This window comes from Adiantum capillus-veneris, chromosome 27 (genome assembly GCF_014529385.1).
Source record: "Adiantum capillus-veneris isolate H3 chromosome 27, ASM1452938v2, whole genome shotgun sequence".
NCBI classification, from domain to species: Eukaryota; Viridiplantae; Streptophyta; class Polypodiopsida; order Polypodiales; family Pteridaceae; genus Adiantum; species Adiantum capillus-veneris.
The window spans coordinates 137,356,305-137,428,393 of NC_140957.1; the positions used below are offsets into that span (position 1 = coordinate 137,356,305).

Sequence of the window (72,089 nt, forward strand, 5' to 3'; positions counted from 1 at the left end):
ACACAGGGTCCGGTGTTTGCTAGTTATTTTGTCATATTCTTTTGATGTTATGGTATACCCAGATTTTGTCATTGCATTAATACATGGTTGCATGTTTCATTTAGATGGGACATTTAAAGATTCTCTGTTGTCATTCTCTCATGTCTTTATGCAGTCTATTTCACCCTCGACTATATTCTCTCTCTCTCTCTTCCCGCAATGTGGTGTACATATATATTTACCCTCCACAATGTTATATTTTCCTTGAGTACGCTTTCATTCATAACACCCATTCAAGGGTAGCACTAATCGTTAGGTGCCTCTGGATGCAGTCCAGCTCATGGCCTAAACTCCATGCTTGGTCGGGCGCGAAGAAGTCCTCCCCTATGCAAATGCTTCCGCAACTCTGATGTATATTGAAAATCATATAAATGTGTAAATTGTATATTTTGTGCATAGACCCCTGGGGAGGGGTATCTCTCAACTGGACACTAGATATTTGACCCCGGGCAAAGGCACATCACCTTTACCCCAACATGATGCTCATATACTTGTGGAATTTTTCAATAGCTCAATAATTAGTTTTAACTCCACATCACAAAAATTTACATTGGAAATAATATTTACACTGAAAAATTTACAAACAATATTTACACTTCTAACTCCAATTTGTCCTTCACTTTAACAGTTGTAGCATCTATGTAGTGTAAAAATCCATTAGGAAGTGTACTCTAGGGAAGAAAATTCTTTGTTGGTGTCCCATTGTGAAGGTAAATGAAGTTCAAGGTATTGATATAGAGTTGCTGCAAATTTTGTGCAAACACAAGTGCAAGTATTGAAGCACAAGTGCAAACACAGGCTATGAACGCACAAAACTAAGCCAAAGATGAGTAGGCATTAGGAATCATAACATTGCACTACATTACAATTATGTACATTTATTGACAATTGTGAAATATTATGAGTCGCATAGGAGGCACTAGAGAAAAAAAATTGAGCTAAAAAAAAGAAAAGTAAGGTGAGCTTAAAGAAAGATCTTCATAATTTAAAAATCAAGCCTAGAAAAGATATTGTAAGCTTAGTCAATTGCCTTAAAAAGCATGACCACACAGCTTGCCTGTGTGAATTGTGTAGTTCTTCTAAGAGCCTTACCATCTAGCTTTGACCGGATAGTGACCATCATCAAAGAGAATGATCCACCACTAGACTTGCAAGATGTGATCCGAGGAGAAGAAGTAGAGGAGAAATTCTACTTCGGGGGGGGGGGGAGAATTTATAGTTAGTTATAAAATTTGTTTCAAATGTGACAAAGAAGGGCACATAGCCAAAGATTTCCTAGCATGGAATACTTACGACATTTGTGGGGAGAAATGTCATCCTCCTTCCAAGTGTTTCAAAAAAGACAAAGGTAGCAATAACAGCAATTCGAGGCCTAAAATCTTAGTCTATGTGGTAGAAGAAGACAAAGATGAAGATGAAGAAGAAGATGGCATTAGCCTTCTAGTCTCTTGTGACTACAACTATGACAACATTCTCTGGCCTTTTTGCCTTTACCTCTCCATGTATTTTGTTTGAAAATAGCTTGGATTATCTTGATTGCAGATTTACACATTTGTTCGACGGGAGACGTGCAATGTCTCTTGGACTAGAGATTCTTTGTCTCTTAGATTGGGGAGAGTCTCCCAGATTGGAGGTGTTCTTTTGCTCCTGGGTTGGATTGTGTTAAGATTTCATAGTGTCAGGACAACGGTCCTGTAACCTAAGGACTAGGATGGTCATGGACTATGGCCAAGGGCCGGGCTAGACAGTGTGGACAGGGGATCCGTGTAGGGCAAGGGGCTAGGAGCCCACCTATATAATGGGAGGTTGGGAGGAGGATCTTCAGTCTAGTTTTCCCTAGTTCTTACACTGGTATCAGAGCTTAGGTGGCCTAGGAGGTCTCTCTTCCACTCTCTCTCTAGGAATTTTCACTTTTGGCTCCTAAAAATAGGGCTTTAAGGTGTGAACCGTGGCTTTTTTAGGAATTTTACCAAAATTAGCAGTTTGGCTTGCCTAAATCGGGTACGTTTCCTTTTTTGGACGGGGGTGTGTGGTGCATAGAATTGCGCGAGCCCTGGCTTGACAAGAGCGCCATGGTGAAGATGGGATGCTTCCAAGAGCTCGTGGCCTAATAGTACCTGAGCAAGCCGCACACAAACTCTTGACTGCTCGCTTTGCCTGCTCACGCTGCCTATGAAGTTTTTCTTCAAAAAAATTACCTTATTTCACATGGCATGGCCAATTACAACAAAGTTTTGAGCCTTGGACCTTCTTGGTGGTCCTTCCCACAAGCAAGGCAAGTCACGAGCTTCAACCTCCATACTCGGTGCAAGAATCAAGACGTGTCGGCTTTCCCTCGAGCCTAACGGCTTACGATTCCGCTCAGTCCTTGCAGAAATTTCCAGATTTTTGCATATTTTTAGTTTCAATTGTTCATGCAACATAATTGCTCGCCGATTACGAAATCTTTCAATAATCAAGCTTCTTGACAACGGTGACGCTTCAACCATCTCCACTACAAGATTTCAGTCGTCTTGTGAGCCACGAGCGATTTTGCGGAGTTTGTTTTCTACGCCGCTTGTGCAAGTTCTTCCTTTTTCGACGGTCAGGTGCTACGACGCACAAGTGGAGTTAGCTATACTTGGCGAGTGCTCTCAACATCAGATATTTTTTTCTAAGTACTTCTTTCACTGCACTGTGTAGCCATGGATTCGGATATCAACATGACATTCAATTTTGAGCAAAGTACTCCTGATCCTACCAATGACGGCTCGCAGTCGGGATCCTCTCAAGGAGAGTACCCGCAATGCTACGGCAAGAGAAGATACTTACGAATTGCTCGATATTCAAGAATTTCGTGCACTTCAGACACGCATGACAATCATGGATGAAAATTTTAAGGCTTTAAATGAAAATATTACTAAACTTTCCACATTAGTCATTCAATTAATGCAACAACAGTCTAAGAGTCCTGCTGACACCCACATGCATGAGCACGTTGGAACACAAGGGCAAGGTCCAATTAATGAAACGTTGCATACTCTCACTGCCAAATAGGTGGATGACTTGTTAAAGAACTTTAAACCACCAGTTTTCAAGGGCGAAGACCGAGACCGCAATAAGGATGCGGCAAGAGAAGATACTTACGAATTGCTCGATATTCAAGAATTTCGTGCACTTCAGACACGCATGACAATCATGCATGAAAATTTTAAGGCTTTAAATGAAAATATTACTAAACTTTCCACATTAGTCATTCAATTAATGCAACAATAGTCTAAGAGTCCTGCTGACACCCACATTCATGAGCACGTTGGAACACAAGGGCAAGGTCCAATTAATGAAACGTTGCATACTCTCACTGCCAAAGAGGTGGATGACTTGTTAAAGAACTTTAAACCACCAGTTTTCAAGGGCGAAGACGGAGACCGCAATAAGGATGTAGTGAACATCTTTCTCAGTACATGGGATGGAATTCATGCCTTACGGCGTACTCCAGATGCAGTAAGAGCTCTGCAAACGAGCTGAACTCTAGAAGGCAAGGCCTACAAATGGTGGATGTCTCTCAAGGAGAATAACATCATACCACAGAGTTGGGCAGCCTTTAAAGCAATGTTTAGCAAGGAATTTTTGCCTACAAACGAGGCCGATCGGAATTGGATGGCTTGGGACACATGTTCCATGCGCCAATACCCATCACTCCTTGAATATATCTCTCACTATCGAGACGTTATCCTCAAGTTGGAAGGCTTGGATACCTTTCAACAAGTACGAGGGTTCATACGAGGTCTGACTCCAGAGCTTAAGAAGTATGTCAAGACCCAAGACCCTAAAACACTTGAGGAAGCCATAGTGAAAGCACATATTCATGATGACCCTGATGATAAGAAAACACATAATAGTAATGTGCCTGCTAGTATACATGGTACACGCACTCAGTACGGGCACAATAAAAGAAAATTTCTAGTTGCTAATTCAGATGCATCTAAAAAACCCAAGGGGTCCAGGGGTCCTCTCTCTCCTGAGGATTTTGATAAAGCCAAGAAAGAGAAGCTATGTTTTCAATGTTTAGGAAGAGGACATGGCAAAAAGGATTGTCCCAAGGCAAAATTTGCTGCTCAGGAGAAGGAGAAAGCAGTGCACATGGTGCAACTACTGCCTCTTGAGTCTTCCTCAAAATTCTCCACAGTGGAAGTAACACACACTGAGCTGGTGCATGAATGCTGTCTCACAGCTTCCATGTGGCAACAAACCTTTGGACCACATGAGTTAGTACGTATGCACGGATATCTGCAAGGGCACAAGGTGCGCATCTTGGTAGATGACGGTGCTACTCACAATTTCATCAATTATGGATTGGTGAAAAAGCTGAAACTGCCTCAAACTCCAAGTACCCACCGCTACAAGGTAGCAATGATGAATGGACATGATACTGAAATATGGGATACTCAATGCCAAGCTGTTCCATTGGAAGTACAAGGGTACTATACTTGTTTGGATTTTCAGGTTATGAACATGGAAAGGGCTGATGTGGTTCTTGGTAGGGAGTGGTTGCATAGCCTAGGACCATCACTGAAGCGTAGCTATGAGCACAACAGCTTGATGTTTGATTCCCATGGCGCACATGTGTTGTTGTTAGGAGAAAAAGATATACCTTCATCACCACTGATTTGTATTGTTGAGCTTATGTAGCTCGTTTCTGATAATGAAATAGAATAGGTTTTCTTGTGTTATTCACTGTCTCATTTTCTTTCTAACATTGAGGTTGTTGAACATTCCTCAACACCGCATGCTTCTCTCTCCTCTATTCCACCAATTGCTAATTTTACACAAGCAAACATTGCTAATCAATTACAAAAATTATTAAAGGAATTTCAAGATGTCTTTCCTAATGATTTTCCATCAGGATTATCGCCGACACGCTCAGTACAACATGGCATTGACGTGACTGCAGGCTGTAAACCTGTTAGTAAACCACCTTACCGTATGAGTTACTCAGAGGCTGCTGAGGTGGAACGTCAGCTTGCTGACTACCTTAGCAGAGGGTTTATACAACCTAGTTTCGCCTATCCTTTTAGTGAAGAAAAAGGGCGACAGTATACGCATGTGCGTAGACTACCGGGGCTTAAATGCGGTTACAATTAAGAACAAATACCCATTTCCAAGAGTAGATGAGTTATTTGATAAGCCAACTCTTGCTCGTATTTTTGCGAAGATCGACTTGCGGTTAGGATATCACCAAGTCCGTATTCAGCTTGCCGATATACCTAAGACTGTATTCCGAACACGGTTTGGACACTACGAGTTTTTGGTGATGCCCTTTGGGTTAACTAATGCGCCCGCAACATTCATGACACTTATGGATAGTGTCTTGAAGCCATATTTGGGCAAATTTGTCATTGTTTTCCTCGATGACATTCTAGTTTATAGTGCTTCTGAAGAAGAACACTTACAACATCTCAGGCAGGTATTTGAGTTGTTACACACAAACAAGTTATATGCCAAGGAATCTAAATGTGATTTTCTCAAGGATGAAATTCATTATTTAGGGCATGTTATTTGAGCTAATGGCCTATACATGGATCAATCCAAAGTGGATACCATCCGGAAATGGCCACCTCCCAAAAATCTGGAAGAATTATAGATCTTTTTAGGCTTTGCAGGTTTTTACCAAAGGTTCGTTAAAAACTATGCTCACATTGTTGTTCCTATGATGGATCAACTAAAAGGCAAAGGTAAAGCTTTTTAGTGGGGATCCGCTCAACAACACAGTTTTGATACGCTCAAAGATGCATTAGCTACAACTCCTATATTGGCTATTGTAGATCCTTTGAAACCATTCGTTTTGGAAACGGATGCCAGTGATCGTGCTATTGGAGCAGTCCTGTTTACAAGATGGATGGCTGATTGCATTTGAAAGTAAGAAGCTTGATGCAGCTCAACAGAACTATTTTGCTTACGAACGCGAACTCTTTGCAATAGTGTTTGCCTTAAAGACATGGCGGCATTATCTGTATGGTGCTCAGTTCGAGATTGTGTTTGACCATGAAAGCATCAAATGGTTTACACAACAAACAGATTTAAAGGGTCGAAAAGCCAGGTGGGCCGAGATCCTTCAGAAATATGACGCCAAATTAAGGTATCGCAAAGGCCGATACAATGTAGTGGCAGACGCTCTAAGTCGAATGCCAGAGATCAATTTGCTCTTGTTTACAGAACTTTGTAGTGACTTTTTAGATTCTCTCAAGGGAAAATATGAGCAAGATGAAACATATTCCAAAGTGTGGAGCCATGTTCAAAAGAGGGATCCTTCTCACTTCAATGCAGGTAGCATACAATTAACCTCCACACCTAGTTCTCCTTTATCAAGTGATGAACTACAGCGATGGAAGCATTTTACCATCGACAATGGGTACCTACTCCACAAGGGGAGAGTTTGTGTACCGACGGACACAGACATTCGACGCCAAATTCTTTATGAATGTCATGATAGTCCAAGTGCAGGGCACCCGGGGATTAGAAAAACTTATCCTCTCGTACGACGATAGTTTTACTGGCCAGGTCTACATGGCTTTGTTCAAGCTTATGTCTTGCATTGCCGAAAATGTCAAGTTAACAAGGCAGAGCGCCTGAAAGCAGGAGGACTCTTACATCCTTTGGAGATTCCCTATGGAAAATGGGAAAGTATCTCTATGGATTTTATAGTAGGTTTACCAACCACTATATGAGGTCATGACTCAATATAGGTGGTCGTAGACATGTTGACTAAACTATGTAAGTTTATTCCAACCAAATCAACGGTTAAGACACCGGAACTAGCCAAGTTATTTGTGGACAATCTATACAAATTGTATGGGTTGTCAAGTAACATTGTTAGTGACCGTGATCCCAAGTTTAACAGCCACTTTTGGAGAGCTATATTTGAACGATTGGGTACACAACTAAACCTCAGTACAACTGATCATCCAGAAACGGATGGTCAAACGGAACGGGTTAACCAGGTGCTAGAGGATATGCTAAGAGCATACCTCAGCAAACAACAGTCAGACTGGGAAGAATACTTACCTATTCACGAGTTTGCCTACAACAGTGCTAAGCATGTCACAATAGGTTTTAGTCCTTTCATGCTCATGTACGAGTTTCAACCTCGGTCACCAGTTACGGTGGGGTTGGCAACCGAAAAACTCCAATAGGTTAAGGATTTTCTCCAAGACCACATGGATATGCTGAAACTTGCTCGTCAAAATGTTCGGCAAGCACAGGATCGATATAAGAAATACGATGACGAGAAACGTCGGCAAGTTACCTTCGAAGAAGGGGAGGAAGTATTTTTACGTGTGCCAAAACATTCAAAAAGTCTAAAAACTGGACCGACACCTAAATTATCTCCCCGATATTGTGGACCTTTCAAAATACTCAAGTGAGTCGGTGATCGTGCCTACAAACTATTACTACCATCACATTCTTGCATTCATCCGGTGTTTCATGTAAGCCGTCTACGAAAGCGGTTACATGGGGATGACAACATCATTGACCAATAGGTTTTGGTTGATTACATTGAACCTCCTACCTTACCGCATGAACTTGAACGTGTTTTGGATTATCATGAGTTGCGTACACGACATCACGTACGACAACAAGCCTTAATCAAGTGGAAAGACCGACCTGAAAAAGGTGCCACTTGGGAAAACATTAGTGTTCTTAAGAAGAAGTTTCCCACTTTTGTTTTCGAGGACGAAAACTCTTCTTAAGGGGGGAGTAATGTCAGGACAAGGGTCCTGTAACCTAAGGACTAGGATGGTCATGGACTACGGCCAAGGGCCGGGCTAGACAGTGTGGACATGGGATCCGTCTAGGGCAAGGGGCTAGGAGCCCGCCTATATAATAGGAGGTTGGGAGGAGGATCTTCAATTTAGTTTTCCCTAGTTCTTACACATAGTCTAAACCCCAAGGGGAGGGTTTTGAGGGTTATGTGCTTTAGCCTATGTTTGTGTGCAACACCTCTTGTCTACTAGGATGCATAAGTGGCATAGAACCATATGGTAGCATGTGGTGAAGGCACCTAAGGGGTGTGCACACCCATGGGGGCCACTACTAGAGGGTGTGGACTCACCTAGAGATAGTTAAGAAGTCCCTAAAGTGGCCTAAAAGGTCAACCATAAGTTCTCAATTGGATTGGTTTGATTTGGAGCTTCCATATGATGTCATATATGATGCCATATGAAATGTCTACACTAGCTCTATATAATGAGCCTCTTTGTACTCACTTTTGTTCAATTTAGTAATCAAGTTTGTGTGTACACTCTATTCCAAGTTTTTTTCTGCAATTAGCATTGTCAATAATATAGATGAATCTCTCTCTTACCCTCAATATCATCAGAATCACTCTACAAAGAAGAAGAGAGAGCCAAACTCCAAAAGGATGGAGCTGAAGATAAAGATGCTTAAGCCAAGACTGAAGAAATAGCTGTACAAAAAGTGAGCAAGAAGTGGCTAAAACACCGATGAATAGTTGCCAAAAGTGGCCACCACCTCTCAACGATTAGCAACACCATTAGGCACTCAACAAGAACATTTAGAGTTTGTCACAGAGCATGACACATTGTTTCCAAGAAAAGAAGAAGATATAGAGAATCAAGAAACAAGCAGAGAGGAAGCACACAACCAAGAAGAAGATGATGATATAGCTAGGCATGAAGAAGCCACACTTCTCAGATGGATCCACTAGAAGATATTGAAGATGATGCTGAGGAGAAGATGAAAGAAGAGGTATATGTCAGGAAGATTTATGAGACATTGAATCAACAAGAAAAGATAGAGAATCAAGAAACAAGCAGAGAGGAAGCACACAACCAAGAAGAAGAAGATGATATAGCTAGGCATGAAGAAGCCACGATTCTCAGATGGATCCACTAGAAGATATTGAAGATGATGCTGAGGAGGAGATGAAAGAAGAGGTATATGTCAGGAAGATTTGAATCAACAAACACTCAGGATTACTACAACAAGTCTTGAAGTAGCTTGTCTACAAAGTCTTCTCTTTTGCTTCTCTTGTTTGTATCTCCCTCATATAGTGTGGTATTTTTTTTCTTACACATGTTCTTAGGTAAAAGCTATTTTGTTTTATGTAAGTTTCTCGCAATAACTATGGTTTTAAATGTGTCTGTTTACGTGCTCTTTAGACTCATATTGCAAAAAAACACATCCAAAATCAGTTTTTAAGTATAGTAGTGGATAGAATATGCTTAGAAGAAGCTATAAAGTGCTTCTGACATCCAAATTGACCTACTCAAGGAGAAGGAAAATGTAAGGTGTTTGTATCTTTAGTTGGAGACAGTTCATAAGAAAATTCTTTTGAACATTGTCAAATTTTGTCCAAAAGAAGACAATAATGCTACCACCCTACAAGGAAGTAGTACATGTTACCAAGGTGTTGAAAAGTTATTTCTTGAGAATCCAACATTTTGATACCCCCTCGGTTGCATATGTTTTCAAATGCATAATAGGCTCTCTTCCTTGCTTTAAGCACATTCATGCCATTTGTGGTTGGCTAGAACATTAGAGCCAATGTAATATACTTGAAACTTTTTACTACTTCAAGTGGCCCTTGATCATATACAATGCATGGTTTTTCTTTGTTGACATTTTCAACAAGCATAACCTTTTTCTTGAGACATTAACCATCAAACCACCGAGCAAGCAAAAGTTTTAAAGGATTGACTTGAGCTTTTGTGCATCTTTTTGAGTATGAGCCAAAAGCATTACATCATTTATATATCAAAATCATGTTCCCAACATTACCAATAAGATGTCCCTCAATTCCTTCTTCATGCATATACTCAAGAACCATGTGCTCTAAATAATTAGTGCTGCATAGCTCAAAGGACTTGATGAAAGTGCCGGTGGTTAAAACCAATATTGCTTGAGACAAATATTGCTCGAGATAATTTCTCAAATTTCCTCTCCCAAGCATATTCACTTGATGAAAGTGCCCTTGGTTAAAACCAATATTGCTCGAGACAAATATTGCTCTAGATAATTTCTCAAATTTCCTTTCCCAGCATAGCACTTTCTCTATATACGTGAAATCCCATGCATGTATTCACTTGGTACTTGGGAGTTCTTCCATGTGTCTCCAAAGATTCTCTTGAGGAACTACATCAAAAGCCTTCTTGAAGTTCACAAAGCAAGCAATACAAGACTTTCCTTTTAATCAACCTTTCTCGTTTAGAACTTAAAGGGTAAGAAAGATGATCAAGTGTGCTATGATTTTGATGGAAGCCTACTTGCTTGAGAGCACTTTGCCATTTTCTTCCGGCCGTGCACTCAACTTTTCTTGCATTCCAATTCCAAATAGATTTTCCATATGAGATCCATCACCATTATAGTCTGATACTTGTTTACATTGTTTACACCTTGTTGCTAAATTGATTAATTTCTTATTTTTGTAACACAATTTCAATTTAATGAAATCAGGACTATTTATGTTTGTGCACATTAGAAATGTTAAGTTAGAAATGTAGATCTACGAGGCTGAATGAGCCACTAGGAACGGACATCTTTGATGTGTCATTTGATGGGTGACATAGAGCATCACTAAGGAGTTGTTATGTAAGTTCGGTCAATGAGAGGCTAAGTAGTGGAAAATCTTGATGCATCACATGATATGTGACGAGAGCATCAATGAGGGAATATTCCATGGTATGAATAGAAAATCCGCACTGAGGATGAGTTATGCATAAGATGCAAGCGCTTGAATGTATAAGTAGCTTTGAAGAAATGCAATTGCTTTCTAAAAAAGCAAGTTGCCTTTCCAGTCTATATTAGCATTGCATCTATGCATGTGAATGCATTCGAAGATCCCTAGATTGTGTGTATGTAAGGGATTTAACTTTAAAATTCAAGTTTTCATGAATTTTGCAAGTTCATACCATTTTTAAAAGTGTTTGGTTGCCCAAATAATAAGCGGGTAGCCATTGTACAAATAACTGGGCACCTCCTTTCTGCTTCTATTCTTGCTGTAAATCGCACCCTCTCTGTTTTTGGTGTGGGTAAAAGACAACGACCCCTCTCTCTCTAGGCTATCTGTTGGAATTAGGGTTGCAGAGAAACACACACAGCTTGGAGAAGACGAAGGAAGCTCAAGGCACACAATAGAGAGTGTATAACTTAGTGTGCAATGGAAAGATAGGTAGCCCTAGAGTGATGGGCGTATATACAATGCACAGGGGAAAAAACCTCCTAAAGAGGGAAAAAATGCCCCGGCAGTCCTAGTGTGTTCACACACATCACTACCACATGTATATGGTAACAAATCCCCCCTGGAGTGATGCGGTGAACGAGAGCTGGCACATGAGTAAAGGGAAGTGCCATGCCTTGAGGACAGGATCAGTCCACAAAGGGGAGTAAGCCCAAAGCTTTGCGGAAAGCTTCAAGCTTCTCACGAGACAATGCCTTTGTGAAAAGATCTACAAGGTTGTCTTGTGTTGGCACATAAGCCAAGCTGATCTCTCCTGCTGAGAGCCTCTCCCTGACATAGTGGTAATGAACCTCAATGTGCTTTGTGCGAGCATGAAAAACTAGGTTCCTCGCAACTGCCAATGCGCTGTGACTGTCAGTGTAGATAGTGTTGGCAGTGTCTTGTCCAACACCCAAATCAGCCATAAGGCGTTTGAGCCATACACACTCAACCGTAGCTGTGAAGACTGCCCTTTACTCAGCCTCACAACTCGAAGTGGCCACAGTAGGTTGCTTCTTGCTCAACCATGATATACATGAACTGCCAAGCATGAAACAAAAACCACTTGTGGACACTCACGTGTCAAAACAACCAGCCCAATCTGAGTCCGAAAAAGCATGTAAGTCTGGCGGCAACGATGCCCCCTTGGGATAAAACATGCCAAGATGTAAAGTGCCACTTAGGTAGCGGAAAATCCTCTTGACAGCCTGCCAATGCTTAGACCCTGGGCTATGCATAAATCTGCTGACCTGTGAGACTAAAAACTGAATATCCAGCCTCGTGTTGCATACATAAATGAGGCAGCCAACAGCAGTTTGATAAAGAGTGACATCAGCAGGATCAACAACATCATGTAGACTCAACTTCAAACCTGTTTCCATGGGAGTGGCAATAGGTTTGCAATCCTCAAGTCCAAACTTACATAGCAATGTCTCTATGTAACTTTTCTGACACAAGGCAATACCACCATCACACTGCTTAAACTGTATACCCAAGTAATGATGCAACAGCCCCAAATCTTTCATCTTGAAAGTAGCATTCAAATCAGCCTTAAATTCAGCAATATGTCTCTCATTTGGTCCAGTGATCAGCAAATCGTCAACATAAAGAACCACAATGAGAAGTACATCACCCTCACGCTTTACATACAATGTGCTTTCTGTTGGACTATTACGAAAGCCTTGTTTGACCAAATGAGTGTCAGCTTTCTCATACCAAGCACGAGGAGATTGCTTCAACCCATACAAAGCCTTGTTACATTTGCACTCTTGTCCTTTTATGACAAAACCGCGAGGCTGCGTTACATAAACTTCCTCAAATATGTCACCATTCAAGAAAGCAGTAACAATGTCTGATTGATGTACATCCCAACCAAAATGAGCTGCCAATGCATATAGAAAACACGCAGTAGTCATACGACAAGTGGGAGCAAAAGTCTCTTCATAATCTATGCATTTTTGCTGTGCATAACCCTTTGCAACAAGTCGAGCCTTATGGCGATCGATCTCACCATCCGGCTTGCGTTTCAACTTGTAAACCCACTTCGTACCAATGGCCTTTTTGCCAGGAGGCAAATCACATAAAGTCCATGTGTCATTTTCTATAAGTGCATCATATTCTAATTGCATGGCAGCCATCCAATTTTCTGAATTCTGTGCTTCATCAAAAGACAGAGGCTCCTCAACATCATGTAAACTAGACACAGCCAAAGCATAACAATCTGATGCATAAGATGCATGGCGAGAGCCCGAACGAGTACGACTAGACAAAGGTGCATCCAATTTACTGTCACGCAAAGTGTGCACCAGCCATTTTGGCATACCTCTAGCCTGCTCATTTTCAGCCCTTTCCTCATCAAGTACATCATTTACATGTGCATCAGTAATAGGCTGATCTAAAACATTTTCAGAAACCCCCATAGGCTGTACATTTGCCTCATTGGAACTTACATTTGTATTTAGACCACTGAAAAGAGGCAACAAAGTGTCATAAATGTCCTGTGAGCTTACATTACTATCTCTAGTACATGACAGCAAGGGCTGAACAGAATCTTCCACAAACACTACATCCCAAGAAACCAGAATACGTTTTGTTTGCGGATGATACAACCTGTAACCTTTGCTTTCAGCAGTATAACCAACAAAAATACATTTGATAGCCTTATCATCCAATTTTTTGCGCTGCACTTGTGGCACCAAAGCATATGCCAAACAGCCAAAAACACGCATGTGCTCAATAGAAGGCTTTCTATCATGCCATGCTTCATATGGAGTAATAGACTGCAAAGCTTTCGTAGGACACCTGTTAAGTACATAAGTGGCACACATGATGGCCTCAAGCCAAAAAGAATGTGGTAAAGCTTGACTTTTGACCATACATCGTGCCGTTTTCGTCAGTGACCTGTTTTTCCTCTCAGCAACACCATTTTGCTGAGGTGTATAAGGCACTGTACATTGGTGTTTTATCCCACGACTATCCAGAAATGCATGAGACATATACTCCCCCCCTCGATCGGAACGGAGGGTGCCCATAATACATTTTGAGACATTTTCAGCCATAGCCAGAAATTGTTTGAAGCACATAAAAACTTCGGACTTCGGTTTAAACTGAAATACCCATGCATGCCTGGAGTAATCATCAATGAAAGTCACGAAGTACAGGTAATTGCCCAAGGACGGAGTTTGCATGGGCCCACAAACATCACTATGCACAAGCTGCAACCTGCATGTGGCCCGAACTGAACCATCCTTTGGAAACTTAGAACGCTGCATCTTACCCAAAATACAGCCTTCACAAACATGTTTGACAGGTGCTTCAAGAGGTGGCAAAGAAGCAACCATATCAGATTTCTGCAAACGCAGCAAACTAGCAAAATTCAGATGACCAAAACGTTCATGCCAAAGTTTTGCATCTGAAATAGCCCTTGAATCTGCAACAGCATTTGTGAAATTTTGTCCACACTTGTCATACAAAGTGAGCTTATACAGCCCACGGAACAAAAGCCCAGATGCAACAATTTCATCACCAAAACTGAGATCATGAACTGTACATCTGTCATCCACAAATTTGACTACAAGTTCAAGTGTAGCAAGTGTGGATACAGACAAGAGATTCTTCTTGATCCCAGGTACATAAAGTGCATCAACAAGTGTGAAGGAACTGCCATTAGCAGCAGTGAGCACAATCTTTCCAACTCCCTGAACTGGATAAGAGGCGTTGTTGGCACAAGTGACTGAATTCCCATGAGGGACAGACTCGAGAGAGGTAAACAATTCACGATGTGAGGTAATGTGCTTTGTAGCACCACTGTCGAAATACCACACATGTGAATTTGCAGCAACTGACAAGCATGCATCATGGACAACAGGATTGTAAGTGCACTCTGCGCTAAAAGACCATTATGTATCAACATCAGCAACACAGTATCCTTTCACAGAAGACTCAACAATGACTGCATTTGTAGTGGAACCAGCATTTGCAGTGGAACCACCCTCTTTCTTCTTAGCCTCTTTGGCCTTCAACTTAGGACACGACTTGATCAAGTGATCATTGGCTTTACAATATGGCAACGCATCTTCTTTTTGCCCTTATCACCAGAATTGCCAGACGAAGTACTGCCAGCAGAAGCATTAGAACATAATTTTTGCCACTTGCAGCAGAACCATAAGAAGTGGCTGCATTACTGTTACCACCCTTTCTTTGAGAAGCAATAAAAGCCTGTTCAATTGCACGCTGCCTAGTCCTGTTTTTTCTAGAAAGTGACTCTTGCAACAGCAATGTGCATAATGCATCAAACTTGACAACTTCAGGATTTCCTTGGATCATCAGTCTCCAAGTACTAGCAAAAGTCTGGTAGGAATCTGGTAAGGCATCAAGAACAGTCTGCACAAGGGAACTGTCTGAAATGACTTCACCTGCAGAAATAAGCTGCTCATTGATATCCTTGACACTAGCAAGGAAAGTGTCCATATCATCTTCCTCATGCATAATCTTCAACTCCAGCTCTTTATGCAGCAAAGCAATTTTAGCCTCACTGCGGCTTGCATAAAGACCTGCTAAAATATCCCAAGCCTGTTTTGCAGATTTTGCTGAACGGATGTGAGGAACAATGGTGCGCTTCACAGACAACGCAATCAATGCATGAGCCTGGGCATCCTTAACATCCCAACGAGCTTGTTCTGCCGTAGGCAAAACAACTCTAACAGCTGCAATCCTTGCAGCAAGACTTGCAACATCCTCAACATCGCCTACATCCTCAGAACCAGGACGTACATCAATGCCCTGCACAATGTTCCAGACACCCTTTGACACAAAAACATGTTGCATCATATAAGCCCACATAGGGTAGTTGTCCCCATCCAACCTGTCCTCAGCAGCAACAAACATCTTGAACACATCTGTGTTGTTGTTGTCAGCCATGGTAAATGCTGCACCTGATGTGAAAACTGCCCGAAAATAGGAGAAATGGAGTGGGAACAACCTGTGCTATATAGCACAAACCGTAGAAGACTGTAAGGCTCCTGTTATGCAGAAAAAGGCACTAACAGAAATTCTGCACAAAATGACGAAATAGCCTGTGCAGTACTGCCTGTAGTGGAAATGGAGGCCGAAATGAGCCCAAATCAAAATTCCGAGCAAACGCTCGCCAAAGCTCACTGAAATCAGAGAAAGTGAGCAGGCGTGTGCTGGAGCAGCTGGCGACTAAGCCCAGGAGGACGTGACCTGCTTTGATACCAATTGTTGGAATTAGGGTTGCAGAGAAACACACAGAGCTTGGAGAAGACGAAGGAAGCTCAAGGCACACAATAGAGAGTGTATAACTTAGTGTGCAATGGAAAGATAGGTAGCCCTAGAGTGATGGACGTATATACAATGCACGGGGGAAAAAACCTCCTAAAGAGGGAAAAAATGCCCCGGCGGTCCTAGTGTGTTCACACACATCACTACCACATGTATATGGTAACACTACCCTGATCCACCCTAGATTTTACATCTCCTCTCACCAGTGCTTATAAAAACAACCATTACTGCTTCAATTTTGAATTAAAATTGCTAGGTTTCCTTGCTGAGCATCTACACGTGGAGATTCTATGAAGATGGTTCGATGAGTTCCCATGGCAAGTTTGCACTCGGAGGTTTCTTTCTGTACCAAAAGAACAAGTGATGATTTCTACATGAGTTTCATAGATTTTGCTAGTGTGTTTGTGTTTTGCGGGTACCCTACCTTTGAGACCTGAGCAAGGAGGATTCACCATGTGCTTGAGGAATTTTGGAGAAGGAACATGAGGCGGGTTGCAGAGCGGCTATGCTATGAGATCAAACCAAAGGATCGCTAAGGAGAGAGATCTGTCTCTTTAGTTCCTGAAAGGGAAGGAAAGTGCCATTGTCTTGTGCTTGTATAAGATTCTCCCCATTAATAAAGATATTCTTTAAGGGGGGAGGACTAGCTCATTTTTTTATCCCAAATACAGTGTCGATCCTTTTATTTACTCTTCCCTATTCTCTCTATCAAATTCTATTTATTTAAGGGAAAATTACACAAAATACCCTTGAAATTTGTGGAAATTCCTAGTTTACCCCTCATATTTGACCAAAAAATTCCCAAAATGCCCCTCATTATCATCACAAGCATCTCTAAGACAATTCTTTTATTGAGACTCTTCATGGGAAGGTTAGTTCTCCCTTGTAGAAGATGATATATAGAGCTAGCTTTTTAGATGGTAGTGTGGTATCAAGATGAAACTGCTAATTAGTTTTACCTCTATTTGTGAGCTTGTTGGTAAATAGTTTTGTCTAAGACACTTAAAGATAGATATCTATTATCAAAATAGATTAAACTCAAAGGAAATTGGGGCAATCCATCCAAAAATGATATGGGTATATTAAGAAATTTTGAAATTTGAGGGGTATTTTGAGAATTTCCTTAATTTTCTGAAGTATTTTGGTAATTTTCCCTATATGTACGTATATTGATTATTCATGTTTGTGACACATCCCCTCCTTATATGTAGGCTTAATCCAATTAGATGTCCAATTATGGGGCATGCCATGCTTAGTGCAAGGTTAAACATGTCACAAATTCAACCATATGTTCTGATGCATTTTACCATTTCTTGCTCATACCTTCCCTATCTTCTTCCTTTCAAGTAGCTGTTTTGTGTGTGTGTGTGTGTGTGTGTGTGTGTGTGTGTGTGTGTGTGTGTGTGTGTGAGAGAGAGAGAGAGAGAGAGAGAGAGAGAGAGAGAGAGAGAGAGAGAGAGGCGGTGTCTTCATCACTAAAAGGGCATACATAGAAATTAGCGGTTGTGCCAATAGTGGTGTTGTCTTGGCATGAAGATTCTACCTATGGCAACAACGGCATGAAAGTAGGACCACACATGTAGTTAATTGGTGGATGGAGAGTTTTCACTACTTTTGATTAAAGCCCAATTGAAAACTTGTTTACACTGTGTGCATAATGCTCCTGGTGTTCAACTCTTATCTTCTTGGTGTTCAACTCTTATCTTGTTGTGGGTGCATTAATAAGTGTTCAAGTGGGGCTTGAAAGTATTGAAAATTAAGCAAAATCATGCTCTTTTTGGGAGGGTGGGATATTGATTTAAAAACTACTTCTCGAGGTTACATTCACTTTTTCAATTTTCTTTTGTTTTGCCTTGGTAAAAAACACACATATAAATAAGTACACTTTAGTTACACTTTTTGAAAATAAGAAATTTATTTTTTAAAGCATGTTCTTTATAAATTTATATTTTTTTCAAGATTTAGAAGGCTTATGTTTTTTTTTCTTTTTTTATTGCTTAGATGTAGACTTCTCAAAATTCTAAATGGAGAACTAAAAGTTAAGAGACATTTTTTTGAGAGGCTAATATGTTTTAACATGCCTATGTGATCTTGAATTTGTTCTCCCAAACGTATTAGGGGAGACGGTGAGAGTTTTCCATTGCTGGCATCTCTGGGTTGGAATCACATTTCCCACAAAACAAATGAAATGGCAAGCTTTGACTATTTGACACGGCCTTCTTCGCAGCATCGTCAGGTACTTGCTACTGCGTTCTTCTAAACGCCGAGCTCTCTCTCTCTCTCTCTCTCTCTCTCTCACACACACACACACACACACACACCCTCTTCCCCCCCCGGCGGCGCCCGGGCGATGGAGCTTCTCATCAACGTTGCAGCAATGGTTGGCGTTGTTTATTGCTGCTTCCTGTTATGGAAGGTGTTGAGGTTGGTGCTGTGGGATCCCTGGACTATCAAGAAGTCTTTTGAGAAGCAGGGAGTAAAGTGCCTTCCCTACACCCCGCTGCTTGGCAACCTGCGTGAAATCTCACGTGTGAGCGAAGAGGCCCGTGGCATCTCTCTCCCACTCCTTCCTCACAAGAGTATTCTTAGAATTGCGCCGCACCTAGAACTTTGGAAGAGAACTTATGGTTACATCTCTCTCTCTCTCTCTCTCTCTCTCTCTCTCTCTCTCTCTGTGGGTGGGTGTGGGTGCGTGCATGGTTTCTGCTCTTACACATATACGTCTGCTTCATCATTAGAAAGGCTCGACACATATACATGTATGTGACAGACATACATGCAAATGACACACTAAGAATCAAGAGCTTTTCTCACAGGGGACGTTTTTGTGTTCTGGCTCGGATTTAAGGCTGTCTTGCCTGTCAGTGATCCAGAACATGTCAAGGAGATTCTGTCGAACAAATTTGGTCACTTCAAAAAGCTTACTTTGAGGCCAGATGCTAAGGATCTGGGAGGGGAAGCAGTTGGAAATTTAGAAGGGGAGAGATGGGCTCAACATCGCCGCATTGTCAGTCCAGCGTTCTTTGTGGAAAAATTGAAGGTCTGATTGTCTGATTGTATTCATGTCAATGCTGGATGCACAGAAAATATGAGTACAAAATAATCATTTTCTTTGCTCCGTTTATCAAAAGGTTGCTCATAGGGTTAGCTCTAATTGCTTCTGTTTTTTACGCCACAGTTGATGACTCCAACAATGATAGCTTGCATTCAAGCAACTTTAGACAAGTGGGAGAGTGAACTTGACGGCCATGCAACAAAGGAAATTGATGTCCATGAAGAATTCAAAGTCCTTACAGCTGACATTATAGCCCATACTGCATTTGGGAGCAGCTATAAAGAAGGGATGCAAGTTTTTAAGCTTCAGCAAAAGCAGCAAGTGATTGTTGCCAAGCGCTTGCGATCCATCTATATTCCTGGATTGAGGTTTGGCAGTTTTTTGACGTGTTCAGGTCCTGATCTATGGTACATTGATTTCAGGAGTTGGCGTTCAATTTAACAGGGACACACACACACACACTCACACACACACACACGCTCATATTTGATCATAGATGGTTTGACTGCTATCTTATTACAAGGCTTTTTGTCTGCATCGGAACTTATCCCATTATTGCCTCTTCCTGCTTGCAGATACTTACCTACACCAAGTAATAGATATGCATGGAGATTGAACAAAGAGATATTGTCAAACCTTGAGCACGTTATAAAAAGTAGAGAGAGCGATCACAGTGCTGATGACTTGCTGGGAATATTGATGGCTGCGAACAGGAAAGAACTTTCAGGCACACAAAAGAAGTTAAGTTTGACCATGAAGGAAATTGTGGATGAGTGCAAGACGTTTTTCTTTGCCGGCCATGAAACGACGGCAAGTTTAATGACCTGGGCAACTATGCTGCTAGCTATCAATCCAGAGTGGCAAGAAAGGGCCAGGGAAGAAGTGCTGTGTGTGCTGAACAAAGAGCCCCTCACTTACAATCTTCTTCACAGCCTTAAGATAGTGAGTGGATCAGTATTTATGATTGTTCGTTCTCACGGATTAAAGTTCCAAGATGCACTGTTATGCACGATGTATGCCTGCCCTAACTATATGTCTCGCTTGTCCTTTGCATGCCTGCACTCTAAATTACATGGAAAAAAAAACATGTTTAGGTTATTGATCCAGATCAAATATGACAAAGTAACCGCAAAGGAAAAAGCCAATCCAAGACCTAACACTTTTTGTTTTTGATCTGCCATATATAAATCTGGTTTGAGATAGGGAGGAGGATAGCTCAGGTCTAGGGCATAGATGAAGGAGTTGCTATATACTAGAGTGGTCACTTTGGCTCTCTATTTGCGTGTTTTGTCTATTGTTTGGGCCTATAATTATTTTTAAGCCACTTAAGCTTAATTTAATGATGATGTGACCTATTTATTAGTTGGAAACCCTTATTGTCGCCAAATTTGCGTCCAATATGGGGCACAACCCTGAGTCTGCCAGTTCTAGGATTCTTGTAACCTTGGGGTATATAAGTAACCCGAGTTACCAATTGCGTTTTTGACCTAGACGCAAAAAGCTTAACACTAAAGCCCACCACATAGTTCGTTCAAAATCAATTGTCCTCAACAAAGCAAAAGAGTAAAGAAAGATTACTTACATTGAAGCATGTACACAATATGCTCACAACAAATAATGCATTCGATTGCCATGGTGGGAGTGTGAATCCATGGAACTAAGCTAGCTACAAGCATCTCACTGTGTTTGAAATCTGTCCTGGCCAAATTATTACCAAGTAAATTGGAACATTGTCAAATCACATGCACATCTCCATCTCCGATGGACTTAGAGCGGCATTGGGTCACATTTGAGTCCATTGTCTTGCTCTACGTCTCTTTGGATGCGGCCATCCATCCAAAGCCATCCGTTTTGAGTCCACTGTCCCACTTTATGTCTCTTTGGATGTGGCCATCCAACAAGCCATCTTATTGAGCATCCACCTCATAGTATGATGGACGCATGCTATCAGCCATACTATGTGAAAATTCATATAGAAAACTTATCCAAGTCCTAAATTATCTTGATTGTAACTCGATAAATCCTCATTATGTTTCAAGTCTCTGGACCTGTCCATTGCACATCTGTAGGAAGAGGGTTCTTAACCTCCATGAGATTTATTCAAAGAGACTCTTTCTTTTAAAGATCCCTTCTAATTTCCTCATGTTTGTTGAATACACGTGTAGCCATTGTCAGTCGTTTGAGTCTTGCCTTTTCCTTTTAGATCAAAACCCAATCACTAATCTTTGACTCGTAAGTCAAGCTTGTCCGCAATTCTTCTTTGCTTCTCTTTTAGACTTGAGCAAAGCCTCCTTAAGTGTGTCTTGACATGAATAATAGTTTTGCAAGTCCTTTCAATAATTTCAAAGGAAGCTAGTTTTCCAAAACAATGTTTTCCAGCATAAGTCTTCAAGAGATGCAAAAGAGACTATACATCTGACTATAGATGTCGAGGTGTTTCTCATGTTATCAAAGAGTGCTTTCAAAAGAGGGGCGTGTAATTAGTGGATCTCTATCATTGCTTCCAAAATTTCAAGGTTGATAGGGAGCTTCCTTTCTGGAATCCAATTTAGCTATGCTCCCTTGTTTGCCAAGCCACAGAACGGAAAAGTAATAGCTTCGAAGAGATCCATAAATCACCAAAAATCTGCACAATGAAAAGTACTATGCTCCATTCCTTGTCAGTTGATAGAATGGATAAGTAGAAGCTTCAATCTATTGGCGACCAGTAGATGCGAGATCTTTGAAGTTTGCTTGTAGATGGGCCCTCCTCTATCGAAGCAATCCCTACAAGTTGCAGTTTTGGCTTCTGCAAAGGTATTCCTACATTTTGCCTACAACATCCACATTTTGGAATTCACCCTCAAACCTGGCCTTCTTGCTGCAAAAGCGACCCCTACAAGCTCTTATCAAAAGTGACCGAGTTAAGTGCACATTGCTGGCTGTTTGGGGCAGATCTTCCTCTTGCTTGCGTTATTGGTTGTGGATGGTGATTTTCAGCCTCAAATCAACAAGGGCGACACCTCCAATGCAGTAGTTTCTATCTATCTAGAGTAGACTTCATTGGTTCTGTCCTCGATAGCTCTCTCATGAGGTATACTCAGATTTCAGACATAAATCTGAGTATAAGGGTGAGTCTGGGCTTATCCCGGATTCATCTAGGTATATAAACACACTAATTTGCTGCTTAGATCTTTATTGCATTTCGTATTTTTTGCTCTTACTTGACAAATGCTAGCCTTTATCTTGTCTGAGTTTTCCGAGCACCTCCGGAGGGTGATAGAAATACAGTTTGTTGTTTTTATAGAGTACGTTCAAGGCATGAATGACCTCTGTACAAACTTGCACCTACTCTTGGGCATTGACAATGTGAGTAGGGATTGTAGAGCTGTTGTCCATGCTATGCATGATAAAGGTGAAAATTTTATCCTTCCTTTTTGGACAAGCAACAAAGCTGAGGTTGCATATTGTCAAGTTTTGAACCTTGTACTACTTTGGTTATATTTAGCCTCTTCTAGGTACGTTTGTTGTAGTATTCATTTCTAGTATTTTTAGAAGTTGTTGTGTGGAGTGTGATTGCTAGGATTAAAGTCTTTGGGATGTCTTATCCTTAGTTTAAAGTTGAGTACTTGTTTCAAGTTTTAGTCAAGTAAGCTGCTTTAACTTATTTTGCTTTATGCCTTTTCTAAATGAATAATGGTTTGTTTTATCTAGTTTTGTTTAGTAGCAAATAAAGTTTTTTTTTTCTTTTTTGGTTTTCTTGTGTACCTTGCTTTTGTATTTTTGTGAGTGTTCTATCCTCTCTAGGGTCTTATAATTCGTAAGTTGAGACTATTCTGACCTTATGAATGTATATTTTTAAGTCATCTAGTGGACATGCAAATCTTTTTTATTTTTGTTCTGGTGGTGACTAACTATTGAGCTTCATGGAGATTTATTGGGAGGGTGTGCATACCCCAAGAACTATTGATAGTATAATCCTATGTCGATGTGATTTTATGTGTGTATATTTGTTTCATTTAGCTTAAATAAAGAATTTTTTTTGAGTCTGTTTTTGGTCCTTCTGCAATAGTGGCTTTATTATGATCGATTGTGTAGAGTTTCTTTTCTCCTTGACTTTGGTTTTGTTTTGTTAAGTGAGTGATTTTGTCTTTTTCTTTTTGATTTGTTTTGATTTTTTTGTTTAAAATTATGAAATATAAATTTGTAGAATGTATGTTTTAAAAATCATAATTGTGTTATTAAAAAATCTTTAAAAATAAAAAATAACATATGAATGTGGGTCCTCAGGGTTTCTTGTGCGATTTCATGAAATATCTCTTATGAGAGGAGAAATTAAGTAGTGATACTAGCAAGGATCATGGACTCGATTGCACGCTATTGTCGATGATCTTTTGAGTGTAGCAAGCAACTTTATTCAAGGACCTCAACAATGCTTGACAATAGCTTTGTTATACAAATGAGGGATGTGGTTAGCACCTATCTAGCCTTAAAATCTTTAACCATGAGGCAAGCGTTGATCTGAAACGTTGACCTTAGTACAAAAATGAAAAACACTTGTACCTCTTCCATAGCTTCAACCAACAATGTTGATGACTCTCAAGTATGTTTGTTGACCCTTCTTTATTTTCAGCAGCTAGAAGTAGTCAATGGTCACACTTTGTATCAAGAATCAAGAAAGATTTAAGTTTTTAGCAAGCCTAATTTGAAGGATTTGCATGATTCTGGTGATGGTCCTATTCGTTGGGGAGCTTTCAAGAATGTCTTAATTAATACTCATTACACAAGTTTTTCCATAAAAGCTCTCAAATGTTTGAGTTGTTGAAGGAAAAAACATCTTATGATAGATTGTCCGTTAAGTCCGGTTCATACCCATGTGATTTATAATATTCATGATAGTACTATGATGTATGTCGGCCAAACCTTTTGAATAGCTTTTGTCCATTTTTGGGAATACATAAGGGAAGTAAGAAAAGTTCGAAGTAAAAGCACCTAACATGAAAGTGTGAAACCCTTGTATGCGGCAATAGCAAAACATGGCTTCGAGTCTTTCCGTTTTCCCTAATGAGCATATATCAGAAACTCTACTGGGTAACTGTAAACTTGTGTTTGTGGGTGTCGACACTGGCTCGCTTATCTTGGAGAGTAACATATCCACTCGGGTATCTCCACGATCCACGCCAAATAAATTGGAGCACACTGCTACTCTCCGCGAGTGTAACCACTCTCATTTGGCACACCATGTAACATCTGGTCCGAAGTAGCCTGCGTGGGAGTAATCTCTCTCTAAGAAGAGAACCAAGTGGGTACAATCCACTCACCAGTGTACCCCCTTTAACTTTTAGTCCAGAGACTTCTTCTTGAATCTTCCTTCTTATGCTTCTGTTAGGGTTTAGGCCTCTCGACCAAGATCTGAGGTTGGCTAGGGTTAGGCTTGAAGAGCCCTAACCTTTTGGGTCTTCAGTGGCTTGACACGTCAGCAGTTGTGATATAAAGTAACATCCCCCTCGTACACCTTAGATATCTAATCTTGAGGAATTTCTATCTATGTAATAAGGGTAGGTGTTGGAGTCACTGCTAAAGACTCGGCTCTTTGTAAAGGACAATTCCTTCAGTAATGACCCTTCTCTCCACAATTGTTGCAATGTCTCTGGGATTTCAAGGCTTGCCGCTATGCTTTGGCCTTCGAAGAACGTGGCTCAGTGTGTCCAACCTTCTGTTTTCCTTTGCAATCTCTAGCCAAAGTGTCACAAGTTTGGTGACATGGCAATGCAGAGGGGGTTAGGGCCACTAAAGGCCCCCAACTTATAGACAATCGACTGAAACTCAGTAAGCCTAAAAACTGTTGACGTGGACAGCCGGTACGGATGCCTGTAAAAGGCAGAGCAGCATGCTGAGGTGGCAAACTGTACAAATCTATTGTAAAGGGTGCAACAGCCTAGAGGGCATTGACTTTTGGACATGAAACTTTTTGGTGTAGTAGCTTTTCATTGTAGAAGCTTTTAGGCCAAGGGTCTCTAAATATCTAACCTTGGGGGCTCACCTTGGCATTCCAAGTTTTGTGGAAGCGGAGCTCGAGCCCTGGCAGTTGTACCCTTGTGAAACAACACGAAATAATTACCGAAAGGGGCGCTAGGGTTATGAGGCCAATGCTCTGGGAGTGGAACTTCTCCACTCCATGTTTATTGTAGGGATTTTCTCACTCTCTTTTTATGTTCAGTTGTTTTGAAGTGCTAAAAGTTTGTTCCAGTTTGTTCTTTTCAGTTGGCACGGAGTGTCCAATAATCACTTCCGGGGAGTGATCGAACGAAAACATAGAGATAACTGCAATCTACACACTTGGCAACACTTTAGCACTTCAAAACACTTTAATAAAAGAGAGAAGACGACACGGCGTGGCAGAGTTCCGTGCCAAGACGCGTTGGCTCCAAAGATTGGCGCCCCTTTCGGTATTTTTTTATTATTGATTTGACAAGGTACAACTCGCAAGGGTTCGACTCTCTTTGAGACTCTACGTCGAGATGCCTCCTGAGAAGTGGCCCTCTAGGCACTTATAAAGACTACAAGGATGCCAAAAACAGAGCCCTAAAAGCATAAGTTCTAAAAGCACTTTAAACTCCAAAGCAACTGCTGTCAAAATCTAGTGCTGAAAATTGTCAAAAGCTGCCAAGGTGAATTTTGGAAATCTGTACAGTGCCTTGTGTCACTCCAACAGTACAAATCGCGGAAATCTGTACTGCTGCTGCCATGTTATCAAGCAGCACAATTTCCAAGTGTCCATATAGTTGCCACGTCACTGACTTGTCACATGCCCTCATGTTACAGTGATATGTTTGACAACAACCTACAAAAAGCTATGCTCCTAGAAGAAGGAACGACAACAGAAAGAGGAGATGAAGAAACGGGAGTTTATTTTGCCTAAAAAGCTGTGGAAAAAATGCTTTATGGCGCTTCTGTGTTGCAGAGGCCTATAAAAATCTCTTCAACAGATGAGAATTGGACATGCCTCGACGAGTCCTATGCATGGACGCGAACGGATTTTTATTTTGACAATTTGAAAAATTAGGGTTTCTGTAGCATGTGTCAAAATGATGTTTTGGGTGCTTTTTGCAGTCAATAGGTAACAACATGAAGAAAGGGTGAGCATGCGAGATGGAGATCCACTCTGATGCAACGAGAAGAATGTGAGATGCTCGTTTCATGATGACGGCAACGAAGTCGCGATCTTCCCTAGCTTGTAGAGAATAATAAGAGAGAATGAAAAAAAGAGCTAAGTGTGTCACCCAACCATAGCTTATATAGGAAGCCTTCGACCTTTCAAAACAATCCATGAGACTTTTCCTTTGAGGTTCCACTGGACTATCTTTCATTACCCTTTGGCATTGTTGTCCCACACAACTGTTCCTTCTTATAAGCACTCCTGAGCGTAGGCCGGATTCCTAGCTACTTGCCGCAATCCATGGCTAATCTTGGTACCTTTGTCCTTATGCTCTGCAACGTACACTTGACATGCCTAGCCATCCAACCTGCTAACACTCTTGCACTTAGTTTATCATTAAGACCTAAGCCTTGTCCAAAGACCCCAGTTATTCCTGGATCTCGTAAATTTAATTACTCTCGTCTTTTTGTACTTATGCTAGGTTTTACTAGATGTCTAACAAAGAACCACTTGCTTGAGATATTGTTTGAGATTTGTATACCGTTTAACAACACTATTTAGGAATTATTTGAACTAGATCAAATCTTGGTTGAACCTATTTGATATTGTCTTGGCGTCGATTGTGTTTGTTTGATTCTGGTTTTAATGTGGAACCTCTGGACGACACAAATTGTGTCTGGGATGGCTATAGTTGTACTTGGTGTCACAAACTGCTGAAGTGTCAAGTCAGTGAAGAATAGAGCAAACCTTCAGATCACGGCCGAGGGGCCTAAACCCTAAGAAGAGCAAGCAACAGTAGAAGAAGAAGAAGTCCTACCAACTTATGGAACCTCGTCCGATGGGGCCCAAGTGACATAAAGGATTAAAATAAAGCAAGACCCACATACACACCGAAAGACTTGCGTAGCAGCTGATGACGTGGTAGCTGTACGGAAAAACCCGAAAATCGTGCTGACATGATGACATGGCAGACTGTACGGATTTCCGCGTTTTGCATTGACTGTTGATGTGGCAATTGTACGGAATTCCGTGATTTACGCTGGCAGCTTTTTGTCATTGCTTTTGGACCTGAAGCTTTTGGGTTTGAAGGCTTTTCATGTAAACTGCTTTTGGGGCCTAGGGCCTTTAAATATGAGGCCATGGGCTCATTCTTTGGCATGCTTTTGGACGAAGGTGCAGAGTCTGGAGTAGTGGCCTGTATTGTGTTGATGCAATATAAAGAAATATTGAAAGGGGCGCCAAGGTTTGGGGCCAATACTCTCTGGGGTGGAATTCCGCCACTTCGTGTCGCGTGTGGTCTCTCTCTCTCTCTCTCTCTCAGTTCAGTTGTTATTGAAGTGCTAAAAGTTTGTTCAGTCTGTTCTTTTCTATTGGCACGTGGTACCCGTCTTGTGACAGTGGCTCATATGAGATTAATGTTGTATGGAAGAACTTGCTAGTTGTGTGCATATAACAGGTGAAAGCGATGATGATGAATGCAATTGGGAGCAATGGCCGCTCCAAAATGAACCTGATAAGTATCATGAATTTTGAATGAAACTAATGTTTATGAAAGAACCTACTACTTGTGAACAGGTAACACGATTAAGAATGAGATGATGATTTTGGATCGATGACAACTCCCGAATGAACCTGACAACTGAATCACAACCGATTCAATGGAATTGTCGTGCGTGCATCAAGAGTTCCTGCGGGATGAGATGGCGACACAACTCGAACTGAATGATTGGACCACTTTGTTCAGTATGAACTTAGTGATGGATTGGGATCCTCAGAAAAGATTTCTCGCACACGACAGTGCTCGATGCGAATGATTTCTCGTACACGATAGTGCTTGAGGCGACAGATTCTCGCACACAACAGTGCTTGAGGCGAATGACTACTTGCACACGACAGTGCTCGAGTCGAAAATCTCTATAGACATGATCGCAATATGGGATTAGTTAATTTGACATCAGTGAGGTCCAGAATGGATCTAGATGTGGTTACTAATTACGTTGCTGATAGTTATAGTCTGAGAGTTGGAATGAATGTTTCTATGATTGATTATCATGTGATGTCTTGTGATGTCATGTGCAGTGATGTGACTGTCGTCTTTGTACATGTGCTAGATGTGTCATGTCTAGTGTGTCGGTACTAATAGTCAGTGTCTACTGACAGAGTTTATGGCCTCTGTCTGTTTTGTAGGCGAATCGAGGGCAGTTACAATTCTTTCAAGAGGGGGGTATGTCACAAATTGATGACGTGGCAGTTTTGCCCGGACACACACGCGTAGCAGCAGTATGGATTTTCGGATTGTGCGCTGACATGTTGACGTGGTAGGCAGTACGGACACTGACATGGCTGCAGTACGGAACACCCGGATTTTTCGCTGACAGGTTGACGTGGCAGGCTGAACGGACATGCCGGCTTTTTGCGCCGACGGCTGTACGGATTTCTCTAATTTGCACTGGCTGCTTTTTGCCAGTTTTTGAGGATCAGTTGCTTTTGGGGCAATTTGCTTTTGAGTTATTGTTTTTGGGGCTCTGCTTTTAGGCATCCCTTGTAAGAATAAAAGAGCCCTAAGGGCCTCACTTCTCAGGGGCATCTGGACGCAGAGTCTGAGAGCAGAGGACCCTGTGGGAGTTGTAACTTTGATCAAGCATCAATAAAAAAGAAATACCGAAAGGGGCGCAAGTCTTTGGGCCAATACCTCTGGGCACGGAACTACGTAGGGCGTGTCGACCAAATTTTACTGTGATTTTAAAGTTGTGAAGTATTTTTAAGTGATTCTCTTGCGACAGATTCTAGACTTGGGGTGTCCAAGCTTGTTACACTTGGGACCTGTAAACGACGTAGGCTGCGGTCTGGGGAGCTTTTAGTTGTAATTGGAAACCTCTGAATAACGCAGGCTGCAGTTTGGGGAGTGTTTGGTTGTTTATAGCCTTTGAATGATGGAGATTGCGGTCCGGGGAGCGTTTGGTTGTATATGGCTTTTGAACGACTTAGACTGCGGTCTAGGGAGCGTTTGGTTGTATATGGCCTTTGAATGACACTTATTGCGGTTGGGGAGCATTTGGTTGTATATGGCCTTTGAACGACGTAGAATGCGGTCTCGAGAGCGTTTGGTTGTACTTGGAAGCCTCTGAACGATGCAGACTTTGGTCTAGGGAGCGTTTCATTGCATCTGGATATGTTTATGTTATGTGTTTGCACGTATGAATTTTGTGTCATCTAGAAAGCATTTTGTGAAGCATATGAATTCGGTGCATCAATAGTTTCAAATTGGATTAGATTGCCGGGGTACGTGATCTTAGTGCATCAAGACATCCCTTGAAAGGACCAGCGCAGCCTTGTTGTGATGGCTAATATTGCTACGCCGTAATATCAAGAGCTCCGATGGGGATGAGATGACTTGATGAAAATCTGATTGTGGAATTGTATGGTGAAAAGGCATGAATATGTTGTCTGGCAATGATGGGCATCGGCATGCATGCATAAAGACAGTGTCTGCTAAAGAATCGGATTGAGTTTTGCAGGTCTAATTGTGGACGATTACTCTTCTTTCAAGAGGGGGTAAGTCACAAGTTTGGTGACGTGGCAACCCCGAGGGGGTTAAGGCCACTAAAGGCCCCCAACTTATGGGCAATTGGCCGAAACTCACTAAACCTAAAACCTTATGATGTGGACAACCAATACGGACGTCCGTAAAAGGTGGAGTAGCATGCTGACTTGGCAAATTGCACGGATCTGTCGGTGTTGGCTTTTGGACAGGGAGCTTTTTGAAGTAGTAGCTTTTCACTGCAAAAGCTTTTAGGCCAAGGGCCTTTAAATATGTAACCTTGGGGCTCACTCTGGCATTCCAGGTTTTGTGGAAGCAGAGCTGGAGTCTTCACAGGTGTACCTTTGTGAAGCAATACAAAAAAAATACCGAAAGGGGCGCCAAGGTTTTGGGCGAGTGCTCTGGTAGTGCAATCCGCCACTCCGTGTCTACCGTTTGGATTTTCTCGCTCTCTCTTTGTGTTTGGTTATTTTGAAAAGTCTGATCCAGTTTGTTCTTTTTAGTTAGCACGGGGTAACCTCCCATTATACAAAGCCTTGGTTGAATTAGAAGAGCTCGATCTAACTTGGGCACTAACTACTCCCACGTAATAGTATTCAGTCGTCCACTTGTAATCAATGAAGAATAGAAAGCTGGGCATGACGGCGGTAACTCGGACATCAAGTCAATGGCATGTCCCTCGAGGCAATGCTCTTCCCCATCCGAAGTATCTCTTGCCGCAATTATTGCATCTTGTTGACGTGAACCCTCGTGGAAGTAGCTCGGGCTGCATCCATGTTGATCAATTGCACTTGCAAAGCAACACGCTTCGTAGGGGTAACATGCTCATGGACAATCTCCAAATGATTCCGACTATGCTTGGTACTTGTCATTGCATTCACATGCTCCAAGCTCCGTGGGTTACAAATTATAATTCAAGGTGCACTCGAGCATTGACCCGCTCCCAAATTGCACCCCCTTTCATTGTAGATGGCTTCTTCACGTTCTTTGTCACAAAGTACCCGAGATCATATGAGTCGAATACCGCCATCATCCTCATCCTCCCAGTACTATAGCTGGTACCATCTAACTGAGGATCAGAGGAAAAAGTCGGAAGGGTAGGTATCTACACTGGCTTGTCACCTGCCTCCTTTTGATACCAATCCCACGTAGCACCTGATGATGATCAAACAACAATAGCATTTGAGTCACCTTTCGACATGTTGACAGGAAGAGTATTGTCGTGTGAAGAGGATATGCTTGGGTACTTAGAAGAAACCGCTCCAAGTCAGTCTGTACTACTCCAAATCAGCACCAAATCAAAGACACAAAAGGACAGTCAGCCAATTGTCTCTCCTCTAGGCTCCTTCTTCACCTCCAAATCTGGGTCTATACTCGATCAAAATGGTCACTCTGAATCTGAAATTTACTGCTGATAGACAGCCTCTCCGTACTTGCAAAACTCGCACAAGATCCTCGAAATCTCACAACGGATGTGATAATTCCAGGTTTGAATCTCAAAAAACAGCAAGCTAACTCCTCTCCAAAAACTCTAGAAAAGCACTGGAACATGCCTCAAAAACGCTCCAAGGTCAGATTTAACACTCGAGCTCTGATACCATGTTAGAAGTGGCAGCGATAGGTATGGCTGAAAAGCACGGAGGACTGTTAGATTTACACCACTCTGCGGACTCCAAGGCAGATTTGCGTTTTGGGGCAGGTAGCAAGGCTGCATCCGCTGCGTTTTCTTTTGGCAAGGAAGAGGGGCACGAGTGTTCTCAAATCAGAGGCACTTGGGGGGCTTAGTTCTTCATGGTCTTGCGACCAAGCGCCTAATCATTCGCATCAAGTACTCCTCCCAAGAAGAATCAGCCAGCGTTTCTGCTGGGGTGCTTGCGTTTTTTGCTTCTGGCTGCCAACGCTACCCTTTTTGGGACTTTTAGTTGCTGGAAAACCCCTCTGCTTCATCTGCGTTTTCAGCCAGATCTGCGGTTTTGGGATCTGCTGCGTTTTTGGACCGCAAGGCAGCGTTTACTGCACAGAGGGGGAGTGCTTGGCTTCCTACCCCTGATCTTGCCTTTCGACACACCGGCTTTGCATCTGGTGCCTTGCTGGCCCGTATTCTCTCCATTTCCGTTGGATTTCAGTTACTAACCCCTGCTGTTTTTTCTCTGTTTTCAGCCCTCTGACGGCTGTGCACACAGAGATAAACCTCCCCACACCCTTTGCACCGCTTCGGACCATGCCGGGTGAAACCGGCCCGTAGGGCGGTAGGCGTTGGCTTTCACCCGAAATTCTTTACTTTAAACACACACACAGAGCACTTTGCAAAGAGAACCTGCGACGGGAGTTAACACTTGAATACACACACGGCTCGGAAGCTAGAATGCTCCGAGCAGACGCCGACAACCTGTAGGCCCCAAAATTGGCGCCCCTTTCGGTATTTCTTTATTCTTTAGGAGGGTAAATTACAAGGTAAGGTCCTGGGAATCCTTCACGTGTATCCACCTAGATACCATTTGATTTGGCCAAATTTCGGCAGCATAACAGCCCCAAAACTTGCGCGAAACCAATTCCCCTGCTGGAACTCGCTTGCACTGTCGTATACCCTCTGATTCCTGTCCAAAAACAGTAAATTCAGCCCGCTGTATTTACTGGTTTTTGCCCTGTTTTCAGCCCCAAACAGTCCCCTAACTGTCCTTTGCCAGTGGGGCACGATTCCCAATGATCTTGGCGTCCGTATGGCTGAAAAACAGTCAAATTACAGCGCATACACAGCGCTGATTTTGCACCTGTACGGTGAGGTTATGACCCTCACCAGTGCCTGCTTTGGAGTAGCAGTTAGCTACCCCTGTTCCTGCTCAAGGAGGCTCTTGCCTCAGCACAAAAGCATGAACCCACACAACTGTACATCAGTCAAATGAGTAGCCCTCTTGTGGGGCATCACATAACTGCACGTAGGGGAGAGAGAGAGCAGTATGTAGCGTGCGGGGCATCACTCCCGTCACCATACTGTACATAGAGGGAAAGGAAGCACTCCATAGCTCTTAACCTGTGACAGGTTCTCAATGAAGCATCCTCCCAGCATAAATCGAGCGCCCTCTCTTCTACCCTTGACCTGTAATGCATCTGTGAACAAATAGATGCAAAAAGGAGAAGATTTCCATGGCTGCCAAAACCTGCGTATCGCTGAAAACGCAGCAAAACAGCCCTGTAAACACGCATCTGATGCCTTCCAATGCTGAAAATGAGCTCCTTGGCCCTAGGCAAAGTCATGGGAAGCTCAAAAATGGAGAGAAATGGCTGAAAATCCAAGTTAACAGCCTCCAAAACTGCTCCAGAAAGTCAGTTACGGGTTCTGTTCTCCCAGACTTGGTAAATTGACCACAAAGTGCCACTTGGCACTCATACATGCAATTTCCCCGCATTGGGCTTCCTGCTTAAAAATCTCTCAACTTGTGCATCAGTTGACTTTGCAGCAGAGTACTAAAATGTTCCCTTGGTCATACCGAAGGTAATGACGCGAACACATTTCACAGCCCAAAATAGCAGTTCCCTAATTTTTAGGAGATGCTTCCGTCGGGCTCTCGCTGGTCTTCTGACCATCTATCCTCATTGGGACCGCATCCAAAAGTGCAATGTGGCCCAACTGTCGGATACTTTCTGTTGGTGATCCCACCTTGACTTTATGCCTTTATTGAGTTCACTTCCTAGTATCCACCAACTTGCTAAGTGCGACGGGGGGGACCTGTATGATCTTGCTCTGAGCCTAGACATCCTCTTACTGTACGAATTCCAGTGCCGACCAACTTCCCGTCTGCGGGTGAAACTATCGTTCACATTGGCCATACAATGTCCGACCATTTGCAACTTCAAAAAGAGGGTCTCAAAAATGAAACAAAAATCATTGGAAAGAAACCAACAACTAAGGTTAGCAGTTGCCACGTCCTCGTGACATACCCCCCTCTTGAAATCGCAAACGTCCTCGATTGCATACCATAAATACATGCCATAGATGATCTTGTGTGGTAAGCACCCTTTTATCATCGCATGTATCCGCAAGAAAGACTGTCAAAACATATGTACAAATGACTTAATGAGACCTTCATACTTTTGTCAAACTGTACACTGCTGTTGCACTGAATCGATGAGTACATTTGATGTGCTAGCTCTATCATTACCCCTCCTTTGCAAACATTGGGTTGGGGCATACGTAGGCTGTAACCCAAAGGCGTCAAGGTAAAGCTGCAATACATTTGGTGACTCTGACAGTTCATGCTCTTCTATCCACTTTGCATCCATAGGTAGATAGTTATTGAACTTCACCATAGCATCTTACAACCTGTCCCTTAACTTTTACGTGTTGCAAAAGGCTCTTGCCTCTGCAAACGAACATAATTCCACAACCTGACGTACCACCCACGACCAAGCAAGCTCAAATTTCAAGATGATTTACCAATGCGTCACAGAATCCAAGCAATCGCCTCAGAGAATCGGCAAGCAGCATGTCACTTGGCAGACCCACGTCACTCCCGTAGAAGATCAAGTGGCCAATCTACCACCGTGAGACCTCTCCCTATCTCATCTTGGTTCATACTTGCAAACCCTAAAAACGCAGCAGAAAATCAGCCCTAATTTGACCACTTTTTAGCAGGGCGTACATGAGGAATTTCTTGTTTGTCCTGTGAAGAGGAACCCTCTTCCATAGTTCCCTTCCCCTTGTCGGCCATAGTGTAATCCGCGTGTTCTTGCACTGTGTGTCTTTACCCTCAACTATCCAGGCTCACTCTTTGAGGAAAAAGTGATTGATGTCCCGGCAACGGAACCATGAAACCGGCCCGTAGGGCGGTAGGCGTTGGCTTTCACCCGAAATTCTTTACTTTAAACACACACACAGAGCACTTTGCAAAGAGAACCTGCGACGGGAGTTAACACTTGAATACACACACGGCTCGGAAGCTAGAATGCTCCGAGCAGACGCCGACAACCTGTAGGCCCCAAAATTGGCGCCCCTTTCGGTATTTCTTTATTCTTTAGGAGGGTAAATTACAAGGTAAGGTCCTGGGAATCCTTCACGTGTATCCACCTAGATACCATTTGATTTGGCCAAATTTCGGCAGCATAACAGCCCCAAAACTTGCGCGAAACCAATTCCCCTGCTGGAACTCGCTTGCACTGTCGTATAATCTCTGATTCCTGTCCAAAAACAGTAAATTCAGCCCGCTGTATTTACTGGTTTTTGCCCTGTTTTCAGCCCCAAACAGTCCCCTAACTGTCCTTTGCCAGTGGGGCACGATTCCCAATGATCCTGGCGTCCGTATGGCTGAAAAACAGTCAAATTACAGCGCATACACAACGCTGATTTTGCACCTGTACGGTGAGGTTATGACCCTCACCAGTGCCTGCTTTGGAGCAGCAGTTAGCTACCCCTGTTCCTGCTCAAGGAGGCTCTTGCCTCAGCACAAAAGCATGAACCCACACAACTGTACATCAGTCAAATGAGTAGCCCTCTTGTGGGGCATCACATAACTGCACGTAGGGGAGAAAGAGAGCAGTATGTAGCGTGCGGGGCATCACTCCCGTCACCATACTGTACATAGAGGGAAAGGAAGCACTCCATAGCTCTTAACCTGTGACAGGTTCTCAATGAAGCATCCTCCCAGCATAAATCGAGCGCCCTCTCTTCTACCCTTGACCTGTAATGCATCTGTGAACAAATAGATGCAAAAAGGAGAAGATTTCCATGGCTGCCAAAACCTGCGTATCGCTGAAAACGCAGCAAAACAGCCCTGTAAACACGCATCTGATGCCTTCCAATGCTGAAAATGAGCTCCTTGGCCCTAGGCAAAGTCATGGGAAGCTAAAAAATGGAGAGAAATGGCTGAAAATCCAAGTTAACAGCCTCCAAAACTGCTCCAGAAAGTCAGTTACGGGTTCTGTTCTCCCAGACTTGGTAAATTGACCACAAAGTGCCACTTGGCACTCATACATGCAATTTCCCCGCATTGGGCTTCCTGCTTAAAAATCTCTCAACTTGTGCATCAGTTGACTTTGCAGCAGAGTACTAAAATGTTCCCTTGGTCATACCGAAGGTAATGACGCGAACACATTTCACAGCCCAAAATAGCAGTTCCCTAATTTTTAGGAGATGCTTCCGTCGGGCCTCGCTGGTCTTCTGACCATCTATCCTCATTGGGACCGCATCCAAAAGTGCAATGTGGCCCAACTGTCGGATACTTTCTGTTGGTGATCCCACCTTGACTTTATGCCTTTATTGAGTTCACTTCCTAGTATCCACCAACTTGCTAAGTGCGACGGGGGGGACCTGTATGATCTTGCTCTGAGCCTAGACATCCTCTTACTGTACGAATTCCAGTGCCGACCAACTTCCCGTCTGCGGGTGAAACTATCGTTCACATTGGCCATACAATGTCCGACCATTTGCAACTTCAAAAAGAGGGTCTCAAAAATGAAACAAAAATCATTGGAAAGAAACCAACAACTAAGGTTAGCAGTTGCCACGTCCTCGTGACACCGGGAGCGTGCGAGCACGCTGAAAATCGCTGGACAGCAGCGTTTTCTTCACCTTGCAATTGCGTTTATGGGTGGACAGCAGCCACATGGCTTCACAAAGGATGAAGTTACCTCCTGCTAGGGCCCAGGACACCATCCGATGTTGGTCCGTGCAGTCTCACAACGACTGCTGTAGTACACAGTATCTTCGACATCGGCTTGATCATCTACGGGCGTACGATCCTTGGGAGATCCATTCATTCCAGCCATCATTCGGCGGTTGCGCACTCTAGAGGGGATGGTGACTTGTGGTTTTGTCACGTGACACATCCAACCCTATGTGTCCATGGACAAGCTACAGCATGACCAGGGTTCAGTTCAATCAAGTCAGTCTAGGATAGAAAGTGATATGGCACTTTTGTGAGTCTGTTCGTAGACCGCGCATGACCAGTCACTTAGATTAGATGCATATCCTACGGTTGTACACAGCATGACCATCAGATTCCAGTCATATCCCATCAATAGCATTTTTACAGTGCATAGACATATTTTTGACATTTTTCACTTATTATTTTCAAGTGACTTTTGTTGGAAAGTAGGTAGGGCAATTTTGCTAAGTTTGTATATAAGCAAACCTAGCGCTAGCACTTTCTGGCAGAAGAGGCAGCAGGAGCACTTGCTCAACAGGCAACTTCTCAGCAGAACCCCTAGATGCCCTAGCGTTTTTACATCCCAGCAGAAGGCTAGCGTTTTGGACCAGATCAACCAGCGTTTTTGCTTTGACAACAGCCTGGCGATAGCAAGAAGCAGTAGACTCCCCAGCGTTAGCAGATTCTCCACCGCAAGACCATTCTCAGCCCTAGCGTTTTTGCATCTGCAAGACACTTTAGCGTTTTTGCAGATCTTCGCGACGGAATCCCCACAAGCATCAGCGTTTTCAGTTTTCAGCATTTAGAACCTGCAGAAGAACCCCCAAACCCTCGCAGATCTCACCTTCCCGCAGCAGTTCCTCGCCACACGGTCAGATCCATCGAAGTTTGCAGATTCAGCTCGGAAACGCAGATTTCAGCATCTGCGTTTCTTTATCTGCTGGAACCTGACTCTATGTCGTTGTATCGTCGTCATCGACATAGAGTCAGTTTCCAGCAGATAAAGATTTGCAGATTTCAGCCCGTCTCGTCGTCATCCTCATCGTCGTCGACATTGTCGGCAAGTCCAAGCATTGTAGAGACTTGTGCAATCATAAGTAGGCCGCTCTCGCCATAGAGAGTGGGGCCTTCGGAGGAGGGTTTGACAACATTCTGGTGTCGTATTCTTCTCTCTCTATCTCTCAGTCTCAGCACCTTCATTCACAGTGTCTTCACTTTGTTTGTGTCCATTGCACTCTCTCACTAAAGGAACGGAAGGCTCTTCCTTCTGTAAGTAAAAGGAACCCTTGAGCACAGTTCGGAGCACTCATCTTGAGCAAAGTTCAACATTCACTTCCGCTCCACCTAACATTGGCATCAGAGCTTTGGCAGTGTTTTGTATCACTAAAGGAAAGAACCACATATTTTTTTTTGCTTGTTGAGGTCACTCGTAACCCAAGACAACTTGGGCGTGTCGATTCCTAATCGTGTTTTTGAAGAGTGACAGGAAACCCAAGAAAGAAGGGCTTGTCCAGCCTCCCCTTGTGCCTCTTTTCACTCATTGAGAGCGGACCGTGCACTTAGCGGCTGGCCAATCGACGTGAGGTGGGAAAAAACAACCTTGGTGTAAGCGCAAGGCCACTAAGGGGTGCGTCCACAGAAAAGAGCAGAACTCGGGTGAAGAGAAGATCCTTCTCTAACACAGATGCAAGTGAAAGAAGAACCTTAAGAACCTCAAGACCCGCAAGAACCTCAAGAACTCAAGACCCCCCAAGAACCCAAGTTCCTTGTGAACTTAAGAACCCAAGACCACAAGAACCCACATGAACCCACGACTTTAGTGGACGGTCATCACTCAAAGCAGAATGGATACTTCGCATGGAAGTGATGAGCATGAGGGTGGTGAAGAAGAATTTTTCCCACCAGGCGGTTTTTCTGACCCTCCCCCTTCCCCATCTACGCCAAGGATTGCACTAACTCCTATGGAGGAGTTGGAGCAGATATTTATGGAAAGAAAGTTAGAACGCGAAGAAAGAAAAGCAGAAAGAGAAGCAGAAAGAAAGGCCTACGAAGAAAGAAGGGCAGCCATAGATTGTGAATACGAAGAACGAATGGCAGCCATAGAGTGTGAGCACGAGCGCGAGAACAAAGAAAGAGAAGCAGAGTTTGATCCGAGAACAAAGAAAGCCAAGCAGCATTTGATAGCGCGAACAAAGCAAGTCAAGCAATGAACGACCGATACATGAAAGAGATGTTGTGACTCTTTTCTCAAATGTAGACACAGATGCAAGAGATTCGGGAAAGAGACTCTCTCAGTCTCTTCTTCTCCAAAGCATGACACATAGGATTTGCATGATGATTTGAATGACAATGATTTGCATGATGATTTGAATGATAATGATAAGCATGATGAGATGGATAACTCTCACAAGCATGATGATTTGCAGGAAGATTATGTGATTTCTCACGAGCATGATGATTTGTATGAACACGATGTGATTGTTTACAAGGAGGATGGTTTAGTTGATGCTTTTTCTAGCGAAGCTAACCTCGTTGCATTCGATTCGAATCGATCCCCCCCCCCCCCCCCCCCCCCCCCCCCAAGGCAGATTCGATCAAACACGAAGAACTGATCTTGGCCTCTCGAGCCTAGGTCCAAAGAACCCTCATAGGAAGTACTATGTGTTCGAATGATTAGTCAGCAGGCATTGTTCGAGTGTTTCATTCGTGATCTTTTCCTGTATTTTAGTCAGCGTCTTTATGTGATCCCTTTCCTAGGCATGACATATTGTACGTTGAGCACGTTTCACTCATGAATGAGCACGGATGTATGCGGATTATTCATGAAAAGCTGAAAAGTATGCATTCAAGGAAGTCACATTCCATGTCTCGTCCTTGGCACGACACAGTTGTAGAAAGAGCACATGAAAGTATGAGCACCAAGCATGGGCATTTCCGTTGTAAATTGCCACAGTTGATTGATTTAGATCAGCAAGACAAGATTCGATCTCATTGTTTGCGTGCGTGTGGTGAACGGTTTGACACTCTGTCTATTTGTTCATCTACATTGCATGCACAGTCTTTTAGGAAGACGAGATTTTCTCCACTCACTTTACATGGAATAGGTATGTTCATGTTTTTGTGTTGGAAGTGGTTTCAGGAATTTTCAGCCTTGGAGATTCTTGAAGAAGCTGGACCTACGTCCATAGACAAAGTTGAAGCATTGAAGGAGCTGCAGATGATTTTGTGTCGCTTTCGGCACGGCCCAAAGAAGCAAGCGTTGAAGACCTTTATGAAGTTCAAGTATCGCACGACCCACACCTCAGAGTGGGCCGGCGAAGAGTCCTTTCGAGGATTCCGGATGTTGTTGGCGATCTCCCGCGACGCCATACAGTTCGGTATCAGTACCTCACTTTGAAAAGGAGGGGATGTCACGTGACACATCCAACCCTATGTGTCCGTGGACAAGCTACATCATGACCAGGGTTTAGTTCAATCAAGTCAGTCTAGGATAGGAAGTGATCTGGCACTTTTGTGAGTCTGTTCCCAAACTGCGCACGACCAGTCACTTAGACTAGATGCAAATCCTCCGGTTGCACACAGCATGGCCATCAGATTCCAGTCATATCCCATCAGTAGCATTTTTACTGTGCTTAGATCTATTTTTGACATTTTTCACTTATTATTTTCAAGTGACTTTTGTTGGAAAGTAGGTAGGGCAATTTTGCTAAGTTTGTATATAAGCAAACCTAGCGCTAGCACTTTCTGGCAGAGGAGGCAGCAGGAGCACTCGCTCAACAGGCAACTTCTCAGCAGAACCCCCAAATGCCCTAGCGGTTTTGCATCCCAGCAGAAGGCTAGCGTTTTTGGACCAGATCAGCCAGCGTTTTTGCTTTGACAACAGCCTGGCGACAACAAGAAGTAGCAGACTCCCCAGCGTTAGCAGATTCTCCACCGCAAGACTGTTTTCAGCCCTAGCGTTTTTGCATCTGCAAGACACTTTAGCGTTTTTGCAGATCTTCGCGATGGAATCTCCACAAGCATCAGCGTTTTCAGTTTTCAGCATTTAAAACCCGCAGAAGAACCGCCAAACCCTCGCAGATCTCACCTTCCTACAGCAATTCCTCGCCGCACGGTTAGATTCATCGAAGTTTGCAGATTCAGCCTGGAAAACGCAGATTTCAGCATCTGCGTTTTCAGCACGTCGTCGTTGCATCGTCGTCATCCCCGTCGTCATCGACATAAAGTCAGTTTTCAGCAGATAAAGATTTGTAGATCTCAGCCCTTAGCATTTTCAGATTTCAGCCCGTCTCGTCGTCGTCCTCATCGTTGTCGACATTGTCGGCAAGTCCAAGCATTGTAGAGATTTGTGCAATCATAAGTAGACCGCTCTCACCATAGAGAGGGGGGCCTTCGGAGGAGGGTTTGACAACATTTTGGTGTCGTATTCTTCTCTCTCTATCTCTCAGTCTTAGCACCTTCATTCACAGTGTCTTCACTTTGTTTGTGTCCTTGCACTCTCTCACTAAAGGAACGGAAGGCTTTTCCTTCCGTAAGTAAAAGGAACCCTTGAGCACAGTTCGGAGCACTCATCTTGATCAAAGTTCAACATTCACTTCCGTTGTCACGAGGACGTGGCAGTTATTAACCATGTCACAAAGAAGTGGCAACTGCTAACCTTGGTTGTTGGTTTCTTTCCAATGGGGTTTATTTTATTTGTTTTGAGACCCTCTTTTTGAAGTAGCAAACGGTCGGACATTGTATGGCCAATGTGAACGGTAGATTCACCCGCAGACGGAAAGTGGTCGGCACTGGAATTCGTATGGTAAGAGGATGTCTAGGCTCAGAGCAAGATCATATAGTTCCCCCCGTCGCACTTAGTAAGTTGGTGGATACTAGGAAGTGAACTCAATTAAGGCGTAAAGTCAAGGTGGGACTACCAACAAAAAGTATCCGACAGTTGGGCCACATTGCACTTTTGGATGCGGTTCCAATGAGGATAGATGGTCAGAAGACCAGTGGGAGCCCAACGGAAGCATCTCCTAAAATTTAGGGAATTGCTATTTTGGGCCGTGAAATGTGTTCGCGTCATTACCTCCGGTATGACTAGGGGAACATTTTACAACTCTGCCGCGAAGTCAACTGACGCGTCGGTTGGGATATTTTTAAGCGGCAAACCCGAAACGGGAAAATGCTTGAAAATGCGCCAAGTGTCAGTTTTTCATGGACTTTCCTCCTATAGAAAAATAGGCGCTGATTTTTAAGTTGGGAGAGGCCTCATTTCAGTTTTTGTCACAGGTTAAGAGCTATGGAGTGCTTCCTTTCCCTCTCATGTACAGTGTGGTGCTAGGAGTGATGCCCTGCACACTACACACTGCTCTCTCTCCCCCCTACGTGCAGTTATGTGATGCCCCACAAGAGGGCTCCTCATTTGATTGATGTACAGTTGTGTGGGTTCATGCTTTTGTGCTGAGGCAAGAGCCTCCTTGAGCAGGAACAGGGGTAGCTAGCTGCTACTCCAAAGCAGGCACTGGTGAGGGTCATAACCTCACCATACAGGTGCAAAATCAGCGCTGTGTATGCGCTGTAATTTGACTGTTTTTCAGCCATACGGACGCCGGGACACTTGGGAATCGTGCCCCACTGGCAGAGGACAGTAGGGGGACTGTTTGGGGCTGAAAACAGGGTAAAAACCAGTAAATACAGCGTGCTGAATTTACTGTTTTTGGACAGGAATCAGAGGGTATATGCCAGTAGAAGCGAGTTCCAGCAGGGGAATTGGTTTCGCGCAAGTTTTGGGGTTGTTATACTGCCGAAATTTGGCCAAAACAGGCGGTATCTAGTGGGATACAGTCAAAGGATTCCTAGGACTCTTCTTTGTACTTTACCCTCCTAAGGAATAAAAAAATACCGAAAGGGGCGCCAATTTTGGGGCCTACAGGTTGTCGGCGTCTGCTCGGAGCATTCTAGCTTCCGAGCCGTGTGTGATTAAGTGTTAATTCCCGTTACAGGTCTCCTTTGCAAAGTGCTCTGTGTGTGTGTTTAAAGTAAAGAATTTTGGGTGAAAGCCAACGCCTACCGCCCTACGGGCCGGTTTCATCCGCTCCACCTAAGAGGTTTGCTATGGACAGTGGACACACCTATGCATTCATCAAAGGAGTTCACGCGAGATATGGCCATGCTCATGGCATATGGGATTCGGACATTCCTAAAGAAGACACCGCCATCTTGGGTGGACACACTTATTACTTGACCTTGATATGTCAGATCACTTGCTTACACAAGAGCATCTACATGGACTTAGGGAGAGGATCTTGGATCTCTTCTTGGACAAGTTCATTGCTTGGATCTACAGACCAGAGTGGGACTTCAGTGCTTTGGACTCTCTTGGAGAGTTTACCCGCAAGATGCGGGAGATCAGGCATCATTATGCGTCTACATCCGGAGTCACCCGGAGCTTGGCTTGGATGGTAGTGTAGTTGCTCTTCTACGCTCCTGATCATTTGGATTGCCACCTTCAGAATTACTTAGACACACCCTTAGTAACCTTACAACAGACTTATTCCTCGACCTGGGCAGTATGCCACTCCCAGCTCATTCACATTGAGAGCCACACCGAGTCGCGGTTTGGTGGCGTTGTTGGCGCGGATTCTGTTTTGGTTGACACCAGAGGAATGGAGGCAGGAGATACAAGCAAGACGACGCAGACAGATTGGTCTGGCCTTTTCCTCTTCTCAGAGGATATTCACAGGGCAGACTGCTCAGTCTGGCTTCCCTTCTTCATACAGGATGATTACGGTGTAGACAACTTGGTCTGATCACACCTCTTCTCAGAGGCCCTTCACAATGCAGACTGTTGAGTCTGCCTTTCCCCTCATCTTGGATTACTCTACCTACTGACAGGACACCATCTGGTGGTGGTCCGTGCGGTCTCTCGGTGACTGTTGCAGCTTACAGTAGCTTCTACAGTGCAGACTATTTAGTCTGGCTTTCCTTGTTTCGGAGGACGTTATGGCACAGATTGCTACATCTGGCCTTCCCGGAGTTTTCTTACACAGCTTAGCCACCTGACCACACTGGGTTACAGGTTCATGCATTGACAGGCTTCCGGTCATTCTCATGACGGTTCTTGGGCTTTCCCATTTTCTCCAGACGGTTTGACTACAGACACCACAGATCCTATTGGGCAGGATACTTGTAGGTCTATTGGCACTTCGTTCACGACAAGGAGTTGTTTTCACACTCAGTTCGAGACCTTCACGCAGTACCTTCACATTGCATTAGCAGAGTACAGCAGCTTGCTACACTGCTCACAACGGCATCTTTCCATGGAGATCTCTGGGAGTTTGGGACACCCAGACTGCTGTAGACATTGCAACAAACATCTTCATCATTTGCCTCACATCTTCGGCTTCATGCGGTTTGTTCAACATTAGGTGCTGAGAGGGGGTGTTAGATTTACACCGCTTCACACATGTCTAGGGCACTTCCTTGTACGGCTAGTGTCTCCGGGCTAGCCACCCATAGCATAGTTTGTACCTTGTCCGGTCGCCCAAGTTTGGGGCCGGCCGTCCACTTGAGTTGGGCGCCCACCTTGGGCACTCATATATATGGGGCGGGGGGGTTACACATTTCATACACACACACACATCTGATCATTGTACGGGTCTCTTGCTCTGGTAGTCAGTGGAGGGTTGATCGCCCTCTTTCCCATCTCTGGTGTTTTGTGTCTCTCTCTCTCTCCAACCTAAAAGGGGGTCAAACATCTTACTGCAGCTCGCACAGCTTTCTTGAGTGCGGTGAATTGACTCTCTTCTTCTTCTTCTTCATCTTCTCTCTCTCTCTCTCTCTCTCTCTCTCTCTCTCTCTCTCTCTCTCTCTCTCTCTCTCTCTCTCTCTCAATCATGGAAAGCGTCGAAGAAGTGCCAACGGCTTCCCCCACATGTAAGAAGGCGCATCCCTCGCCGGCCGCCCACAAAGCCTCTTTCATGTGGACAGGGAAAAGGATGTCGGAACGAAGAAAGAGATGGCATATGTAGGAGGATCACTTCGCTCGAGGAGAAAGCGGTCATCCAAGATTCCATCATCCGAAATCTACAAGCAAAAAGTGGGCAGCTCGAAGAAGGCAAAATTCAGCCATCCATGATGGAATAATTTATTACCATGATAGAAGAAATATGGGTTATCAAGGAAGGTGAGGAGAATAAGTCATGGGCCGCGGTCATCTCCGCAACACAAAAGAAAGTAGAGGAGGCCGAAAAATGGATTGAGGTTGCTAAGAAAGGGAAAGGTAAGGAAGCTCCTTGTACACCCACTCTTATTAACATGACCCTCGAAGAGGAACAAAGGAGGATCCGGGCTCTACATGTGAGGGTAACCGGCCTCAAGGACATAAACAACGTGGAAAAAGAGGTCACAAGCTTCACATCCATGATGGGGGTGGACAAGCCTTCACACACAAAGGTATGGAGAGTGGGCAAGAAGAGTGATGGCCTGGGAGATCTTCGAAAGGGAGAGCTCTCATACTACGCTTCCCCTCCTTGGAAGAGAAGAAGGAATTCTTGAGAAAGAGGCCTACTCTCAAGAAGACAAGTATTTTTCTCGGTGATGATCTCACTCTCTCACAGCTTGCGCATATGAGAGAGGTAATGCTAGAGATTACGGCGGCAAGGGAGAAGGGAAAGATGGCCTTTTACAGAGATGGTCAGGTGGAGATTGTAGAGCGGCGCTCTACATGACGGTGTGAGACCTATGAGACCACACTGAAGATGGCTACTTGGAATTGTAATGGATCTATGAGGTTGGACGTTGGTGCCTTTGAGGACAATTTCAGAGACAGGGACATTGTTTTCTTCTCAAAGACGCATTAGGCCCCCGGACAGCTTATGCCACATGTGGTGGGATACAGATGGGAGACAGCCCACAGGATTGTCGCGAGATCTGAGCATGGGAGTAGAGGTTCAGGAGGAGTAGCAGTGCTATTTAGGGAGGAGTTACAACCACTACCACATATTGTACGGAGAGATGATCATGCTAGATACATGTGGGTGAGGCTGAGAGCTGACACAGGCCGATTTCTATACATTGCCATATGTTACTCCCCCCCCCCCCAAGTACATCAGTATATGCTGCATCCAGAGGACAATCACCTTTCTCTATACTAGATGATGATATAAGGGAGTTTTCTAGGGATGGTAATATCATCCTCCTAGGGGACTTCAATGTCCGAACGGGCAACTCTCAGACAGTCTTCTACGACACTTCAGATGAGATGCTTAGAGAGCTGGATGTGGGTGAGTTGGGGCTTAATAGATGCTCACATGATAGAGAGCAGACAGAGTATGGGAGATACCTCACGGAGATGACGACTGCACATGGGTTAGCCATACTTAATGGCTTACAGCGATTTCTTGGAGCATCCGGTTTCACATGCTTTCAACACAGACATGGGGCCAGTACAGTGGACTATGTTATGGTATAACCGAGCTTTATTCCTTGTATTCAGGATTTCATAGTGGGAGCCAGATCAGTGGGCGTAGCAGTGGATCATGTACTTTTGACATTTTCTGTTTCACTTCAGTATAGTACAGCCCAGACATCAGGAGGTAGGTCACATACCCATTATACATTTACACCAGAGACTGACTCAGTTTATACAGAGGAGATCTATAGCCGTCTATGCACAGCTAGTCCTGGCCTCTTAGTGGAGGAGTGCACCACTTTACTGACTGAGACACTGCATGGTGCAGCATCAGAGGCATACCCACACACTCAGCAGGTTCGAAGGTTGTATTCTGGGAGCATGCCCCAAAATAGTTGGTATGATGAGGAGTGCAGAGAGATGAGAGCCCAGCTTCAGAGGTATCTTCTTTTAGGAGTCATCACTTACAGAAAATCTCGGATTGCTTCCGGATGCCTTGTGCGACGGAAGAAACGAGCTTACTTGGCCCAGATGGAGCGAGACTTGTATCAGCTGTTCTTGAGTAGAGACTCAAGAGAGGCATGGCGATTCTTTCATGAGCACTCCCCTCCCCTAGTGATTACTTCTCCTGATGTGTGGGGCCAGTATGCCTCATCGTTATATACGGTTCCTGGACAGGACCCCCTTCCAGATCCTACAGAGCCATGCCCACCTATCAGCACCTTCTTTACCACTGAGATGGTAAAGAGAGCCATTGACAGGATGAGGACCAACAGGGCATATGATCATGATGGTCTAGTAGCAGAGCGATTTAACATGCTAGAGATATGTTGGTAGAGGTTCTTGCAGTGTTGTTCAATCGTGCCATGTGTGAGGGATTACTTGAGACTTGGAGATTGTCTACTATTGTGCCTATCTTCAAAGCAGGTGATCCTACAGAGCGTGGGAATTGCCACACTATTATGGTTGGACACACATTGGCATTGTTGTATGCATCCATTCTTGAGCAGCAGTTGAGTTATTGGGCAGAGGGTGAGGGTGTACGAGCAAAGGGCCAGGCCGGTTTTAGGAGGGGTTTCTCCACTCTTGATCATATTCTGACACTCAGAGCCATCATTGAGGAGGGCATGTCACATGGGAGACGGATTTATTCCGCAGAGCATTTGACATGGTACCGAGAGCTCGATTGATGCGCAAACTGCAAGAGATGGGGGCGCCGATAGTGTTGATTTGGGGGATTATGGCTCTATATAGATAAGTGATGGGACATGTACGCACTCCGAAGGGGATATCTGATTTAGTTCACTCCACCATTGGGGTGAAACAAGGTTGCCCATTGTGTCCTACTCTATTTGGTATGTATGTTGATGAGGTGTCTGATTACATTGACAGAGAGGGTGATAGAGGTGCCCAACTGGGAGGGACGTGGATCCCATTGTTGTTATATGCTGATGATATTGTGTTGATCTCTGACTCACCAGAGGGTATGCAACGACAGTTGGATGCATTACACAAATTTGCAGAGGATAGTGGATTGTCTGTAAACCTTGGTAAAACCAAGGTTATGGTGTTTAACACCACACCACAGTGGATCAGTAGATCAGCACCGACTTTCACATATGGTCAAGAGATTGTAGAGTATACAGATGCATACGCTTACCTTGGGGTTGTCTTCATGGGGCCGAGGTTTTCTTTGGGGAGAGCAGCAGAGACTAGATTGACGAGAGCTTTTGCGGCCTTGGGAGGCTTGGAGAGGATGTGTTCGCAGATTCAGTTCCAGGAACCTCGGACAAAGTTATGGCTCTTTGATACCTTAGTAGCCTCAGCTATGTTGTATGGGGTGCAGACATGGGGACCTTCTGTAGGCTAGGATGGTTGGAGACGTATGGAGAGGCCCTTGGTATCTATGATCTCTCGACTGATCAAAGCCAAGGCCTCCGTACCCCACGCTACGAGTAGAGCTAGTTGCCCCTCCTATGGAGATTGAGGCGCTTACCAGAACAGTCTCCTTCGTGCATAGCTTGTGGGATACTACTAGAGACAGATATGCTAGACTGGCCCTTGAGTCTTCCAGACAATTAGCTCTTCAGGGGGACACTTCATGCTGGTATGCACAGATGACATCATGGTTTCAGACGCATGGTTTCACCATGGACAGGTTGCCCCCTTTCCAGTACTCTCTTCAGGCACCCTCGATGTCTCTTACACGGGTGGAGATTACTAGACTCATTCGTCAGGACCTGATCCAGTTGGACACCAGGAGGACATGGATAGAGCCGCCTCAGGAGTTGGGCACGAAGATGGCTTTCTATAGAGAGCATCTTCTCCACCTCACAGGCGATGGGTTTGTGATTCGACCCAACTACATGGACACACATATGTCTCATGGTTTGCGGTGTGCCATTGGTCAGATACGCACATTTTTACATCAGCTGGAGATTGAGACGGGTAGATTTAGAGGGATACCAGCAGACAGCAAGATATGCCGCTTATGCCAGTTAGAGCCAGAGACAGAGCTACATTACATATGTCATTGCACAGTGTACTATGAGATACGGGGCCGTTTCCATTGCTTATTTAGAGAGGGTTTCAGTCCTTTCTCTAGGGTCATGAGTTATGAGGATTAGAGATGTCTTGGGCTATGTCTACTTGAGTTACACAGACATAGAGACACTTTACTGGGGAGAGATAGAGAGAGACAGTCCTAGAGACAGATTACAGATTTCTTTTCACTAGATATGGGACAGCCATAGGAGCAGGCATCATTGCAGAGCTCGGCCCACACTCATTCTGCCACTACTGGCACTCTCATCGACCGAGCACTGGAGCTACAGAGATCCAGGCGGCCACGATTGAGGAGAGGGGCTACACAGCATCGACGGAGACTACAGCAGAGGATTCGAGCCATACTCTCTCGATATCCAGAGTGTAGATGAGGATGGATTCTAGTAGTAGTATCTAGTTCTTTTGTACCCAGACATGGTATTAGATTCACCATTTTGTAACAGATTGGTCTCATAGGTCATTTTGGCTTTTTGAAGACGTTAATATAACATTTCATTTCATTTCATCTCTCTCTCTCTCTCTCTCTCTCTCTCTCTCTCTCTCTCTCTAGTAGTAGTATCTAGTAGTATTAGATTCTAGTAGTAGTATCTAGTTCTTTTGTACCCAGACATGGTATTAGATTCACCATTTTGTAACAGATTGGTCTCATAGGTCATTTTGGCTTTTTGAAGACGTTAATATAACATTTCATTTCATTTCATCTCTCTCTCTCTCTCTCTCTCTCTCTCTCTCTCTCTCTCTCTCTCTCTCTCTCTCTCTCTCTCTCTCTCTCATGCTTCCGCACACGTGCACTCTCACAAGGACTTGGACTGAGTATCAGATTTGAGATCGGCTATGAGGGTTTCTCCACGATGGATAGGGAATTGTGGTGGAGATTGGCATCAGATCTTGCCTTTGGATATCCGTTTACACAGGTTCTTTGAACGGTTCAACAATGACGACGGCTATATGGTGGTTACTTCGCCGATTTTTCTCTGTTTTCAGCCTTCTAATGGTCAGAGTCCTTATCCTGTATGGACGCTCTGCACCACTCAAGTCTGTGCTGGAAGTGCACGAGCATGCTGAATTTTGCATTTCAGCCGCATTTTCAGCCCCTCGCAGGCATGTTTTCCGGCGGATAGTAGGCTGGATAGTCACCTCTTTGTCTCTCCTTCTGTTACCCTTTGACAGGATACTAGCTGGTGGTGGTCGGTGCGGTCTATCGGTGAGTCGTGATTGTGGCTGCTTACATGAACCTCAACTTTGGCTTGACCTTGCATTTGAGCATGTGATCTACAGGGACCTTACATCCAATCTGACATCGATGGGTGTGACTTCAGAGGGTGTATGACTTGTGGCTTGATTGATACATACTGTATGAGTGGATTTACGAGAGGCATGGCCGTGCTCACTGCATATGGGAACATCACCTTGACACCTTCATCACTGGTGGATAGAGACTGTCCATTCGACCTTACATGGTCATTGCCTTCGGAGGAGCATTCCCTTGGTCTTTTGGAGAAGATCTTGGATCTCTTCTATGACAAGTCCATTCCCAAGATTTGTAGATTGGAGTGTGAGTTGTGGCTTTAGTTCTCTGGACTCCTTTGGGAAGTGAAACTGCGAGATGTGAGAGATCTAGGATTTTGTGGCTATATCTGGAGCCGCCTTGAGATGGTCTCGTTGTGGCTCTGTTCGTCTTGTTGTGGCTCTTCTACTCTCTTGATGGGTAGAGGTTCTCTCATAGCTCATGGAGATTTAGAGCCACACCAAGATGCGGTTTCGTGATATTGTTGGCATGGATCGCCTTTGGTTGACACCAGAGGTTTGGAGGCAGGAGATACAAGCATATCAGCACAAACTGCTTAGTCTCTTCTCACAGGACGATTACGGTGCAGATAGCTTGGTTTGGCCACATTTTTATCTCGTCCAAGAGGTAGAAAATTCTCCCCATATTGTGTCATGAGCACAAGAGGAATCTCATCTCTATCAGAGCTACATATGGGTACAGCAACATCCCCAATGGTCTCACAACTCTATAAGATACAAGAGGTGGGAAGCTTTCCTCATACTGTGTCATCACCACAGCTAAAGGAATCTCATCTCTATTAGAACTATCTATATAGGGGATAGTGGCCGTATAACATCCAATCTTGTCGATGAAGATTTGTGGTCACTCATCTGAACAAAAGAGGAAACCACAACCCGAAGTCGCCAGGCACCTGATCCACAAAACTCAAAGGTCAGACTGAGAAATCTACACCAGAAAAGTCCAAACAAGTAAAGCCAGTCTCAACAGTCTGCCCCTGTAGAAGCTACCGTTCATTCATCTGAACAAGAGGAAACCACAACCCAAAGTTGCCAGGCACCTGATCCACAAAACTCCAAGGTCAGACTGAGAAATCTACACCAGAAAAGCCCAAACAAGTAAAGCCAGATTCAACAGTCTGCCCTATAGAAGCTACTGTATGCTGCAACAGCCACGGATAGACCGTGCAAACAACCATCTGATGGTATCTTGTCAATAGGTAGAGTCCTCCAAGATATAGAGGGGTATGTGTTGGGAAAATCTGAGAGATTGAAAAATAGTCTTGGTATTTGATTTGTACATTTTATGGATTTTGGGATCACACCTCAATGGTGATTGGCATATTTTGTGTATTTTATCTTGAGAAGTGTGCTCTTGAGATGTTTATTTTAATAGGAGGTTTTTCTTTGGGGGAAGAGAGAGAGAGAGAGAGAGAGAGAGAGAGAGAGAGAGAGAGAGAGAGAGAGAGAGCATCTCCCTGTTTGCTCATTTAATGAGAGTATTGGATGATGATTGTGTATCATTGCAGGTAGGAATGGTGCTGAATGAGTCATTGCGCCTTTATCCACCAGGTTCTTTGATAATAAGGGAAACAAAGAAAAAGATGATACTAGGAAGTCTCTCAATACCCGCAAACACACTGTTGATGATACCAATAATCAGTTTGCAATGTGACCCAAAATACTGGGGAAAAGATGCATCGGACTTCAATCCACAGCGCTTTGTAGATGGGGTGGGAAGTGCATGTGAGACACCATCAGCCTTCCTTCCCTTCTCCATGGGCCCACGAAATTGCTTGGGACAGAACTTTGCCATGGTTGAGGCAAGAGCGATCCTTGCCATGATGCTTGAGAGGTTTAGGTTCTCTTTGTCACCAGGTTACAGCCATTGCCCAACCACTATCCTGACCTTGCAACCTCAACATGGGATGCAAATCATCTTTGAAAAACTGAAGCAAAGCTAAACCTCATTATCAGTTTTCATGCAATAGGCAGCCCATGGATTATGATAGCTTCCTTTTTTGAAACGTAAGCACATAGGTAGTGACTTCAGTTCTTACCCAGGAAAAGCTTTGTACGTGAAGAATAGCTCTGTTTATAGGTGGGACTGTGTACTTGAATCTTCTCCTTGACAATTTGATGTTTGCTTGAGCCAAAGTGCCCCTTAGGCTTGGCACCATACACATTTGCCCCTTACAAAACCACCTAGTCTGATCGGTGCTTTGACCATGTGGAACTTCATCCACCATTTAATTTCTTTATGATTTTCACCATGAAGTAACCCACCAATCTTCTTTACTATTTTAATTAAAAATCTATGGTTTACATGAGGCACCATTTGTTCTGAAGGAAAGTTAAGTAACTAAGAAACACACTCGTCACCACATCTCCTTGCAATCAAATTTATCCTTTGGTACGACTAAAGCTTGTTATCAGCTTTCTTTTCTCGTCATTTTTGTTGAAAGTAGTGAATGGTAGCGAGAGATCGAATCATCACAAGTTTACTTCTCTCAACTTGCTCCTCCGCTCGATGTGTAGTACTAGAGAATGCTCCTCTACCCTTACTCCGAGAGCTCCTATGTGTCATCCCTTACTTTTGCACATTATTTGTGAGCACCACCATCAAGACATAATGACTAATTTTAAACGCATTCTGATCTCTCAGTAATTTCTTATTTTGGTGTGCTTTACCCAATCAATACGATGGAATGATGAACAGGTTGAATGGCGTTGGTTTCATGCCTAAAGCCATCTTCTCTTCACCTTTACTCTTCAATTTGCAATGACACCAATTTGCCTTGTGAGGTAAAATTCATCCAAGACTACAACCTTATGTAGACAACCCTTCAACATAATTTCATAGACTAGAGTATGTTCTAGTGTGGTGCCAAAAACTCCATTGGCACCATAGCCAGGTTAATACTATCATTGTAATGTTTTACTAATGCTATTAGAAAACCATCCTTTTGCAACCTGTGGATCTCTTCTGCTTGATCGTAAACTCACTGGTTTGAATACTTGTACCCTAGTGCCCACATTTATCCTACAATCTGCTATGGGTAAATGAAAGTGAGATTGTATTCCTTGCAATTGCTAAAGCATGCTGATCGCATATCAAGCTAGTGGTGAAACACCCGAATTAGTCAAAAAGTGCATAGAGCCAAACAAACTCAACAATAGCTAGTACTTGAGAAAAAAAATCACTTAGTACCTATGGCCTTCATGCCAAATAGGCAAGGCACACAAGTGCCATTCTTCATAATATTATCAAACTCAAATATCATTGCAACCAACCAATTTTTTGAATTTTGTGATTCATAAAATGACAAAGGCTCTTCCTCATCATACATACTAGATACATCTAAAACATAACAATTTGATGCATAAGAAGCACGTTGAGAACGTAATGAGTAGATTAGACAAATGCAATCGATTTACTGTCACCCAAGATTTGCATCAATTGTTTTGTCATACCTCTAGCCTACTCATTGTCATCTCTATCCTCATCGGTTACATCTTGAAAATCTGCAAAAGAAAATTGATGATCTTTGGTCATTTGAAACCTTTATAGGTTGGAAATTCATCAGGACTTACATTTGTACTCCCACCATTAGACAAATGCAACAACATATCATATACTTTGTGAGCTCATCTCTGTTTCCTTGGTACATGCTAACAAGAGCTTAGCCACATCTTCCACAAAAACAATATCTCGACTAATCAAGCTATGCTCGTTTGTGGATGATATTGCTTTCTAGATTGTAGCCAACAAAAATAGATTCCATAGCCTTATTATCCATGCTTTTCGTGTTGTTGCGTAAGCACCAAAGTCTAAGCCAAGCAACCAAATATACACAAGTTACCAATAGATGGCTTCTTGCCATGCCGAAGCCTCCTATGGAGTGATTGACTGATGACTTAGTGGGACACTTGTTTAGTACATACTACAACACACACGACAACCTCATGCCAAAATGCATGTGGAAAACCCATGATGTTCCTCTTAGTAGCACCATTTTGTTGAGAGGTATATGGCATTGTACATTGGTGTTTTGTCCCATGGCTTGCTAGAAATGCATTGTATTATTTAGACATATAGTCCTCCCCTCGATCAGAACAAAGATGTCCACAATACAATCGAATACATTTTTAGACATGAACATACATTACTTGAAGCACATAAACACTTAGGACTTTACCTTGAGTGGATAGACCCATGCATGCCTAGAATAATCATCAATACGTTAATTTATGCAACTCAAGTGAATGCCCAATGTGATCCCATCATTTGACATGGTACTAGGCCTTGCTAATTCTTTGGGGGAGGGGATTACTTAAGGACCCCTAGGTAGTCTATAGGTGGAACCTAGATCCCATTGTTTAATCATCTAATACATTCCTATGGTTTATTGGTTTGAGCATCTCTCTCTCTCTCTCTCTCTCTCTCTCTCTCAACAATAAGGTGCGTTGAATTATATTAGAGAGAAAATAAGATATTACAAGCGAGGTAGGCAAGGAGGCCTACAAGGATAATTACATCAAAGGAGCAATGTACTGTTACTGTCGTACGACACAAAAAACATCCCTGGCTTATGATCGTAGATACAAAGATAAAAAGTTCATCCAGCATTGGGGAAGACATTGAGGGTAGGAGGAGGGAGAATGTTGCAGGAAGCTAGCCTCACAATCGCTAAAGTTGAAGATGCAGACAGATTCCTTGACCGACTTCATTATGTGGTTCAAGAAGTGCATGATCTCCTAGACATTCTCTCTCTCTCTCTCTCTCTCTCTCTCTCTCTCTCTCTCTCTCTTTTTATGCTTTTGCATCATTGACTTTGACGAGAGATTGACTGAGAAAGGATTTGTGAAAAGAAAACCAAAGCGACAACATTTTGAAATGCTTGGGAAGTTGTCTCCAACGTTGATGGCTTTTGACCCGAGGTGTAGTAGTTCTTGCACGGGTTTGAAATGCTCAGCGTGTTCTGTTGGTGAGTCAGAGACGCAGGTGCAAGAGGTTCTCCATCAAGCGGTATTTCCTGTAGAAATTTAAAACGCCAGGCTCAATGGGAGCTCCATTGGGAGTACTTTTTCATAGTGTTTTGAGCAAGTGAAAATGGGACTCCTTTAATAGTTTGCAGAGCGTTTCAAGATGCAGGGGGAAAGTGAGGCCCTTGCAATACACGCTGCTTGATAGGGGAGGCCCCTAAAAAAAGAATAAAAATCAATTTGGTGCTCTCTGGCGAGCATTTTGAAACGTGGTCCTGATGACGGATCCTCCATGTCAAAAATTCTTTTTCCCTCTCTCTCTCTCTCTCTCTCCCTCATGTGATGGCACCCCCATGCTCAAATTCCAGCAACAAACTATACGGAGATATCTATGCTCATTGGAAATTGATCATGAGTCTATGGTTTATTCGCAAAGGCTTATGCGACATTGCCAATGGCTCTGAGACATGATCTATGAGGGCCAACAACAAGAGTCTTCAGGATGACGAGTATCTTAAAGCATGCATTGATTGGCATGTGAGTAATACGACGAAAATGTCGGCCATTGCTGAGGCTCATACAAAGGAGATCTTCCACTATACAGACTTTGAAAACTGCCTGTGAAGTGTGGTCAAAGCTCAAAGAATTTTTAATCAAGACTCTACAATGTGAGTGGTCAACCTTCTTGGAAAATTATTTACTATCACAATGTGAGTGGTCAACCTTCTTGGAAAATTATTTACTATCAAGTTTAAAGCTTGGTCTTCTATGCAAAGGTGATCCATAATCAACTCTCGGCTATGAAAAGTGCATTGACTAATAACTTAGTTAATTGCCTTGGTACTTACAAAGTTTTTCAAGGAGTACGACATGGTGGTAAGGGCATCACACTTGCAAATCATGAAGAAAAAGCTGAAATTTGCTCTTTTCTTATTGATGAGGAAGCTGTCTTAATCTCCCAAGGCAAGGTTCTCACTTTGGGAAAATATGGAGAGACACTTGCTGCTTTGGAAACTAAAAAGGAGTCCAAGAGCCATTGTTATAATTGTGGAAAGAGTGGCATTTTGTCTTGGGATTGCAAATTTAAAGGCAAAGGATAGAGCTAAGGAAAGGACCAAAGAAAAGACAAGCTTAATGAGGACATCAGTGGCAATAATTCTACAAAGGACTCAACGGAGTCTGCTGGCGTGGCACAAACTACATGTGCAATAGCTCCAACTTCCTAGTTTGGACGTGGTCTTCGCTGCACACTTTAGCAAGAGAGAGGCATGTAAGCAATATCAATAGAGAGGGGCAATAAGAACTCCCACTACTTGTTTTGGACCCATGTGCTTGAGTTTAAGGAATCGGTGTTTGAACCTATGTGCCAGAGTTCAGAGCATATTGCATCCAACATGACATATACAAAACACCATGGATGTGCACACACTCCATTCTAGTTGGCCGGATTATGGGCAGGGCATGTTCCAAAGTACATTATCTTGAAAAGCTTGGACATGTTCATGATTCATGAATGGTATTCTTGGATATAGAGTGGCCTTAAGTTCAACTTCCTATGAGATAACTGGTGCCCAAGATGGCATTCTTTTCGGGGACACAACGGTTGGTTTTAAATCCAAGGTGTATCCAGTATGCGAACTGGTCTTGGGGTGACCATGGTAGCTTCTTCATCGATTTGTTGTTCCTACATATGTCCACTGTGAGTTGCAAGGAGGGTGTTGAAGTTTATGCATCTCAAGTGAATGCCCAATGTGATCCCATTATTAATATTTGTATTTAAAGTATTTAGTTTACTTATTTGATATGATAATGGGTTGGGTAAATCTCAAGGAGGGGGGAGCCCGTGAATGAAAAATTGTGGATCCTAAATCTTTCACAAAGTTATTGTAAGCTTCGAGCTTTTATAGCCCACAAAATAAAGTACCAAATGTATCACCAAAACCGAGATCATGCACAATACATTTGTCATCCACAAACTTGATTACAAGACCAAGTTTTGCAAGTGAAGGTATAAACAAAACATTCTTCTTGATCCCATGTACATACAAAGAATCCGAAGTGTATTCTTCTTTTGCTATGCAACCTTAACTAGATAAGTGGCATTGTTGTCGCACAAGATATTCCCATTAGGGGCAATCTCAAGAGAAGTGAAAAAAATCATGATGAGACATAATGTGCTAAATTGCACGACCAACAAAGTACCACACATGATCCATAGATTCTGCAACATATGCATCATGATCATATTGACATTGCACAATAACATTTGATGAGGTACCTGCATTGGAAGAAGCATGTATAGTGGGTGCATTTGCCTCTTTCTTACAAGCCTCTCTAGCCTTAATCTTAGGACATATCTTGATGAGATGATAATTTTTCCTACAATTATGACATTTCAGCTTCGCCAAACTTCTCATATATATTGATGTTTGAAGAAACAGTAGCAGTCATGGGGGTAGGGTTGCTACTTGCAAAAGCATTGGAGGGGAAAATAGTAGTATTCTTCTTTTGCTATGCAACCTCAAATGCTTGCTTAACAACATGTTACTTAGCATTATTCTTTCTAGATTGGGCTCTTGCATCAAGTGCCAAAATTGCGATTATTAACAGCAGTGGATTTTTGACCTGGTCGTTTTCGACCCAAAATGCACCTAAATGTTTAATAATGATGCCCCAATACCCCGCCTATGCTTAGTTTTTGATTTTGAAGTGTAAATTCCTATAATTATAATGAAATTAGGCCGCGGATCGGCCACGCCCAAAGCTACGAAATACTGTGATGTGTTTACGTCAATGTGTAGAGCTCTTACCTGCGGTTGCAATGCAACAAACGCAACTGCAGTGTGACAACCAGAGAGGGAGTAGGAAGCGCAAGACGGAGAGAAGTGAGCGCCGTTAGCTCACGCTGTGTATTTCATTATCCAAAACTTACAAATAACTTACAAAAATTGGCTTTTATACCTTAGCCAATGTTTTTGGTGGTCAAAACTAATAATTTGGGAGCTCTAACTAAAGATAGATAATGACAGTTTGATACAATCTGGAAGCTTGTAGCCCCGACTCATCAATTACAAGGTTTATCCAAAAAATAGGAGTTACAATATTCTCGATTTATAAAAAATAATAAGTGTTTTTACATGGCAGCTCCGAAAAATGGTATTCGTGGTATCCGTGTTAGCTTGCTGCTAACATTCCCCCCTCTCCTCGCTTGTGTCGTCCCTTGACACAACTTTATGGGCTGAAGTAGTCTTCGGGTTGACGGCTGGCTAGGCGGTCTTCAAGTGCATTTAGTGTCTTTTGGTATCTAATCTTCCTCTCTTTATTTGGCACTTGCAAGAACTGCATAGTGACTCTGTTTTTCAGCTCCACCGCTGAGTAGACTACAAACCTTGATGTGAGGTTGCCGATCACTGGCCCAAATATTTTCGTTCTCCAAGTGAAGAACCCTGTGTAGAACACTTCCTCGAATGCCTGCATATTGTGAGAAGGTAAAAACATGCATCTGGCGTAGAAGCTATAGGGAATTCTTCGGAAGGTTGACCACTATGGTCGTAGCATAATCCTTTATTACCCTCAAGGAATGACATCCAAGGGGCGCCTGCTTGCTCTGGACCATGGAAGACTTCGATGCAGGTGAGCAGCATTTGACAGATTTTATATAACATTGGACATGATAAATCTGGTACACTTTTGAAGAAGGACATGGCGCCCGGTAGGGTTTTCACCATGTATTCCTCAGTCGGCGGTCCCTTTTCTGGAGCAGGCAATTGGGGGTAGTTCAGCCAAGTTGGCCGCTTCTTTGTTAATGCCTCCTGTTCTTGCCAGGTTCTTACTCTTGGTACATGACAGAAAGTAGGATCCTTTTGTATGGCTGCAAGTGCTCTTGTGAACAAAATCAAATACCTTGGATTCTTGTTCAACCAACTGAGCCTCCACTTTGGGCGGTCTTGATCTGCACCGTCTTCTTGCATGTCTTTGTACAACCTTTCCTTTACCTAGAGCAACTCCACCTTTATCAGAGGGTAAGGCAGGGATTGTTGGTGCCATTGCGCATTGATTTGATTGGGAGTGAGTTGTGTAACGTTGATGGAGTGAAGAACTCTCAGCTCCCAATCCATTGTTGCCTTCCATTGCTCATCTATCTCTTGTGTATTTTTTTCCTTCAATGCATCTTTCTTAGCCTTTGAGAGCTGGACCATTGGCACTGTGTCTGTTTCGGTAATGTGTACTAGAAACTCCTCCTCGCCACTTGGCTCTTCAGCTGGCTGTGTCGGCATCTCAGTGAAATTAAATGAGGGATCTCTTTCTGTGGTTGCTCGGAAGTGTCTGCCTCCTCTTGGGTTTCTGGCTGTCCCTCTCTCAATAGCTAGCTGATTCTTTTAAGTTATGCTATTTCTTTCAGCAGCTCGTCTTCTCTTTGAACCCGCATCAAAGCCAGGTCTCTACACTAAGACTGCTTCAATTTAAGCTCCAGATCGAGGTCTTTATTCTTCTTCCATAATTCCTTATAGACCTCGTCTGTGCCTTTGATCGAGGCCACTGCGGGATTTTCTCTGATTTGCCGCAGAAAAATTTCCCGATCATTTATTATTTGCTCTGAGTACTGTAGGGAGGCATTGGCTACATCTAACTGAACTTGAATCTTCTGAACTGATAGGGTTGTCGTTAAATGTTCATTTGTGACTTTTGTCAGCTGTTCATCCTTTGCTTTGCATGCATCTGACAATTTCGTAAGCAATTCACCAAGCTCCTCCATCTCTTTCTGCTACTTATCCCTTGCGAGCTGATGTTGTTCAACTTTCGCTTTCAACTCCTGCACTTGCCTTTATAGATCGGTGATGATGTTTAGTCGGTCGTCTAACTCCCCTTGGAGTGTGTAATTCACCATTTCTAAATCTTTGGCCCTTGTGCTACGGGAGGGATCCCTAACTCCGAGCAAGATTTTCCGTGCAATCTCTAAACCGAGCAAAAGAGCAAGCTACAACAAAAAAATTAAGGAGCTCTCTTAATTTTCAACACAAAAACCAAGGGTGCTTTTCACGTGATTTCAATATTTTGTTGTAGCTTATGTGTATAGAGAGAGAGAGAGAGAGAGAGAGAGAGAGAGAGAGAGAGAGAGAGAGAGAGAGAGAGAGAGAGATCCCTCTAAATTCAAGGGACATGTGCGTGGTGTCGCATAGAACACGTTCATGCCTGAGATGGCTCACGAAGAGATTGATCCTACAAAATCTTGACTCGCGAGGGCTCACTCAAGCCTCACAGCTAGGCCGTTGGCTATTGATGCACTATCAGTGTCCAGTTGCACGGCCCCACAATTAGCTGTGCAATTTCTTGATCTCGGTTGCTGCAGGTGACGAACTCTCGAACGGGAGGTCCTGATAAGCAATGTACTCTTCACTTGCTGTATGGGCAGGCCTCCTGATAAGCTTCCTTTTGGGCTTGTATTTCTCACAGGAGAAATCCTTAATGGGTGTGGAGGTTAAGGGGAGGCAGCAATTGAAGGAGAGGGTGAGAGGGGGGCCTCCAACAGAGGAGGCAATTGCAATCTCGCATTTGGTAAGTTTAGGAATAGTGAATATGGGAGCTGCATGCACATGACCTGCAGTGATGGAAAGCGCTATCAGTGAAAGCACAAGGGACAAGCTTCGGAGATGATCTCTGCTCTTTTCTCTCATTTTCCCCATCGGAGATATTGCGCTCTATGCTAATTAGAAAAGTGGAGACAGAAACGGGAGGTTAATCATAGGGGGAGGTCTGCAGGGAATTTTAGGCTAAAGCAGAGAGCTGCTGCTGAGGGGTAACTCAAATTTGTTGGGCGGTCTTGCAGAGGTGCTGGCTATAGAGGAAAAAGGGAAGGAGGAATCGATACTAGAGGAGATGGGACGACTCTCTCCCTCTCTTCTCGTGAGTTGTTACGCTAATAATAGCGAAAGCAAGAGAGGAGAGGAGTGCTGGGGTACTGGCAGGAGCTGTAGACTCAGTGTAGAGAAGATGGAGATGGAGTGCAGGCTTTATAGGCTCAATGTGAGGGGCTTCTTTATACTCTCCTGTCCCACTCTCGATCGAAACGCATTCAAAGGTTGCCGAACGGAAGTCTACAGTGAGAGAGAAACGTAGAGAGAGAGGGAGAGAGGAAGGAGGCAAGTTGGAACTATGAGCGAGCAAGCAGAGAGGGAGGGAGGCAAGTTGGCAACTTATAATAAACGCAGTGTTGTGTAAATATGTAGCCAGTAGGCAGTGCTGTGTGAATATGTAGGTAGCATGAATATTTGTAGCGCGTGTTGCAAGGCTGATAGAAGTTGGCTCCGAATGCCCGTATGGACATGCACAGACACTTGATCGCGCTCTTGCCTCATACAATTTTTTGCATTTTGTATGTACTCTGCCCATTGCATTTCTTCCCTGTTAATGTTGTATAAACTGGCCCAACCAGTGGCTACCTTGCCATAGTGCTTGGCAGCCTTCAATTTCCATATGGTAGAGTTTAATTGGCAACCATTTATAGAATCTCTCTGGCACAGCCTGCACATCGTCCTCATGCAGCGCTAGAAATGGTGCTCGTGCACCATTTCTGTCCCATGCATCCGCACTAGTGCATCATCAGCTACTATAATTTCTTTGCCATTGCGTGCTTTAGTGATCATTCCAATGAACGTGTTTTTCATGATCTTCTTCATATTCGGCCTCTTCAGCAGCACCAGCCTGCAGAAGAGGAGCCTTTTGTTCTCGTTAATGATGGAGGGTACGCACCGTAATTACGGCGGAAAGAGCTCGAACAGAAGCTTCTGCATGAGCTTGTAGATATATATATATATATATATATATATATATATATATATATATATATATATATATATATATATATATATATATATATATCTCTAGCACCGCGCGCCGACGCCGGCGTGCACACCTTAAGGTAGTTCAAAACTTCAAGGGCAGGTTCTCTCTCTCTCACTCAGTTTATGGCCGTTCAATGCAGGTTCAACCCTCCTCGTCTTAAGGTCTCTTGGGATAGTTTCCTACGACATTAAAATTCTCTTCTTTTTAGCTTTTCAATCACGCAAGTGTGGTAGATTGGTTATGTCATTTCCCTCTTGAATAAAAGGTCTTGAGTTCAACTCTCCTTGTCGATTCCGAAAAATGTGTCTCAACTTAAAATCATGCCGTTTTCAATTTCAAAAATGTCGGTTGAGAGCAAGAGGAAAAGGAGAAATTCCGCCCCAAAATAGAGAAAAATAGTGCAAAAAGCCAAAAAGATAACCTAATTTGCTAAAATCTATTGGCAAATTCAAGGAAACGAATTTTGTATGTTTCAAAAAATGATTTTTGTTGAACACTGATGAGCATCTACAAGCCTAAATATGGTGCCTATGGCCATCAATTCCCTAATAGCTTTGCAAGAAAGTGACCCATTCATCCTTAGTCGATTTGAGAGGATGGATGGGGTAATAAGTTTGTACTTTGGAACCTCAGAAAGAAGCTTATCGTAAGTAACCTCATCAAGCAAAACCATAATATTGTGGACCTTTTCCTTATGATTTTCCTTGCTCCATTTCTTCTGCTTCTGCTTTCCCTAGCTCCATTTCTTCTGTTTATATTTGCCCAATGCCGCCTCCTCCGTTCTTTCTCTTTGTCTACCGTTGCACATTGACGTGCATTCTTGAAGGCAATTTAGATGGCAACCAAGTGTTGCGGCAAAAACGTTGCCAAACACACAAACCGCCATGAGAGCCTCTCTCTCTCTCTCTCTCTCTCTCTCTCTCTCTCTCTCTCTCTCTCTCTCTCTCTAGCACCACATGTCGACGTGCACCCTTGAGGGCAGTTATTTCAATTATGATGATGTCTTTCTAAAAAATTAAGGCATAGAACTGTATTAATTTTGATTGTTATTTTTATAAACTGATTAAAAAAGGCATATGTTGGTCAATTAAAGGAAAACATGATTTTATTGTAACAAAAGAAGTCTTTCATAATTAATGGTTTTTGTCGGGCATGTGTCGTGTAAAAAGAGTGCCCTTGTATGAAGATGACAACCTTGTAGTATGGACAGGGCAAGATGACATGGAAGGGACCATTGGTGTATAAATGAACTAATGAGGTGCAATAAATTGCTATCAAATTGCTGTGGCTAAGAGGAGGAAGGATGCACATGCTCTCAAGTATAAATGACAATCAGAAACCAAAATACTAGAAAAGGGAGCACTTACCTTACAAAAGGAACATAGGATGACTTGAGCATTAAGTAAAGTTCTAGAGCTCTTATTAGTCTATCAATCTTACTTCATGCTCAAACATGTGAAGCCCAAGCGAGAAAAATCCAAGCCAAAGAAGAGTAGAAGCAGAGAAGATTACAATTAAATAGAGATTGAGCGAAAAGATAGTATTTTCAAATATCGTGTTACTTTTTTCAAAAGTAAACTTTGATCTTTTGGAATTTAGGAGGTAGAATATCCATTGAAAAATCTTTTTGTTGTAGTGCATTAATATATAACAAACAATAAATATATTGTTGATGATAAAATTTACTATATTGCGTACAAACACTTGCTTGGGTTTGTCTTTGCTCGGAAAAACTCACTCGGTGCATGGTAAGACTTGTGCTACGGCTAAGTGCTGTTGAGAGAAGTCGTTCAGTCATGTCCTGTATTTGCTTAGCATACTCATTAACTTGCAGTACCACTTTGGCGTTTGATTGCCAATCCTCGTTTTGTGCCAGCTGACTTGATGTTTCTGCAGATTGTTGTGTGTCCTTTGGTGGCATCATGGCTGCTGGTTGCTGTTGCCCTTGTGACTGTGGATGATCTTCTGTCATTTTGTCATTCTGAGGCTTTGTGGATGCCTCGGCCTTCTCTTGCTGTGTTGAGGTAGAGGGTGTTTCCCCAATTTTCTATTCTCTTGGTTCCTCAAACTTTGTGTTGTCCTCTGGTTTAGGACTCGCTGTCCTTTCGGGCTTTGGCTCTTGCTCTGTGTGTTGCTCTTTTGTAGATTCAGATGCCTGTTGTGTTGGTTCAATTGCTTCTCTTTGTTCAGGCTTTGCCTCTTTTGTGTGTACAGCTTTTGTGGCTTTGCTTATTGGTGAAGGTGGTGGGCTCGGCATGGGGTGATCATGTTGTTCAGAAACGTGTGAAGAAGGGCGGGGAGACACCTCACCCTGATCATGTTGTACTGCTCCTTGTTCAGTTGTTTTCTCTTCTTGCTTTTGCTGTTCTGCCGCCTCTTTCGCTTTTCTCGCCGCTTCTTGGGCTTCCTTCAGCTTCAAAGCTTCTGCTTCTTGGTACATCTTTTCCAGTAATTCGGTGGGATCTTCAACTTTTTTTATGGTATGATGCTTTGTTCTTGCACCTTCAAGCTCAGTGGGTATCCACTTTACCGGGTCTTTTCCTTGTGCTTGGCGGCTGCGTTCGTAAGATTGCTTCTCTCTTTCAAATATGGCTTGCTTTTGTACAGGTTCCTCCTGGTGTGCTGCCATGGCTTTTCTCTTCATTTCTTCAATTTGAGCTCTCTTTTCCTCGTTACCCGAGCTTTCACTACTGTGTCTTTCTGGCGATCTTTCAACAGACTCTTCATCCGACTTATATGATCTCTTGGCAGATCTTGTAGCTCGAGGAGAAGGTTGTGTTGACATTATCCAAGTGTTCTGATATGGAGCAGGCAGAAAGTTGTCGGCCATGCCGATAGCATGGTAAGAAATCCTGGTCAAAACCTATGGTGCACCCAGATATGTGATTTTTCCTTCTTTCTTTGTCCCTTTCAATGTGGACAAAACATACTGTGCATGGTCAATTGGTTGCCTGGTTGTTGATTTGAGAACTTGTGTAAAGGTCGTGGCAACCACATGATTTGGTGTCGTGTACCTCGGTGGTCTCTTAGCAAGGAAGTGGAAGTGCTGGTGGTACAACCTTGTGGGCTCTTCCACCTGTTTGTGGATGAGGTCGGCAAATGTCACAGCGATGGTTTCCTTGGTAAAAGTACTTGCCGTCTTTCTATCGCTTGCCTCATTGTCATTCCTTCTGTTGGTAGCCAGAGTGCCTCTGCCACTATATCCTTGGTAATCACTACTTCAACCTTATTCCCTTGTGGGTCAGAGATCTGAGCGGTTCCATCTTCCTTGATCGTGGACAAAAGCTCATAAGCCTTTTGGAAGTCCACTCCACACGGCTCTTGGTCATAGAAATTTCTGGGTCCTAGCCTTCGGTTGGCTTCTTTGATCTCGGGCTTTGCGGCAACATCATACACTTCTTTTGGTAGAAGTTGCAGATCTACTTGATGTCCTTCCTCGCTCTTGAATCTACCGGTGAACACTGTGGTGTTGTGCTCTTCAAGCTGTTCCTTTGAGAGATAGGTTGCTTTGGTGGTTTTGACTGAGTCGGGGTCTAGTTGGTATGCTGGTAGCTCTTGCAACTTTTCTTTTTGGTTGAGCTTGTTCTTGGCCTTCTCTGCTGCTTGCATGGCTCTTGTTGAGTGAATAGAGTGTCAAAGTTAGTAAATTTGGCAGACTTTCTCTGAAATGTCCTTCAGTCTGAAATGCTGACAAATTGAGTCCAATTTGTTTTAAATCAATTTTTGAACATGCATAGATGCATAAAAACATGTAAGGAAAAAAATTATAAATTCCAAACAAAAAATTGCAACAAAAGTAGATAATCGCGATTATTTACAACTGAGTAATTTTTTCAACTTTTTGCAAATTTGACATTATAGGCTTGAAGTATGTATCAAATAGATACTCTGAGTGAGTATGGGCTCATTTGGATGCATAGGATAAAAATGGTGCCAGATTTAGGCTTAGGTCTCTGAAACTGTAGATATAAAGAGATTTTAAGATTTTGAGATCCAAATTTGTTCAAACTTGGCTAGTGGGCTTAGGACATCATGTACTTTGGATGTATGATGGGAAAATTGCAAATTTCTCCCATTTTGGCCAAAAAGTAAATAATCGCGATTATTAACTTTTCTACCAAAATGAACATTTTTTGGTACAACTTGGTTCTAAGCATTGTAAAGACCTTGTGTATGTGATATGAGGTGCTTTGGATCAAAAAAATGTGGCTCATAACTCAAATTTTGGCTTGCAAGGACTTCTTTGCGTTTTTTTGGCAATTTTTCAAGTTATATGTGATCATTTTGACTGATACTTGAATTTTGGCATGTAATAGGTGTGTATGAGTGATAGGTGAGGTGATGATTCAGCTTTCAAGCTAAAATAGTGCAAAAATAAATAATCACGATTATTTACAGCAGTCACATTTTTCTTGCAAAACTTAAAAAAATTGACCTAAACACATTCTATACACCTAAAACAAGTCCTAAATTGAATTTGGTAAAGTTTGGTCTTGCCGGCATCACTTTGTGCTTTGTCGACTCTGAAATCTCTGATTTTTGTGACTACATGGCCTGTTGAGTTGGTTAGTCACATTTAAGGCTATGGTCTTGTCTGCAACATAGTCGTAAAGCAACTCATCCAATTTTGGCCCATTTGGAGTCAGTTTGACCCCGTATGTCGAATTTGACACTTTGTAGCCTTCGAGCCTTTTTCTGCTTTTCGAGGACTTTGCTTGATTGATTTCACGAAACCAATCATATACATTGTGTATAGACCTCGTAGGTAAGTTGTCTGTGGAGTTAGAGGCTTTCTGATGTCGAGGCTTTCCCATTCTGTCTTCCAAAGAGAAAATCTTGTAGCTTGTGTGCTCTTTACTTGATTGTGCCATCAGGATGCTTTATCACGCTGATTTCCTGAGCTGTTGGTAGCACTTTTGACTGTTGTAGAGCTTTTACTCGTCGCCATTGATACCTTGGTTTATCTTGGTCAGAATGGTGTGGTTGAGGTTTCTGAGACTTAACTCTATATTGCTTAATTGGTTTTCCCGTTTGCGGAAAAGATAAGTGCTTTTTTTTTTCCAAATCCATTTCGTCTTAGGTTCCTTGCTCGGAGACGCTCGTTTGTGTGTTTTGACCTTTGGAACCGTCTTTGGTATTGTCGATGATGTTTTGGGCACCCATATTTGAATTGGTTTGTCCTGAAGCTATGCTTATGGTACCCAAATTTTCCTGACTCCTTGCATGCTACTTGTAGCATTTGCTTGTTGATAGGATCGAGAAGATTGATTACTTCGTGGTTTGCTTTGCTGGTAATTGCCTTTCCATTCCTCCTTGCTTGGTGCAATTGGAACAATGAGTTGTCCGCCTTTACGTGATAGCTTGAGCTGATTTGTATCCCAATCTGGTACTGCTTTGTATGTCCGCATCCATGAGATTCCTAGAATCATTGTCACATTCATGTGTTCATTTGGTAAGCATACAAATTGATGAGGACATGAACATCCATGTACTCACGTTCAAGTTGACTACTCCCAATGTTGGTGTTGGGTTCTTGTTGCATCCTTTGATAGTCGCTATTTCTATTGTCAATGATTGAGTTGTTGCTTTCTAGTACGTGGAATAACTGACTGCATTTACTCGAGCTCTTGTATCGACCAATGCATTCGTACTATGATTGTTGAGTTGTACTTTGATGCGAAGGTCCATTCCATCTAACGATTCCTCGTCTGTTGACACTGCATCTTTTGGAAATTCCCATTGTCGGTCATCTATTTCCAGGGTGTTGATGAGAATAGGTTGATGATTTTTGAAAGCAGCTTTCCTTTTGAGTATCCGAAGCCGAGCTTCCTCTTGGGCTTCATCGATAATCTGCTGTCGTTTTATCTTCCTTTGCTTGGCTGTATGCATTCTTTCTAGCAAATCATTGGTTAGCGGCAAACTGTACTTCTTTAAACGACATCCACTAATCCAATTAGCCATTGGTTCACCATCTAGGGTGGATAGCTTAACTGCTCCACTTGGAGATACATATTCAATAATAAACAATCCGTTTTCCTTTTTCTTAAACTTGGGAATGTGTTGCTTAAGGAAATAGACTAGAACTAAGTCCCCTTTTTTGAAGATTTTTGTAATTAGATGGGAATTTTTGTTTTCACTTTTGTGCATAGATGTGAGCTACAACAATTAGCCTTTGCTCATCTAGCTTCTCTAAATCTTCAAGTCTCTCTGACAATTCATGTCCAGTCCACTCGAGATACTTTGCTACTCTTAGTGTTGGCAATAGAAATTCTATTGGCAGTATGGCATCAAGACCATAAACAAGGTTAAAGGGTGTAGCATTTAAAGCTGTTTTGAATGAAACTCGATAAGCCCATAGAGCTGCATGGAGATTCATTTCCCAATCTGTCCTTCCTGAACTAACCACTTTAGTCAATACCGAGCTAAGAATCTTATTCGTATGCTCAACTTGTCCGTTTGCTTGTGGATGATAGGGAGCTGATTTGTTATGGATGACCATAAATTCATTAAGCAAATAATCGATTACCTCATTGAGGAAATGAGTTCCCCTATCACTAACAATTTCTATTGGTAGTCCATATCTTGTGAACACATACTCATATAAGAAGGCGGCAGTGGTTCTGGCATCATTCTTTTGAGTTGCTTTAGCCTCGGCCCACTTAGTCAAATAGTCCATAGCTACAATGATATATTGAGCTTGGGTTCTATAAGCAGGTGGCTGTATTGGCCCAACAAAGTCTATACCCCATTTTGCGAAAGCTCTAGCTCCTATCATTGGTTTTAAGGGCATGCTATCTACATGTGTTGGCATTTTTGCTTGTTGACAAGCATCACATCTTCGAACATATTCTTTGGCATCTGCAAAAAGTGTTGGCCACCATATGCCTGCCATTAAGATTGCTCTTGCGGTGGTCTCACTAGAAAAGTGACCTCCAGCTAATCCAACATGTGCTTATTCTATAATCGAAATATATTTGTCTTCATTTGCACAAAGACGCAAATGTTGATCGTTACCTCTCCAATACAATTGGTTTCCAATAAGAGCATAGTCTCTTGCTTCTATTTCAATTGCTCTTTGAAGGCATTTACTCATATCCTCAGGAAATGTTCGGCTCAATAAGTAAGTGACTAGATAGTTACTCCACTTAGGAATAGGCAACATTTGAAACAAGGTTACATGAGGTATGGGTGTTTATTTTTTACATTGAGGACAATCCTTTACGAAAGAGTAAACATCACTCCTCATAGTTGGCCAGAATACTCCAAGTCTCAAGATCCTTTGTATAGTTTGGTCTTCCGCAAAGTGAAGTCTCATTATGGTAGTATGTGCTTGACTTAGGTATTGGTTTTTCTCTTCAGGATTAATGCATAAATGCAATATTCCATCTCGGTTTCTTTTGTATAGTCTCCTAACTAGTAATTGCTCAACTAATCTAATTGTAATAGGAAAGTGGTATTTGTGAATCCACTTGATCTATGGTCATCAATGATACCATATTTTTTGACCATCGAGGTATCATTTTCACGGGCAACAAATATGCATCTAGTAGATCATCATCTACTCCTTTAGGTGATTCCCCTGAAACAATCCTTGACAAATGATCTGCTCTTTGATGAGTGGTGCCCTTTTTTACAACCACAGTGAAATCAAATTCCAGAAGAATGATGAACCATCTCACTATTCTTCCTGTGCTGCATGGCTTGTTGACCAAGTACAATAAAGCTTGGTGGTCCATAAAGAACACAAATTTGTTGTTAATAGGTAATGTCTATACTTTTTTACGGCATAGATCATTCCTAATCCTTCCCTTTCGGTGGTGGTATAATTCTTTTCTGCCATGTTCAACTGTCGGCTAGCATAAGAAATAGGAAAATCAAATTTTCCGTCTCCTGGTTGAGCTAGTATACACCCTATGGCAAAATTGGAAGCATCTACATGTATGTGGAATATCTTATTCCAATCTGGTGCTTTCAATATTGGACCTGAAGTGAGAGCTTGCTTAAGCTTCATGAAGGATTCTTCACATGCTTCGGTCCACTCAAAGCGTGTAATCAAGCTATGCATGGGTTTTGCAATTATATCATACATGTAAATGAACCGTCTGTAATATCACAATGTCCCATGAAGGCTCGAACCCCCTTGACTGTTGTTGGTCTAGGAAACTCAGCAATACCATGAATTTTATCCATACCAGTAGCTATGCCATTTTCAGACACTATATGTCCAAGAATTTTTCCTTATCTACCCATGAATGTGCACTTTTCAGGATTTAGGCAAATCCTATAAAGTCTATATTGTTTGAATACCTTTTTGAGATGTTCAAAATGATCAGCCCTGATGATGAATGTACGCATAGATCATCTATATATACTTCCAAGAATTTCCTAAGATATTCTTCAACAACATGACTCATCAATCTTTGAAATGTGGCATGAGCATTGGTTAACCCAAAGGGCATAACCTGATAGGCAAAAATACCCCATTCCGTTGCAAAAGCAGTTTTATGCTGATCTTTTGGTTCAACCAAAACTTGATTGTACCCCGGAAAGCCATCTAAGAAGCTGTAAGCTTCTTTTCCTGCAACTCGTTCTAACACATGCTCAGTGATTGGAAGAGAAAAATTGTCTCTAATGGTAGCTGCATTCACTTTCTTGAGATTGACTCATGCTCGTAATTTTTCATTCTTCTTGGGTACTACCACAATTGGAGACACCCAATCTGTGTGTTCAATTTCATAAATGAATTCAGCTTCCTTCAGTTTTTCAATCTCTTCTTTGATCTTCCTGGCAAATGTTTCATTATATGTGTATGGGCTTTGTCTACTTGGTTTCGCATCATCTCTCATGGGTATGGTATGTTGACAGATTTCTGGATCAACACCCTTGAGATCCTTGCAAGACCAAGCGAAGAGATCTCGGTATTCTTTTAGCAAGCTTAACAAAATCTCTTCTTCTTCTTGTATTAGGTCATTTGCAATGTAGGCATGCCTAGGGTCTTCTCTTGGTTCAGCCAAATCTATCTTTTCCTCATTTTTAGGCCCTTCGAAGGACTCACCCTGTTTTTGTAGTTCTTCAATAGGTTGTTCGACAATGATTTTTCGATCTTGGAGAGTATAATTTTTGTAATGGGATGGAACGCTCATTACATCCTTACCATCCTCTTCTGTGGTTTCCATTTTGGTTGTAGCTTTTTTCAACTCTTGATACTTCTTTTTCCGCTCAACTCATGTCATGGTTGACTCCTTTTCCTATTTTTTTGGCTTTGTTTGAGCATCCTTCCTTGTTTTTCTCAATGTTTTTGACATCTCTGGATTTTTGTTTGAAGGATATTTGCCAGTGATTTTGTCCTTGACACAATCTTGTGCATTTATCTGCATTAAGAACTGTGTTCTACTGAAGTTTGATGGCATAGTTCTAGCTTTCATGTTTCTGGTGTCCCTTTTTTGTCTATACCATTTTTGTCTTCTTGTTTTTTGTTTAGGAAAGTCAAAAAACTTTTCTTCCCCTCCTTTCATGAGCAGCTTAGCTCTGATATGTTCTTTTTCTGACCCCAAATCTTATGAGGTAGGTGAGTGTTCTTCTAACTCATCTGTTGCATCATAGTAGAGGTCTGAAAAGAGTTGTTGAGCTTTCATAAAGTCCTTGGGTTCTTCAATTTCATCTTCAATGTGGAGGGTTGAAATCATTTGGATGGGAATTATGCCATAGCCATTCTCATTGCAAAATTAAGTAGGCATACACGTATTCACACATACATCCATTGTCGCTAAGATTTGAGTCCACTCAAATGGCTCAAACAAATGCTCTGGAAAGGGTTCAGGTACATAGGCTTTGTCTGTGCAATCCCTTTCTAAAATACATTCTTCTCTTTTGAAACTTTCGTTTTCTGAAGCTCCGCATATCCAAATAGGAGAGTCTTTGTTCAACCACGATGGAAGCTTAGTTTTAGTCGAAGAGACTGAATCAAACTCTTGTATGGGCGTTTTCATGACATCTCTATAAGTGTGATCTTTTAAATTAACCCTTGTTATGTTATGGAATTGATATGTTATTATTTATTGCAGCTGACAGGTGGAAAAGGCTTCACAGAGCTAGGCTATTGCAAAGGATATCATGTTTTATGTATATTTTATTATTCAAGTGCTCTTTATGAGCTTTGGCTATTTATGACTGGCCAGCCAGTTTGTACTCAATTTGACCATTCAAAAAATCTATAAATGAAATACACGCAAGAGGGAAAGGGTGACTCTTGAACGGGGGGAGATGTACCCAGTGCTTGTGTGTTTTTTCTCTCCCCTCCTCCTTTCTCTCTCGCGGTGCCGGCGTAGCACTTCGCTCTAGGAGGTGCGCCTGCACGCGCTAGGTGGCTCTCTCTCATCCTCTCTATCTTGCCAAGTGTATGTGCGAATGCCAGGTATGCAGATTCGTGTATTTCATTGTTTGTAGCATATTATTTGTATATTTTGCAGGCCGCGTCCACGCTCCCTCTGTAGCAGTGGTATCAGAGCTTGTGGCTACGCTCTTGGTGATGCAAGCCATCATAGACATGCATAGTTAAAATTGCACATTATATAGC

The 72,089-nt window shown here is 42.9% G+C and overlaps 1 protein-coding gene across 1 annotated transcript; it reads left to right on the top strand.

The window, feature by feature from the left end:
- Window positions 1-18,299: 18,299 nt before the first annotated feature.
- LOC147422816 (cytochrome P450 709B2-like) lies at window positions 18,300-52,018 on the top strand. The gene is made up of 5 exons (XM_086502793.1): window positions 18,300-18,684; window positions 18,874-19,097; window positions 19,236-19,480; window positions 19,688-20,054; window positions 51,214-52,018. The coding sequence occupies exons 1-5, from the start codon at window positions 18,408-18,410 to the stop codon at window positions 51,646-51,648; spliced, it is 1,548 nt and encodes a 515-aa protein (XP_086358919.1). The 5' UTR covers window positions 18,300-18,407; the 3' UTR covers window positions 51,649-52,018.
- The last annotated feature ends 20,071 nt before the right edge of the window (window positions 52,019-72,089 follow it).

Excerpts from the sequence above, each read along its gene's own strand:
- LOC147422816 (XM_086502793.1), top strand. The coding sequence starts at position 18,408 with ATGGAGCTTCTCATCAACGTTGCAGCAATGGTTGGCGTTGTTTATTGC. Across the intron at positions 19,481-19,687 it reads ATCTATATTCCTGGATTGAG|ATACTTACCTACACCAAGTA; the intron begins GTTTGGCAGTTT and ends TCCTGCTTGCAG. Across the intron at positions 20,055-51,213 it reads TTCTTCACAGCCTTAAGATA|GTAGGAATGGTGCTGAATGA; the intron begins GTGAGTGGATCA and ends GTATCATTGCAG.